The sequence below is a fragment of the Pristiophorus japonicus genome, chromosome 33 (genome assembly GCF_044704955.1).
Source record: "Pristiophorus japonicus isolate sPriJap1 chromosome 33, sPriJap1.hap1, whole genome shotgun sequence".
Lineage (NCBI taxonomy): Eukaryota > Metazoa > Chordata > Chondrichthyes > Pristiophoridae > Pristiophorus > Pristiophorus japonicus.
This window is the reverse complement of record NC_092009.1, coordinates 6618681-6690769: the sequence shown is the minus strand read 5'-3', so window position 1 is coordinate 6690769 and position 72089 is coordinate 6618681. Positions and strand designations below refer to the sequence as shown.

The 72089-nt window shown below is 45.5% G+C and overlaps 5 non-coding genes across 5 annotated transcripts; 1 reads left to right on the top strand and 4 right to left on the bottom strand.

The window, feature by feature from the left end:
* The first annotated feature begins 28866 nt into the window (after positions 1 to 28866).
* trnaw-cca (transfer RNA tryptophan (anticodon CCA)) lies at positions 28867 to 28938 on the top strand. The gene has a single exon. It is a non-coding gene; the product is annotated as a tRNA-Trp (tRNA).
* Positions 28939 to 31182: 2244 nt separating this feature from the next.
* trnav-uac (transfer RNA valine (anticodon UAC)) lies at positions 31183 to 31255 on the bottom strand. The gene has a single exon. It is a non-coding gene; the product is annotated as a tRNA-Val (tRNA).
* Positions 31256 to 43518: 12263 nt separating this feature from the next.
* trnan-guu (transfer RNA asparagine (anticodon GUU)) lies at positions 43519 to 43592 on the bottom strand. The gene has a single exon. It is a non-coding gene; the product is annotated as a tRNA-Asn (tRNA).
* Positions 43593 to 57117: 13525 nt separating this feature from the next.
* Positions 57118 to 57190, bottom strand: trnak-cuu (transfer RNA lysine (anticodon CUU)). Its single transcript has one exon. It is a non-coding gene; the product is annotated as a tRNA-Lys (tRNA).
* Positions 57191 to 57998: 808 nt separating this feature from the next.
* On the bottom strand, positions 57999 to 58070 carry trnae-uuc (transfer RNA glutamic acid (anticodon UUC)). Its single transcript has one exon. It is a non-coding gene; the product is annotated as a tRNA-Glu (tRNA).
* Positions 58071 to 72089: the final 14019 nt, after the last annotated feature.

Sequence of the window (72089 nt, the reverse complement as noted above, 5' to 3'; positions counted from 1 at the left end):
TGCAATCCGTCTTAATGTTCCCTGGCAAGCTTCTTCTCGTACTCCATTTTCCCTGCCCTAATCAAACCCTTTGTCCTCCTCTGCTGAGTTCTAAATTTCTCCCAGTCCCCGGGATCGCTGCTATTTCTGGCCAATTTGTATGCCACTTCCTTGGCTTTAATACTATCCCTGATTTCCCTTGATAGCCACGGTTGATCCACCTTCTCTTTTTTATTTTTACGGCAGACAAGAATGTACAATTGTTGTAGTTCATCCATGCGGTCTCTAAATGTCTGCCATTGCCCATCCACAGTCAACCCCTTAAGTATCATTCGCCAATCTATCCGAGCCAATTCACGCCTCATACCTTCAAAGTTACCCTTCTTTAAGTTCTGGACCATGGTCTCTGAATTAACTGTTTCATTCTCCATCCTAATGCAGAATTCCACCATATTATGGTCACTCTTCCCCAAGGGGCCTCGCACAACGAGATTGCTAATTAATCCTCTCTCATTACACAACACCCAGTCTAAGATGGCCTCCCCCCTAGTTGGTTCCTCAACATATTGGTCTAAAAAACCATCCCTTATGCAGTCCAGGAAATCCGCCTCCACCGTATTGCTTCCAATTTGGTTATCCCAATCTACGTGCATATTAAAGTCTCCCATTATAACTGCTGCACCTTTATTGCATGCACTCCTAATTTCCTGTTTGATGCCCTCCCCAACATCACTACTACTGTTTGGAGGTCTGTACACAACTCCCACTAACGTTTTTTGCCCTTTGTGTTCTGCAGATCTACCCATATAGATTCCACATCATCCAGGCTAATGTCCTTCCTAACTATTGCCTTAATCTCCTCCTTAAACAGCAATGCTACCACACCTCCTTTTCCTTTTATTCTATATTTCCTGAATGTTGAATACCCCTGGATGTTGAGTTCCCAGCCCTGATCATCCTGGAACCACGTCTCCGTAATCTCAATCACATCATATTTGTTAACATCTATTTGCACAGTTAATTCATCCACCTTATTGCGGATACTCCTTGCATTAAGACACAAAGCCTTCAGGCTTTTTATTTCAACACCCTTTGTGTCACTGGAGTGATTCTCGCTCATATTGAGAAGGCACTCCTTCCAAAGTGTTATCCCATAGTCACAGTGAATACATCACCTCTGGCACTAACAGCGATCATCGCACTGCTCCACAGAGAGGGAGTCGGAATCTAAGAACAGTAGATTGGAATGATACAACAATGTATCAGAATCTGAAAATAATGGATTGGAATGTTAAAACAAATGGCAGGAGTTTCATCTTGTATTTTAACTTTCTTGTTGCACATTTTGAGGAATTATCATTGTTATTGCGAATCCGTTACGCATTTCGTATTATTCAATACATTTACTTTCCCGTCCTTGCTGTTGTTGGTTTTACTGGTAAGTCTATCTAATTATTCCAGTAATCATGTTTCAATGTATTACTGATCTTATATTTTACTCTCCCCTCCCTGCTGCATTTGTTGTTCCGAGTAGTCTCTGTATCCAACTATTAACTCTGCAACCAAATTTCGCTGTATTACAAGACTTGTAAATTGCTTTCTCATCTTTGATGCAGTTGTTGTTCCTGGGAAATCTCTTCATATAGCTGTTAACTATGCATACGTTGTTAATTGTACGAGTGATATTTTAATTTATTCCACAATCTTTCCTGTAGTTGGTGTTCCTGATAAGTCTCTATATCCAACAATTATAACTCTACTCTATATTTCACTGTATTACAGAGTATGTCACTTAATTCTATGGAAGTCTTTGTCACATTGTATATCTACTGACTCAGTCCCCTCTGTGGCCAATATCTGAATCTGAACGAGATTGTTCACAAATTCGGCATTCTGTTTTTTCCCTGGGTTCAGTTCTGACCTCTTCTCCTCTGAATCACTGGTTCTGCCCATTATCATCTCCATAATACTGGTCACCTCATTCCTTCGCCTCAATAACCCAGTGACTTTGTGAAACAAGAATCAACCATTGCAATGCTTTCCTTGCCCACCTCGCAGTTACAGTCCACTGTAAATTAGAGCTCAGCTAAACAAGTTGCTGATCATAACCTCACTCCACTAAGTCCTATTCACCCATCAATAATCTGCTCTTTCAACATTGGCTCCCGATTAAGTAATACCTCATTTTTATTATTCTTATCCATGTGTTCAAATCCCACCATGGTCTCACCCCCTCCAATTAGTTCCATTCAATTGCTCTATTCCCATAGTCCAGCAATTTTTTCCCCTTCAAATATTTATCCAATTGTCCAATAAATGTTAATTTACTTCCCTCTATACGTCCTCCAGTCATACTGTCTCTATTCTCTTTTTCTCATTCATTCTGGCACTTTGTGAATTTCTCACTTTCTCTCTGTCTCTTTGGCAGTTTCACGCTGTCTCTCCACATTTCCCTGTCTCTGTCTCTTGCTCATCGACTGTTAGATTAATACAGCAAAGAAAGATGCCGCTCGGTCCGTCGTGTCCATGCCGTCTCTTGGATAGAACTATCTCAAAAGCCAACTCTTTAGCCAGAAAAATGTAAATATATCTCCTTCCACGATTAAAGCAATTACCTTTCGAAAATAACGATTGAATCTACTTCCACCGTGATCTCACAAATCGCATTCCAGATCGCAAAAGCTCACTGCATGAAGAACACTCTTCCCATCTCTCCTGTGGTTCTTTTGTCAATTACCTTAAACCTGTCTCCTCTGGATATGCACCATTGTGCAACTGGAAACATTTTCGACATGTCGCTCTATCACAACCCATCATAATTTAAAAATCTATATTAAATGTTAAATCTTTGCTGATGATACAACGTCATCATTGTAGGCAGTCACTTTAAATAGAGGAAGGCTTGCTTCCACTCTAAAAATGAGTTCGTATGGAACTGAACAGTGCAATACGGGAATTACAGTCTCTGTCACACGTGGGACAAACAGTGGTTGAAGGAAAGGGTGATGGGACTCGTTTGCCGCATGCTCCTTCTTCCTCCTGCGCTTGGTCTCTGCATGCTCTCGGCGACGAGACTCGAGGTGCTCAGTGCCCTCCTGGTTGCGCTTCCTGCACTTCAGGCAGTTTTGGGCCAGGGATTTCCAGCTGTCGGTCGGGATGTTACATTTTATCAAGGAGGCTTTGATCGTTTCATTCAAAAGATTCCTCTGCGCACCTGGGGCTCGCTTACTGTGTAGGAGTTCCAAGTAGAGCGCTTGCTTGCGAGTCTTGTGTCAGGCATCCGGAAGATGTGGCCCGCCCAATGGAACTGTCCAGGTGTACCAGCATCGAAGCACTGATAATAAAAAGATAAGTGTGAAAGCATGTTGTGAGGAGGACGCAAAAAATCTGCAAAGGCATATAGATAGTCTAAGTGGGTGGGCCACAACAATGGTAGATGGGGTATAATGTGGAAAATGTGACGCTATCTTCTTTGTTATGAAAAATAAATAAGCAAATTATCATTAAATTGGGAGAGATAATAAATTGCTGTGGTCCAGATTGATCTAGGGGTTCTTCTACATAAAACACAGAAGGTTGGCATGGAGGTACATCTAGCAATTAGAAAAGGCAGCAGAAGGTCTGTCTTTATTTCAAGTGGGACAGAATATAGAACTCCTGCTACAATGTACAGGTTGTCGATAAGACTACAGCTGGAGTAGTGTGTACAGTTTTGGTCACATTAGTGAAGGAAGGATTTACTTGCATTGGAGGCAGTTCAGAGAAGGTTCACGACATTGTTTACTGGGATGAATATGTTGTCATAAGAATAAAGGTTGAGCAGTTTGGCGTGTATACATTGGAGTTTCGAAAACTACGAGGTGATCTTATTGAAATGTGTAAGGTTCACTAGGGGCTTGATGGGGTAGACGCAGAGATGATGTTTCCTCGAGTGGGAGAAATCTAGAACCAGGGTACATAGGTTCAGAATAAGGGATCGCACATTTATATCACAAATAAGAAGCAATTTATCCTTCACGGGGGCATGAATCTTTGGAATTCTCTTCGACAGAAAGCTGTGGAGGCAGCTTCATTGAATTTTATTCACTGGAGATAGACTGAGTTTTAAACGAGAAGGGAGTTACGGGAGTGGGCACGGAAGGGGAGTTGCGGCCAAGACCATATGTTCATTCCAAAGAGTCAGGTCCAATCACAGAGGCGGGAGCGGAGTAATGTTTTTGGCTCTCGGAATGAAACCCCTGGACCGACGTGAGAGCACTAGAAGTTAGGCGAACCTGGGAATGAAATTTCTCGACAGAGGTGGGAGTAGTGTAATGTAGGCGAACCTGGTCATTAAATATCTCGACTGAGGGAGGGAGCAGTGTAATCTAGGCAGATGTTGGTGTGAACTCCTGGAGCGAGATGGGAGCACTATCTGGGAAGTCGCATCATCGCATCACTGGAATCATCTCAGAGATCCTGAGGTACATGAATATTTATTTATTGTGAATGATTTACCGTTATTTTCTTTGATGCAATAATTCAGAAATCATATAAGAGGCCGTCCATTTTTTATTATTTAATTCCTTCCTTTTATCAGCCAATTTCTCATCTTTTGTTCTCACTTGGAGTTGAACAGAGGAAGCGAAACTCTGTTCGCTCTGTTCTGTCCACGCTATGTTATAGGCGCGTAAATATCCGCTGATCATTTCGTTCCAGTCAGTGTCTCCTTTGTCACCATCTCAAGTTCTGCATTAATGGCAGTGCTTCTGATGGGTGGAACAGGATTACAAGCATCATTAACATTCACAAACAAAATGTTCGTTCAGCCAGATTTCATTCATTTATTTCCAATCTTTATTTTGAATTTGCAATTTGGTCCCATGCCGATCTGTCACAGTTCAGTAGGTCTCTCAGCGAGAAACAGAGTGGATATATCTGTTGCCTCTGGCTGTACACTTCTGATCTTTGGGCCCCTCGTGCGGAGGGGGAGAGGGAGTTCAGAAGGCCTCCTCGTCGGACTGCTCCGGGGCATGGCCAAGCGGAGCATCAGCTGGTCCAGGCAGCGGGCGGTCGAGAGGATCGTTCAGACCGGCTGCCTCCCTCTCTTCCGCGGATACATTCAAGCCAACGTGTCCCTGGAGATGGAGCACGCGGTGTCCACCGGAACGTTCGCGGCCTTCCACGAGAGGTGGCTGCCGGAGGGACTGAAGTGCATCATCTACACAGGCAACCAGATTTAATTCGCTTCTTCAATGGTAAAAGTGTAATATCATTACAGTTATCGGTTTTTTTGCACATTTATATCATAGCAGCGCATTTGGAAAGAGGTGGCATGATAGGTCCAAGTCAGCATGGATTTGCGAAAGGGAAATCATGCTTGACAAATCTTCTGGAATTATTTGAGGATGTTTCCAGTCGAGTGGACAAGGGAGAACCAGTTGATGTGGTATATTTCGACTTTCAGAAGGCTTTCGACAAGGTCTCACACAAGGGATTAATGTGCAAAGTTAAAGCACATGGGTTTGGGGTTAGTGTGCTGACATGGATTGAGAACTGGCTGTCAGACAGAAAGCAAAGTTTTGGAGTGAATGGCTACTGTTCAGAATGGCAGGCAGTGCCTAGTGGGGTACCGCAAGGTTCTGTGCTGGGGCCCCAGTTGTTTACTTTGTACATTAATGATTTGGACGAGGGGATTAAATGTAGAATCTCCAAATTTGCGGGTGACACTAAGTTGGGGGCCAGTGTGACCTGCGAGGAGGATGCTATGAGGCTGCAGAGTAACTTGGCTAGATTAGGCGAGTGGGCAAATGCATGGCAGATGAAGTATAATGTGGATAAATGTGAGGTTATCCACTTTGGAGGTAAAAACAGAGAGACAGACTATTATCTGACTGGTGACAGATTACGAAAAGGGGAGGTGCAACGAGACCTGGGTGTCATGGTACATCAGTCATTGAACGTTGCATGCAGGTGCAGCAGACGGTTAAGAAAGCAAATGGCATGTTGGCCTTCATTGCAAGGAGATTTGAGTACAGGGGCAGGGAGGTATTGCTACAGTTGTACAGGGCTTTGGTGAGGCCACACCTGGTGTATTGTGTACAGTTTTGGTCTCCTAAGTTGAGGAAGGACATTCTTGCTTTTGAAGGAGTGCAGCGAAGGTTCACCAGACTGATTCCCGGGATGGCGGGACTGACATATCAAGAAAGATTGGATCAACAGCGCTTGTATTCAATGGAGTCAGAAGAATGAGAGGGGATCTCATAGAAATGTTTCAAATTCTGACGGGTTTAGACAGGTTAGATGCAGGAAGAATGTTCCCAATGTTGGGGAAGTCCAGAACCAGGGGTCACAGTCCAAGGATAAGGGGTAAGCCATTTAGGATTGAGATGAGGAGAAACTTCTTCATCCAGAGAGTGGTGAACCTGTGGAATTCTCTACCACAGAAAGTTGTTGAGGCCAAGTCACTAAATATATCCAAAAAGGAGTTAAATATAGTCCTTACTACCAGGTAGATCAAGGGGTATGGCGAGAAAGCAGGAAAGTGGTACTGAAGTCGCATGTTCAACCATGAATTCATTGAATGACGGTGCAGGCTCGAAGGGCCGAATGGCCTACTGCTGCAACTATTTTCTATAATTTCTATGTTTCTATAATGAGGGAGCAATTCATATATAGTTTAAATCAAAAATCGTTGTATTGCAGGATAAACAACCTCACTGATTTTAACTTAGGAACTTAGAATATGAACAAACTTTCATATTTTCTCGTCTGATATTCTCTGCACAAGTGGAAACCAACAGGTTAAAAGCTGCAGCAATTAATCTCTTCCATTTGTATTCAAATACTTTAAATACTCGTTTCAAGGACACCCTCAAAGCCTCCATTTTAAAATGCAACATCCCCACCGACACATGGCAGCTCCTAGCAAAAGACCACGCTAAGTGGAGAAAGTGCATCCGGAAGGGCGATGAGTCGTCGCCAAGAAAATGTAGAAACCAAGCGAGGGCTGCGGAATGAGCGTGTGGCAAACCAGACTCCCCACCCACCCGTTTCTTCAACCACTCTCTTTCCCGCCTATGACAGAGACTGTAATTACCATGTTGGACTGTTCAGTCACCTGATAACTCACTTTTAGCGTGGAAACAAGTCTTTTTCGATTTCGAGGGGCTGCCTATGATGATGATGTTACATAAGCATTTGGCGGCTCATTGACTGAGGGATGGGTCGTCTGATTTAATGCTGATAAATTAATTTATTTGGTGATTACCTTGTCAATGATTGTTAATTATTTTAGTTTGGAGTCTATTCCTTGCTCCCAAATTAATGTTTAATTTACCTGTTTATTTCCCTGCCTGACAGTTAACATCCTGACGATTGTGATCCTGCCTCGTGGAAAGTGCGGTCTCTCCAGATGTGTCACTCGCTATCTGGTGGCCATGGCAGCGACGGATCTCCTGGTCATTATCGTCGACCTGATACTGAGGCACATTCCGATTCTTTACCAGAAAGAGTTCCATTTCGTGCGGTTCTTCCACTTGTGTAATATTCACGCCGTCTTACTTCACGCAGCCACAGACTGTTCTGTCTGGTTCACCGTCAGTTTCACCTTTGATCGCTTTGTGGCCATTTGTTGCCAGAAGCTGAAAACTAAATATTGCACCGAGAGAACGGCGGCTGTGTTTGTGGGAACCGTGACTTTGCTGAGCGGGTTCAAGAACATGTTCTGGTATTTTAGGTTGACATATTTCTAAATACTTGAAAACATGCCCTGGTTTTGCTTTATAACAGATGATGTCCTGAATTCACCGGTCTGGGCAGCAATCATATTCCTTCATTCTATTCTCCCCCCATGTATCCAATTTGCTCTGATTCTGCTGCTCAATACTGTCACCGCCAGGCATATTATATTAGCCAGCAGAGCACGCAGGCAACTCCGGGGTGCCAGCAGTGGGGAGTGTCCCAGTGACTCAGAGATGGCGAGCCGCAGGAATTACATCAATTTACTGTTTGCTATCTCAGGCAATTTCATCCTGTTGTGGGTGGTGTTTATGGTGAATTCTATATGGACCCAGATGTACTTTTTGGGGTATGATTCTGTATATATACCTTTTTATGTAATGGACGTTGGAATAATGCTGCAGCTGCTGAGTTGCTGCACAAACACGGAAATTTATGCCGTGACCCAGACTAAGTTCAGACAGCAGTTGAATAATGTAGGGTAATATACCTTCACACTGATTCTGAAATTAATTAAGCAATGAGAAGACGCAGAAATGTTCCTGCATCAGACTCCCTGTGTCCTGATATTGTGAGCGAGCTGCTCTCCCCGGCGTGGCCAGTGATTCGCGTGAATAATAATACTCTCACTCACGCACTGTCTACAACGGTCTCCCTATGAGGGGCCTACAGTCCGGGTGAATCACCATCAGCATCATCGGCAGTCCCACGAAATATAGAAACATAGAAATATAGAAAATAGTTGCAGGAGTAGGCCATTCGGTCTTTCGAGACTGCACCACCATTCAATAAGATAATGACTGATCATTCACATCAGTAGCCCTTTCCTGATTTCTCTCCATACCCATTGATCCATCCGTGAGGGCCATATTTTGAATAAAATTGACGAATTGGCATCAACAACTCTCTGTGGTAGTGAATTCCACAGGTTCACAACTCTCTGAGTGAAATGTTTTCTCCTTATCTCGGTCCTAAATTTCTTACGCATTATCCTTAGACTGTGACCAGTAGCTTTGGACTTCCCCAACACTGGGAACATTCTTTCTGCATCTAAACTGTCGAGTCCCGTCAGAATGTAATATGTTTCGAAGAAGTGCACTCTCATTCATTTAAACGCCAGTGAATACAGGCCCAGTACATCCAATCTCTTCTCATATGCCAGCCATGCATCCCGGGAATCAGTCTGGTGAAACTTCGCTGCACTCTCTCAATAGCAAGACGGTCCTTCCTCAGATTAGGACACCAAAACTGATCATGATAATCCAGGTGATGCCTCACCAAGGCCCTGTACAACTGCAGTACTCCCTGCTCCAATACTCAAATTCCCTAGCTATGAACGCGAACATGCAATTTGTCTTGTTCACCACTTGCCAACTTTCAATAACAGATGCACCATGACTCCCAGGTCTCGTTGCACCTCCCCTTTTCCTAATCAGCGACCATTCAGATAATATTCTGCCTTCACGTTTTCGCCACCAAAATTGATAAATTCACAATTATCCACATTATACCTCATCTGTCATGCATTTGCCCAAACACTGAACCTGTCCAACTCACCCTGCAGCCTCTTAGCATATTCCTCACAGCTCATACCGCCACCCAGCTTAGTATCATCTTCAAACTGGGAGATATTACACACAATTCCTTCACCTAAATCATCGATGTAAATTGTAAATTGCTGGGGTCCCAGCACTGAGCCCATCTGCACCCAACTAGTCACTGCCTGCCATTCCGAAAAGGACCCGTTCATCCCGAATCTCTGCTTCCTGTCTGCCAAACAGATCTCTATCCACGTCAAAATATTACCACCAATACCATGTGCATTAATGTTGCACAACCATCTCTTGTGTGGGCCTTTGTCCAACGTTTTTTTGAAAGACACCACAACCACTGGTTCCGCCTTGTCCACTCTACTTGTTAAATCCTCAAAAGATTCTTGAAGATTGGTCAAGCCTGAAGAGGACTTACTTCCACGCCGACAAATGATGCGTTGGGAGCGAAATCGAGGAGCAATAATTTAGGCCAGTTATTGTGACGTCCAAAAACGTTAGGTTGGTAACAGTGATATTTGGAAAATAATCAGCGTGTTCACATCATAGGGAGGTAGTTCTGTGCCGTGTGTGGGAAGCAAATCAATAAATCATCCGACGTGCAGAAGCACGCGATTGTTCACACTGACGAGAGCTACCGCTCAGAGGCTCTTCCTGTGGAAAGTCATTTACGCACTCGTTCCACCTGTTGACACACCAAAGAGTTCACACTGCAGTGAGATTGTTTACCTGCCACAGGCGTGCGAAGGGATTCACTCAGTCCACGAACCCCATGCAACTGCAGTGGATTCACAGCGGAGAGAAACAAGTTAAATCTTAGAATAAGGGGACATTAAAAACAAAGAATCATATAAAATAGTTGCAGGAGTCGGCCATTCGGCCCTTCGAACCTGCACAACACCCAATTGCACCTTTCTCTCCATATCCCTTCATCCATTTAGCTCTAAGGGCCATATCTAACTTCCTCTTGACTATATCCAATTAACTGGCATTAACAAATATCTGCAGTAGGGAATTCCACAGGTTAAGAACTCACTGAGTGAAGACGTTTCTCCTCATCTCAGTCCTAAATGGCCTACCCCTTATCCTGAGACTATCCGCTGGTTCTGGACTTCTACAACATCGGGAATATTTTTCCTGCAGTTAACCTGTCGAGTCCGGACAGAATTTTAGTTGTTTCTATGAGATCCCTTCGCATCCTTCTGAACTCCAGTGAATACGGTCCCAGTCGCTCCAGTCTCTCCTCATATGTCTGTCGTGCCATCCCGGGAATCAGTCTGTTAAACCTTCGCTGCCCTCTGTCAATAGCAAGAACGTCCTTGCTCAGATTAGGAGACCAATATTGAACACAATATTCCAGGTGAGGCCTCACTGAGGCCCTGTACAACTGCAGTAAGACCTCACTGCTACTATATTCAAATCCCCTCGCTATGAAGGCCAACAACCAATTTGACTTCTTCACTGTCTGCTGTACCTGCATGCCACCTTTCAATGATTGATGTACCATGGCACCCAAGTCTTGTTGCACCTCCCCTTTTCTTAATCTGCTATCATTCAGATAATATTCTGAATGGCGGCAGATTAGGAAAAGGGGAGGTGCACCGCCCATTTAAACCTGATATGAGGAGGAATTTCTTCTTTCAAAGCTTAGTAGATGTGTTAAATTCGCTGCCTCAGAGCGCTGCGGAAGGTGGGTCATTGAATAAAATTAAGACAGAAATAGACAGTTTATTAACAGATGTGGGGATAACTGGTTATGGGGAACAGGCAGCGAAGTTGACATGAATCCGTGATCAGATCAGGCTTGGTCGTATTAAATGATGGAGCAGGCTCGAAGGGCAGTGTGGCCTGCTCCTGCTCCTATTTTTTATGTTCGTCTGTCCATATGCTGTTAAATGTACCGTGTATGGCAATGGATCCACCCATCCCTCCCGCTTGATGCTGCATCAGCGAGTTCACACTGGGGAGAGCAGTGCAAGGAAGGTAGTCTAGGGGTCCCATGCGTCCTGCCACCTGCAAAACTGATACACCTTTTTGGGTACTTTTGAGTGGGATGACTCATCAGGTGGGAGCAGCAGCAGCCAAGGTCAAGGCACCGTGGGAGCCTCTGCTGCACAGGAAAATCAGTGGGAAAGTTAGAGTGAGAGGGGATTCGTTTGTAAGGGGCATAGATAGGCGTTTCTGCAGCCGCAACCGAGACGCCAGGATGGTATGTTGCCTCCCTGGTGCAACAGTGAAGAATGTCTCCGAGTGGGTGCAGGAAATACTGAAAATGGAGGGTGAACAGCCAATTGTCTTGGTGCTGTAGGTACCAACGATGTAGGTAAAAAACGGGATGAGGTCCTACGAGACGAATTTCGGGAGCTAGGAGCTAAATTAAAAGCTAGGATCTCAAAGGGAGTAATCTCAAAAATGGTAGCAGTGCCACGTGCTAGTCAGAGGAGGAATTGCAGGATAGCTCAGATGAATACGTGGCTTGAGAAGTGGTGCAAGAGGAAGGGATTCAAATTCCTAGGACATGGGAACCGGTTCTGGGGGAGGTGGGACCAGTACAAACCGGATGGTCTGCACCTGGGCAGGACCGGAACGAATGTCCTCGGGAGAGTGTTTGTTAGTGATGTTGGGGAGGAGTTAAGCTACCATCATGGGGGATGGGAACCTATGCAGGGAGACAGAGGGAAGTAAAATGGACGCAGAAGAAAAAGATAGAAAGGGGAAATTAAAATTGGAGGGCAGATAAACCCAAGGCAAACAACAAAAAGGGCCGCATAACAGAAACTTTCTGAAGAGGCAAAGTGTGTTGCAAATACAAGCCTGAACGCTCTGTGAGAAAGGATATGATGTATTTAGCATCACAGAGACATGGCTCCAGGTTGACCAAGGTTGGGAACGCAACAGCCAGGGGTATTCAACATTTTGAAGGATAGGAGAGAGGAAAAGGAGGCGGGGTGGCGTTGCTGATTAAAGAGGAAATTAATGCTTTAGTAAGTAGGGACATTAGTCTGGATGATGTGGAATAGTTATGGGTGGAGCTGCGTTATTCCAAAGGGCAGAAAACGTTAGTAGGACCAATAAACAGTAGTAGTGATGTTGGGGACAGCATCAAACAAGAAATAAGCGGTGTGTGTAATAAAGGGACATCAGTATCATGGGCGACTTTAATCTACATATTGATTGGGCTTACCACACTGGTAGTAATACAGTGGGGGAGAATATCCGAGAGTGTATTAGGGATTGTTTCTAGACCAATATGTCTCGGAACCAACTGGAGAGCTGACCATCATAATGTGATGTGTAATGAGAAGGGACTATTTAGCAATTTTTTTGTGCGAGGCACCTTGGGGAAGCGTGACCATAATATGGTAGATTTCATTATTAAGATGGAGAGTGACACAATTAATTCGGAAACTATGGTGCAGAACTTAAGGAAAGGTAACTTCGACGGTATGAGGTGTGAATTGGCTAGAATAGACTTCCTAAGGATACTTAAAGTGTTGATGGTGGATAAGCAATGTCAAACATTTAAAGATCACATGGATGAACTTCAGCAATTGTAATCTCTGTCTAGGGTAAAAATGAAACGGGGAAGGTGGCTCAACAATGGCTAACAAGGAAAATTAAGGATAGTGTTAAAGCCAAGGAAGAGGAATATAAATTGGCTAGAAAAAGGTACAAACCTGAGGACTGGGATAAATTTAGTTTTCAACAGAGGAGGACGAATGATGTAATTGAGGGGAGGAACATAGATTACGAGAGGAAGCTTGCAGGTACATAAAAACTGATTGCAAAAACATCTAAAGTAATGTGAAGAGAAAAAGATTAGTAAAGGCAAATGTATGTCGCTTGCAATCGGATTCGTTGAATTTATAATGGGCAACAAATAAATGGCAGACGTATTGAACAAATACTTTGGTTCTGTCTTCACGAAGGAATGCAGAAATAACGTTCCGAATGTACTCGGGGACAATGGGTCTGGTGAGGAGGAACTGAAGGATATCCTTATTCGGCAGGACATTGTTTTCGGGAAATTGATGGGTTTGAAGTCCGATAAATACCGGGAGCCTGATAGTCTGCAAACAGAGTACATAAGGAAGTGGCCCTAGAAATAATGGATGCATTGGTGATCATTTCCCAACAGTCTATCGATTCTGGATCAGTACCTATGGACTGGAGGGTAGCTAACGTAACACCACTTTTAAAAAAAGAAGGGAAACAGAAAACTGGCAATTATAGAGAAGTTAGTCTGACATCAGTCGTGGGGAAAATGTTGGAATCAATCGTTACGGATGAAATAGCAGCGCATTTGGAAAGCAGCGACCATGATCGGGCCAAGTCACCATTGGATTTATGAAGGGGTATCATGCTTGACGAATCTTCAGCATTTTTGGGGGATGCAACTAGCAGAGTGGACAAGGGAGAAACAATGATGTGTTGTATTTGACTTTCAAAAGGCTTTTGACAAGGTCCCGCACGAGAGAATGGTGTGCAAAATCAAAGCGCATGGTATTGGGGGTAGTGTACTGACGTGGATAGAGAACTGGTTGGCAGACAGGAAGCAGAGAGTCGGGATAAACGGGTCATTTTCAGAATGGCAGGCAGTGACTGGTGGAGTGCCACAGGGCTCAGTGCTGTGACCCCAGCTCTTTATAATATACATTAACGGTTTAGATTAAGGAATTGAGTCTATTATCTCCAAGTTTGCTGATGACACTAAACTGGGTGACGGTGTGATCTATGAGGAGGACGTTAAAGGGCTGCAGGGTGACTTGGACAGGTAAGATGAGTGGACAAATGCATGGCAGATGCAGTATAATGTGCAATTGGTGGAAAAACACGAAAGGCAGAATATTATCTGAATTTCAGCAGATTAAGAAAAGGAGAGATGCAACGAGACCTTGGTACCATGTTTCATCAGTCATTGAAAGGTGACATGCAGGTACAGCAGGCAGTGAAGAAGGCAAATTGCATGTTGGCCTTTATAGCACAGGGATTTGTGGATAGGAACAGGGAGGTCTTTTACAGTTGCACAGGGCCTTGGTGATGCCTCACCTGGAGTATTGTGTTCAGTTTGGTCTCCTAATCTGAGGAAGGACGTTCTTGCTATTGAGGGAGTGCAACGAAGGTTCACCAGACTGATTCCAGGGATGGCTGGACTGTCATGTGAGGAGAGACTGGATCAACTGCGCCTTGATTCACTGGAGTTTAGAAGGATGAGAGCGGATCTCATAGAAACCGATAGGATTCTGAGGGAACTGGAAAGGTTAGATGTGGGAAGAAAGTCCCCGATGTTAGGGAAGTCCAGAACCAGGGGACTGTGTCTTAGGACATGAGGTTTGCCATTTAGCACTGAGAAGAGGAGAAACTTCTTCACTCAGAGAGTTCTTAACCTATGGAATTCCCTGCCGCAGAGAGTTGTTGATGCCACTTCATTGGATATATTCAAGAGGTAGTTAGATATGGCGCTTACAGCTAAGGGTATCAAGGGGTATGGAGAGAAAGCAGGAAAGGTGTACTGAGGGAATGTTCAGCCATGATCTTATTGAATACGGTGCACTCCCGAAGTGCAGATTGGCCTACTATTGCACCTATTTTCTCTGTTTCTATATTTCTATGTTCACCTGCCCCCAATGTGGAAAGGGAGGTACTTACTGGAGCTTTCTGCTGAAACACACACCGAGCACTTCAGAAGAGAGTCGACCTGATCACTTCTACTGTTCGTGCAAGTTTTAATCACATCCAGGTCTGAACTGTACCTGAGCTGTGGATACTATTCTGTATATTTTTCAAATGACGTAAAGAGTGATGGGCTTTTTAAAGTGCTTACTTCGAATACTGTAAACTACCAAGTATGACGTCAATACAACCGAAATAAGATTAATTCTTCTTGACGGTCGTTGCAATTAGATGACTCTGTGAAACGGCTGATCCATCACGATCTGTTCAGTAGTGCCACCTGCGTCCAGCAGATGGGGATGTCCGACAATTTAATTCCAACTGAGAAGCGTGTAACTGTCCCCGAGAAAAGTATGTGTTAGGAGAGCTCACGGTCAGATTCTGAGCAAACAGCTTCCCACAGGGACATCACACACTGCACCATCCCTGGGGCAGCTCTGGGTCAGGCACTGAACATACTGCACCGTACAGGGACATCACACACAGCACCCTCCCTGGGGCAGCTCTGGGTCAGACTCACCAATTACTGCATCCCACAGGAACATTTCACACTGCCCCCCCGGGGGCAGCTCTGGATCAGACACTGAACATACTGCACCCACAGGGACATCACACACTGCCTCTCCGTGGGGCAGCTCTGGGTCAGACTCACCACTTACTGCATCCCTGAGGGACATTTCACACTGCCCCCTCCCTAGGGCAGCCCAGGGTCTGACACTGAGGATATGCACCCCACAGAGTCGGCACACATTGCCCGCGCCTTGGGGCAGTTCAGGTTCAGGCACTGCACCCCACAAGTACATCACACGCTGCCTCTCCCTGCGGCAGCTGAGGGGAAGACACTGCACCCCAGAGTGTCATCACACATTAACCCCTCCCTGTTGCAGCTCAGGGTCAGACACTCGCTTTATCTCACCCCACAGGGACATCACGCACTGCCCACTCCTGGGGCAGCTCATGGTCAGACACTGAAAAGACTGCACCACAGAGGGACATCATACACCGCCCGCTTCCCGGCCAGCTCACGGTCAGACACTGCACACCACAGTGATATCACACACTGCCCCCTCCCTGGGACAGCCCAGTGTAAGACTCACGGCTTACTGCACCTCACAGGGACATCACACACGGCGCGCTCTCTGGGGCAGCTCAAGGTCAGACACTGAACACACTGCATCCCACAGTGACATCACACACTTTCCCCTCCGTGGGGCATCTCAGATTCAGAAACTGCACCGCAAAGGGACATCTCACACTACCCCCTCCCTGGGGCAGCTCGGGAACATGACCTGAACAAACTGCACCTCACAAGGAGATTACAACTTGCATCCAGCTGTAAGAATACAGGCTTTGGTGAGTATTTTGAGGGATTAGGCATTGCAAGTATAAAATGAACGAAGTACATTCATTGAAAAGCTTGCTTCTGCAAAGACAAAGACACTGGTTTAGATTTTCTGCTGACGCAAGGCTCTGGCTCTGCCACCAGTCATTATGGTGTTACGTCACACATTATCACTGCGAAACAAACGCACTGGGAAATAATACCGAGGAGCTCAGATCTGTCTTAGTTTATCGCTCATGTCGCTTCTCTGAAGGTAGAATCACACAGAGCACTTGCAAACTGTTGAAAATAATAAAGTATAAATAGTTTTTTCAAATTGTAATGCACTTAGTTAGGACTCATTACTATCAAAATCCTGTATTGCGTCGTCAGCATGGAAACTTAAAAACATAACAGAAAAAGCTTGTATTGAGGTTGAAGATGAGGTCTGCCAAAACCATTGCTTGGAGACAGAGGCTCCCAGGTTCAAGACTGGGTAGATGTGGATGTATATGAGTGTTAGAGCGAAAAACTGTAATTAGAGGTAAAGTAATTCGGTGTAATTAAAATAAAGTAAGGAAGACTGAGAGTAATATTTAAATTGCGTTCATGGAAAAATAGCTGTGTTCGGCAGAAACACTGAGGTCAGAGAAATTCGCTTCGGAGATAAGAACACGCACAAGATTTATGTAGACAAACCTCAGATATAATATGAGGAGTCCACGATGTTCCAGCCACAGAAGATAACAGGGACAATGCCTCTATTAAGTAGATGGTAGCCATATGTCTGCCAAGAACATTAGCCTGAGAATAAGCCTGGGAAGACTTTCGCAGAAAATTAACACATAACCTGCAAAGGCTTTTCCTCTGCAACAGTCGCCAGAACTGAATGTACCAATGGTATCATTAGAATTTACTCTATCCAATAAAATTAATTGCACTGTACCAGCCAATGAAATTGCTGTAACCTGTATTAACCAATGGAACACTTCCCCGCGTAGTTCCACCATTTTTGAAACATAGAAACATAGAAACATAGAAAATAGGTGCAGGAGTAGGCCATTTGGCCCTTCTAGCCTGCACCGCCATTCAATGAGTTCATGGCTGAACATGTAACTTCAGTACCCCATTCCTGCTTTCTCACCATACCCCATGATTCCCCGAGTAGTAAGGACTTCATCTAACTCCTTTTTGAATATATTTAGTGAATTGGACTCAACAACATTCTGTGGTAGAGAATTCCACAGGTTCACCACTCTCTGGGTGAAGAAATTCCTCCTCATCTCGGTCCTAAATGGCTTACCTCTTATCCTTAGACTGTGTCCCCTGGTTCTGGAGTTCCCCAACATTGGGAACATTCTTCCTGCATCTAACCTGTCTAACCCCGTCAGAATTTTAAACGTTTCTATGAGGTCGCCTCTCATTCTTCTGAACTCCAGTGAATACAAGCCCAGTTGATCCAATCTTTCTTGATAGGTCAGTCCCGCCATCCCGGGAATCAGTCTGGTGAACCTTCGCTGCACTCCCTCAATAGCAAGAATGTCCTTCCTTAGGTTAGGAGACCAAAACTGTACACAATACTCCAGGTGTGGCCTCACCAAGGCCCTGTACAACTGTAGCAACATCTCCCTGCCCCTGTACTCAAATCCCCTCGCTATGAAGGCCAACATGCCATTTGGTTTCTTACCCGCCTGCTGTACCTGCATGCCAACCTTCAATGACTGATGTACCATGACACCCAGGTCTCTTTGCACCTCCCCTTTTCCTAATCTGTCACCATTCAGATAATAGTCTGTCTCTCTGCTTTTATCACCAAAGTGGATAACCTCACATTTATCCACATTATACTTCATCTGCCATGCATTTCCCCTCTCACCGAACCTATCTAAGTCGCTCTGCAGCCTCATAGCATCCTCCTCGCAGCGCACACTGCCTCCCAACCTAGTGTCATCCGCAAATTTGGAGATACTACATTTAATCCCCTCGTCTAAATCATTAATGTACAGAGTAAACAGCTGGGGCCCCAGCATCGAACCTTGCGGCACCCCAGAAGTCACTGCCTGCCATTCTGAAAAGTCCCCATTTACTCCTACTCTTTGCTTCCTGTCTGACAACCAGTTCTCAATCCATGTCAGCACACTACCACCAATCCCATGAGCTTTAACTTTGCACATTAATCTCTTGTGTGGGACCTTGTCGAAAGTCTTCTGAAAGTCCAAATATTCATCAACTGGTTCTCCCTTGTAGACTTTACTGGAAACACCCTCAAACAATTCCAGAAGATTTGTCAAGCATGATTTCCCTTTCACAAATCCATGCTGACTTGGACCTATCATATCACCTCTTTCCAAATGCACTGCTATGACATCCTTAATAATTTATTCCATCATTTTACCCACTACCGATGTCAGGCTGACCGGTCTATAATTCCCTGTTTTCTCTCTCCCTCCTTTTTTAAAAAGTAAGGTTACATTGGCTACCCGCTACTCCATAGGAACTGATCCAGAGTCAATGGAATGTTGGAAAATCACTGTCACTGCATCCACTATTTCCAAGGCCACCTCCTTAAGTACTCTGGGATGCAGTCGCATCAGGCCCTGGGGATTTATCGGCCTTCAATCCCATCAATTTCCCCAACACAATATCCCGACTAATAAGGATTTCCCTCAGTTCCTCCTCCTTACTAGACCCTCCGACCCTTTTTATATCCGGAAGGTTGTTTGTGTCCTCTCACTGAATACCGAACCAAAGTACTTGTTCAAATGGTCCGCCATTTCTTTGTTCCCCATTATGACTTCCCCTGATTCTGACTGCAGGGGACCTACGTTTGCCTTTAATGACCTTTTTCTCTTTACATATCTATAGAAACTTTTGCAATCCGTCTAAATGTTCCCTGCAAGCTTCTTCTCATACTCCATTTTCCCTGCCCGAATCAAACCCTTTGTCCTCTCTGCTGAGTTCTAAATTTCTCCCAGTCCCCGGGTTCGCTGCTATTTCTGGCCAATTTGTATGCCACTTCCTTGGCTTTAACCCTATCCCTGATTTCCCTTGATAGCCACGGTTGAGCCATCTTCCCTTTTTTATTTTTACGCCAGACAGGAATGTACAATTGTTGTGGTTCATCAATGCGGTCTCTAAATGTCTGCCATTGCCCATCCACAGTCAACCCCTTCAGTATCATTCGCAAATCAATCCTAGCCAATTCACACCTCATACCTTCAAAGTTACCCTTCTTTCAATTCTGGACCATGGTCTCTGAATTAACTGTTTCATTCTCCATCTTAATGCAGAATTCCACCATATTATGCTCACTCTTCCCCAACGGGCCTCGCACAACGAGATTGCTAATTAAACCTCTCTCATTACACAACACCCAGTCTAAGATGGCCTCCCCCCTGGTTGGTTGCTCGACATATTGGTCTAAAAAACCATCCCTTATGCCCTCCAGGAAATCCTCCTCCACCGTATTGCTTCCAGTTTGGTTAACCCAATCTATGTGCATATGAAAGTCACCCATTATAACTGCTGCACCTTTCATGCACGCACCCCTAATTTCATGTTTGATGCCCTCACCAACATCACTTCTACTGTATGGAGGTCTGTACACAACTCCCACTAACGTTTTTTGCCCTTTGGTATTCTGCAGCTCTACCCATATAGATTCCACATCATCCAAGCTAATGGCCTTCCGAACTATTGCCTTAATTTCCTCCTTAACCAGCAATGCTACCCCACCTCCTTTTACTTTTATTCTATCTTTCCTGAATGTTGAATACCCCTGGATTTTGAGTTCCCAGCCCTGATCATCCTGGAGCCACGTCTCCGTAATCCCAATCACATCATATTTGTTAACATCTATTTGCACAGTTAATACATCCAGCTTATTGCGGATACTCCTTGCATTAAGACACAAAGCCTTCAGGCTTGTTTTTTTAACACCCTTATGAGTAATTTTGACCTTTGCTCCTTTATTCAAACTCCAGAGTGATGGTACAGCATGGGAGGCTTGCTTATATATAGTGCTCCCAAGGGATGCTACGACCCTACCAGTAAGTGCCTGCCAACCCGAAAATGGCCTGTTTATTCCTACTCTCTGTGTTCTGTCCGTTAAGCAATCCTTAATCCTTGCTAGTATATAACGCCCAATCCCATGAGCCCTAAATTTATTCAATAATCTCTTGAGTGGCACCTCATCGAATTCCTTCTGTATATATAAATACACCACATCCAGTGGTTCCCCCTTATCTATCCTGCTAGTTACCTGAAAAAACACTGACAGATTTGTCAAGAACAATTTACCTTTCATAAATCCGTGTTAATTCTGCCCAATCCTGTTATTCGTTCTGAAGTGCCCTGTTACTACGTGCTTAATAATAGATTTTAGCATTTTCCCCACTATTGCTGTCCAGACTACCGGTACTGCACGGGTTAGAGACAGAGTAAATCTCACTCCATCCTGTCCCAAACACTACCATGGTTGATACAGAGTAAATCTCAGTCTACAATATCCCAAACACTCCCGGGGCAATTGCACATGGGTTAGTTACAGAGCAAAGCTCCCTCTACACTGTCGCATCAAACACTCCCAGGCCAGTTACAACACAGGTTAGATACAGAGTAAAGCTCCCTCTACACCGTCCCATCAAATAGCCCCAGGGTAGGTAAAGCACGGGTCAGATACAGAGTAAAGCTCCCTCTAGACTGTCCCGTCAAACTCTCCCAGGGCAGGTACGGAACAGGTTAGGTCCAGCATAAATCTCCCTCTGAACAGTCCCCAACAAAATTCACAGGGCAGCTCCAGCACAGGTTAAATACAGAGTAATTTCACCCACAACACTGTCCCATCAAGCACTCAAAGGGCAGGTACAGCACAGATTAGATACACATTTTCCCCTGGACAATCCCACGGCAGGAACTGCACTGGAATGATACAGAGTAAAGTTCCTCTACTTTGTCCCATAAAACTCTCCCAGGGCAGGAACAGCATGCGTTAGATACACTGTAAAGCTCCCTCTACACTGTCCCAGCAAGCACTCCCAGAGCAGGTACTGCTGTGGTTAGATGCAGAGTAAAGCTTCCTCCACACTTTCCAAATAAACACTCCAAGGGCAAGTACAGCATAATTTAGTGAAAGGGTTACCCTCTCAAACCTCACTAAATAATTGTACTGGGCCTTGGTGAGACCACACCTGGAGTACTGTGCACATCTTTGGTCGCCTTATCTAAGGAAGGATACTTGCCTTGCTTAGATATAGAGCAAAGCTCCCTCAACATTGTCCCACCAGACATTCCATGGGCATGTACAACACAGGCTAGATATGGAGTATATCTCCCTCTACACTGTCTCAAGCATTCTAGAGTAGATACTTCATTTGTTAGATACAGAATAAAGTTCCCTCTACACTGACCCATAAAACACTCCCAGGGCAGATACAGAATAAATCTCCCTCTACATTGTCGCATCAAACACTCCCAAGGCAACTGCAGCACGGGATAGATACAGAGTAAAGCTCCCTCTACTCTGCCGCATCAAACACTCCCAGAACAGGTACAACATGGTTTAAATATTGAGTAAATCTCCCTCTATACTGTTCCATCGGACATGGCCAGGGCAGGTACAGCATGCATTCGATACATCATAAAACTCCCTCAACACTGTCCTACCAGGCATTCCAAGGGCATGTACAACACTGGTTAGGTATGGAGTATTTCTCCCTCGACACTATCCAAAGCATTGCAGGGTAGATACAGCATTGGTTAGATACAGCATAATGCTCCATCTACACAGTCCCATCAAACACTCCCAGGGCAAGTACAGCACCGGATAAATACAGAGTAATCTCTCCCTCTGCATTGTCTCAACAAATAATCCTAGGGCAGGTAGCACGTGTTAGATACAGAGTAAAGCTCTTTCTACACTATCCCAACAAACAATCCCAGGGCAGGTACAGCACAGGGTAGATCATAATATAAGATATAGGAGCAGGAGTAGGCACTTGGCCCCTCGAGCCTGTTCCACCATTTAATAAGATCATGGCTGATCTGATCTTGTGCTCAGCTCCACTTCCCTGCCCGCTCCCCATGACACTTTATTCCCTTATTGCTCAAAAATCTGTCGATCTCCTCCTTTAATATATTCAATGGCCCAGCCTCCGCAGCTCTCTGGGGCAGACATTCCATAGATTTACAACCCTCAAAGAAGAAATTCCATCTAATCTCAGTTATAAATGGGCTGCCTCTTATTCTGAGACTATGACCCCTCGTTTTAGTTTTCCCTATAGTTGCAAATATCCTCTCTGCATTCACCTTGTCGAGCCCCTTCATTATCTTTTATGTTTTGATAAGATCACCTCTCATTGTTCTGAACTCCAATGCGTATAGACCCAACCTACTCAACCTATCTTCATAAGTCAACCCCCTCATCTCTGGAATCAACCTAGTGAACCTTCTCTGAACAGCCTCCAAACCAATGCATTCTTCCTTAAATACAGAGACCAAAACTGTATGCAGTACTCTAGGCGTGCCCTCACCAATATTCTGTACAGTTGTAGCAGGACTTAACTGCTTTTATACTTTATCCACCTTGCAATAAAGGCCAAGATTCCATTTGCTTTCCTGATTACTTGCTGTACCTGCATACTAACTTTTTGTGTTTCATGCACAAGGACCCCAAGTTGCGACTGTATTGCAGCACTTTGCAATTTTTATCCATTTAAATTATAATTTGTTTTTTATTTTTTCTGCCCCAGTGGATAACCTCACATTTTCCCACATTATATTCTATCTGCCGAATTTTTTGCCCACTCACTTAGCATGTCTGTATCCCTTTACAGATGTTTGTGTCCTCTTCACAAGTTTCTTTCCCACCCATCTTTGTATCATCAGAAAACTTTTCGAGATTGCACTCGGTCCCTTCATCCAAGTCATTAATATAGATTGAGGACTGAGCACCGACGCCTATGACGATGCTGGAGCTAGTTTGCCAATGGAAAAATGACCCCATTTATCTTGACTCAGATACAAAGTAAAGCTCCAACTGCATTGTACCATCAAACACAGCCAGTGCAGGTACAGCACGCATTAAATAGAGTAAAGCTCCCTCTACCCAGTCGCATCAAACACTCCCAGGGTACGAAGTGCATTGGTGAGATACGAAGTAAAGCTCCTTCTACACTTTCCAAATAAACACTCCTCGGGCCGGGTACAGCTAATTTAGATAAAGGGTAATCCTCTCAAATCTCACTCTACAATTGTACAGGGCCTTGGTGAGACCACACTTGGAGTACTTTGCACAGTTTTGGTCTCCTTATCTAAGGAAGGATTTTCTTGCCTTGCTTAGATACCGAGTAAAGCGTCCTCAACACTGTCCACCAGACATTCCAAGGGCAGGTACAACACTGGTTAGATACGGTGTATATCTCCCTCCTTCAGGGGAGGGGAACCAGTGAGTGTAGAACTGAACCCAGACAGAGTCAGCACCTTCAGGGGAAGGGCACCAGTGAGTGTAGAACTGAACCCAGACAGAGTCAGCACCTTCAGAGGAGGAGAGGGGAACCAGTGAGCGGAACTGAATCCAGCCAGAGTCAGCACTGAAGGGGAGGGTAACATAAGAAGATGAGAAATAGGAGCTCGAGTAGGCCACACGGCCCATCGAGCCTGCTCCGCCATTTAATAGGATCATGGCTTAATAGGACTCGGGTCCACCTCCCTGCCCACTCCCCATAACCATTTAATCCATTATCGGTTAAGAAACTGTCAATCTCTTAAAGTTATTCAATGACCCAGCTTCCACAGCTCTCTGAGGCAGTGAATTCCACCGATTTACAATGCTCTGGGAGAAGAAAGTTTTCCTCATCTCAGTTTTAAATGGGAGGTCCCTTATTCTGAGATTATGCTCCCTAGTTCTAGTCTCCCCTATCAGTGGAAACATCCTCTCTGCATCGACCTTGTCAAGCTGCTTCAAAGCTTATACGTTTCGATAAGATCACCTCTCATTCTTCTGAATTCCAATGAGTGGAGGCCCAAGCTCCTCAAACGTTCCTCATAATTCAACACCTCATCTCCGGAATCAACTTAGGAACCTTCTCTGAACTGCCTCCAAAGCCAGTATATCCTTTCATAAATGTGGAAACCAAAACTGCACGCAGTAGTCTAAGTGTGGCCACACTAATACCCTGTATGACTGTGGCAAGACTTCCCTGCTTTTATACTCCATCCCCTTTGCAATAGAGACCAAGATTCCATTGGATTTTCTGTTCAATTGCTGTACCTACACACTAAACTTTTGTTTCGTGCACAAGTACCCCCAGGTCCCACTGTACTGTAGCACTTTGCAATTTTTCTCGATTTAAATAATAATTTGCACTTTGATTTTTTGTTCTGCCAAAGTGCATGACCTAACACTTTCCCACATTTTACTCGATCTGCCAAATTTATGCCCACTCACTTAGCCTTCCTATGTCCTTTTGAAGATTTTTTGTGACCTCCTCACACATTGCTTTTCCTCCCATCTTTGTATCATCAGTGTCGTGGGGATTTTTATAAACTCCGCTTTATGCATTCTGGCGATGTTAAAATGGTCAAATAAAGTCTGCTGATTCTGAGTCATGTGGAAAGAAGAAGTTGGACAAAGTATGGTTGTAGTGCAAACAGATGAATGCATGTTTTTTCTCTGATAAGGAGGAACCGAATGCCCTAAACGCTGAACTCAGGGTCCCATGTACTTTATTGTGAAAGGTTTTTCTTCTTCCATTGCAACCACAATGAAGCACGTGCTTGTGGGTTGTGAGATTAAATATGGAAAGGCCGGGCGAGTTCGGGGGCAAGAGGCTGCGGAGCTTTTAGACTGATCTCCAACTCGGCCGAGTCTCTGTATACATATAATAAACTTGGGTGTTTTCCACTTGAGCAGATGGGTGTCTGAGTCATGTTCTTTAACAAAGTTTACACCCCAACAATTTGGCTACATTACACTCGGTCCTTTCTTCCAAGTCGTTAATGTAGATGGTAAATAGTTGGGGTCCCAGCACTGATCCCTGTGGCACCCGACTAGTTACTGATTTCCAACCCGAGAATGAACCATTTATCCCGACTCTCTGTTTTCTGTTAGTTAGCCAATCCTCTATCCATGCTAATATATTACCCCCAAACCCATGTTTTTTTTATCTTGTGTGGTAACCTTTTATGTGGCACCTTGTCAATGCCTTCTGGAAGTCCAAATACACCACATCCACTGGTTCCCCTTGATCCACCCTGTTTGTTACATTGATGGAGCCCAGATGATATTGGACAGGAGACGGTCGGTTTTCGGTGCGGGGCAGGAATTGGAGCCGTAAGTGGGCTGGTGAGCCTCATAAACACCTGCTTTAGGTCCCAGGCCCCAATCACAGGCCACAGGCCCTGGGATGGCCCCGTGGTGAGAGGCCCGGGTCAGCGGGGTCACTGGCCGCCATCTTGGACTGTTCATGGCGCATGTGCGGCCACCTTGTTGCAGGAACCAAGACTTTTAGCAAAACATCAAATGCTGATATTTGTGTGCATGGGTGCGGCCAAATATCAGCCAAAGTTCCCCATACACCTCTGCAGGGAATTCCACAGGTTAACAACTCTCTGAGTGAAGAGGTTTCTCCGCATCTCCTTCTTAATTGGCCTACCGCTTATCCTAAGACTATGACCCCTGGTTCTGGACTTCCCCAACATCGGGAACAATATACCCGCATCTACCCTGTCCATTCCCGTCAGAATCTTATGCATTTCCATGAGATACCCTCTCATCGTTCTAAACTCCAGTGAATAAAGGCCCAGTTGATCCAGTTTCTCCTCATATGACAGTCCAGCCATCCCGGGAATCAGTCTGGTGAACCTTCCCTGCACTCCCTCAACAGCAATAACGTCCTTCCTCAGATTAGAAGACCAAAATGGAACACAATATTCCAGGTGAGGCCTCACGAAGACCCTGTACAGCTGCAGTAAGAACTCCCTGCTCCTATACTCAAAGACCCGAGCTATGAAGGCCAACATACCATTTGCCTTCTTCACTGCCTGTTGCACCTGTATGCCAACCTTCAATGACTGATGACCCATGACACGCAGGTCTCGTTGCACCTCCCCTTTTCCTAATCTGCCGCCATTCAGATAATATTCTGCCGCAGTGTTTTTGCCCCCAAAATGGATAACCTCACATTTATCCACATTATTCTGCATCTGCCATGCATTTGCCTACTCACCTAACCTGTCCAAGTCACCCTAGAGCCTCTTAGCGTCCTCCTCACAGCTCACACCGCCACCCAGTTTAGTGTCATCTGCAAACTTGGAGATATTACACACAAGTCCTTCATCCAAATCATTGATTTATATTGTAATGAGCTGGAGTCCCGGCACTGAGCGCTGCGGCACTCCACAAGTCACTGCCTGCCATTCTGAAAAGGACCCGTTTATCCCGACTCTCTGCTTCCTGTCTGCCAACCAGTTCTCTATTCACGTCAGTACATTACCCCAATACCATGCGCTTTTACTTTGCACACCAATCTCTTGTGTGGGACCTTGTCAAAAGCCTTCTGAAAGTCCAAATACACCACATCCACTGGTTCTCCCAAGTTCGCTCTGCTAGTTACATCCTCAAAAATTCCAGATGATTTGTCAAGCATGATTTCCCTTTCATAAATCCATGCTGACTTGGACTGATCCTGTCACTGCTTTCCAAATGCCCTGCTGTTTCATCTTTAATAATTGATTCCAACATTTTCCCCACTGCTGATGTCAGGCTAACTGGTCTATAATTACCGGTTTTCTCTCACCCTCCTTTTTTAAAAAGTGGTGTTACATTAGCTACCCTCCAGTCCATTGGAACTGATCCCGAGTCAATAGAATATTGGAAAATGACCACCAATGCATCCACTATTTCTCGGGCCACTTCCTTAAGTACTCTGGGACGCAGACTATCAGGCCCTGGTGATTTATCAGCCTTCAATCCCATCAATTTGCCGAACACAATTTCCCGCCTAATAAGGATATCCTTCAGTTCCTCTTTCTCACTCGACCCTCGGTCCCCACGTACATTCGGAACATTATTCGTGTCTTCCTTCGTGAAGACAGAACCGAATTATTTGTTCTATTGGTCTGCCATTTCTTTGTTACCCATTATAAATTCACCTGAATCCGACTGCAAGGGACCTCCGTTTGTCTTCACTAATCTTTTTCTCTTCACATATTTACAGAAGCTTTTATGTTCCAAGCAAGCTTCCCCTCCTAATGAAAACCTTAGTCCTCCCCTGTTGAATTCTAAATTACTCCCAGTCCTCAGGTTTGCTGCTTTTTCTGGCCAATTTTTGTGCCTCTTCCTTGGTTTTAACACTTTCCTTAATTTCCCTTGTTAATCACGGTTGAGCAACATTCTCCATTCTATTTTTAGTCCAGACAGGAATGTACAATTGCTGAAGTTCACCCGTGTGATCTTTAAATGTTTACCATTGCCTATCCACTGTCAACTCTTTTAGTATCCTTGGCCAGTCTATTCTCGAATTGCCAAATTCACACCACAGCCGTCAAAGTTCCCTTTCCTTAAGTTCAGGACCCTAGTTTCTGAATTAACTGTGACACTCTCCATCTTAATGAAGAATTCTACCATATTATGTTACATTTCCCTCAGGGGCCCCGCACAACAAGATTGCTCATTAGTCGCTTCTCATTACACATCACCCAGTATAGGATGGCCAGCTCTCTTATTGGTTCCTCAACATATTGGTCGAGAAACCCATCCCAAATACGCTCCAGGAAATCCTCATCCACCACATTACTACCATGTGGTTAACCCAAAGAATATGTAGTTTAAAGTGACCCATGATAACTGCTGTACCACCACTGCACACATCCCTTATTTCTTGTTTGATGCTGTCCCCAACCTTACCACTACGAAACAGTGAGATAGACATTGCAGCAAGGGTCTGGTTATTGTGAAACGACAATTCTAGAAGAACAGTGACCCCGACATGATTTGAACAAGCAGCCCTTTGATCTCGAATCAGACGCACTACCGTTAAGCCACGAGGTTTTCACAATAGTTAAGGGATGTTTGTCTATATGAAGGTTCTGCAATACAAGTGACTTTAAATTCCCCGCCCATTAAAATACAGTGAGTAAAATGGGATATGGTTTAACAGTCACATGCAAAGTGTCATGTAGTGATGCTTGGGGTCACTAGACGCCAGGGGGCGCCACTGTCGAAGGTCATCGGGCTGTACGCGCGTGTGCGCGGGCCCTGGTATATAAGAGCGAGTACTATGTCACGTGGGCACTTTGGGAATATGTAAAGTTGAACCAGGTTTACAGTAGAGTGAGTTTCAGTAACAAGTCTGTCGAGTCATTCTATACATTGCACAAAACACAGGACAAATGATTGAAGTATGGAGTGTCCCTGAGTTAGCATTTGTTTGATTGTGCAAAAGAAGGTGAGGGGTTAATTCATGATGCTTTCCCATGAAATCAAGACAAAAGGTTAAGAAAAAAACCATACGGTGACTGTCCGGTGAGCGCTGCTTGCGATACCTGGTGGGAATGGGCGGTAATTTTAAAGCCCCTTGTATTGCAGAACCTTCATATAGACGAACATCTCCAGCTCACTGTGTAGGTCTCGTGGCGCAACGGTAGCGCATCTGACTCCAGATCAGAAGGTTGCGTGTTCAAATCACGTCGTGGTCACTGTTGTTTTGGATATTGTTCTTCCAGAATTAATATTTCATTTGCTGTTTGAAAATAAACAGACCCTTGCTCCAAGGTCTGTCTCACTGTTTCCCCGGTGTCAGGCAGAGATACGCCTGCTGCCCTCAATTGTTTCATGTGACAGGACACAAAATTTCAAAATCAATCTGCAGGTGGCCACACACAGCAGTGAGTCGTCAGGATGGCCGAGCGGTCGAAGATGCTGTGTTCAGTTCAAAATCTATCTTGAAGACAAGGGTCCAAATCCCACTTCTGGTGTTTATTATTTTTAATCATTAAGCAGAAACAAACACCAACTTTGTAAATATTGAACCATTCATGTTAATTATTTCATTTTCTCTAATCTTTAATTGATCAATGTTCAAAATGTTTACGCGTGGTTGCGATGCGGGGAATTTTCACGTGTTAAACGAATGTGATAACTACTACACTACTGAAACACTGCAATTGACACAATGCCAGGAAAATAACCAGAGCTTTAACCTACACAGCTGGCCGATACTTCAGGAGCTGGTTTTCGAGAATAGAATGAAGGTGCTGCATTTAGGAAGGCAGTGAGTGTGGTAGGAATTGATCTCGTGTTTCCCAGACTTTGCACATCGGAACAGGAGCTGGCCATTTAGCAGCGAGTGGTTAGGATCAGGAATGTACGGCTTGAGACTTTCTGGCCTCAGGTAAGAAGGTGGTGCTCAGGGATAAGGTGAAAGGTTGAATCTTCTTCACTGACTCTCTTCAATAAACTCCAGCACGAGGTCAGACGGAAATGTTAAGCGAGCAGCTGAACTGCTGAATCCCACTTTGAGGGAGTTGGCCGTGGTTTCAAACAAATGTGTTCCGTTTAATGATAATAATTGTTAGAATTGGAATTCAAGCTGAACACACGTGTAGAGGAGGCAGTGACTTGAACACAGCACCTTCGACCGCCCGGCCATCCTGCCTATTCAGCGCTGTGTGTGGCCACCTGCAGGTTGATTTTGAACTTTTGTGTCCTGTCACATGAAATAAATGAGGGCAGCAGGCGTATCTCTGCCTGACACCGGGGAAACAGTGAGACAGACCTTGGAGCAAGGGTCTGGTTATTGCCAAACAGAAAAGGAAATATTAATTCTGGAAGAACAATATCCAAAAGAGCAATACCCCAACATGTTTTGAACACACAACCTTTGGATCGGGAGTCAGACACACTACCATTGCACCACGAGGCCTACACAATGAGCTGGAGATGTTCGTCTATATGAAGGTTCTGCAATACAAGGGGCTTTAAAATCCCCGCCCATTCCCAACACGAATCAAAAGCAGCGCTCAGCTGACAGTCACCGGATGGTTTGTTCGAAAACCTTTCTCTTGCTTTCACGGGAAACCATCATTAATTAACCCCTCACCTTCTTTACACAATCAAACAAATGCTAAAACAGGGACAAAACATACTTCAATCATTTGACCTGTGCTTTGGGGAGCGGGCAGGGAAGTGGACCTGAGTCCATTATCAGATCAGCCATGATTGTATTAAATGGTGGAGCAGGCTCGAGGGGCCGTATGGCCCACTCCTGCTCCTATTTCTCATGATCTTATGGTCTTATGCATGTTAACCCATTTTACGCACTGTATTTTAGCTTTCTGGTTGAAAGTGTTCATTGCCGATGACACCACGAATCTGGGGCAACTTTTTTCAAATTTATCAGCGCCGATTATTCCTACCGTGCACACAAAATACAATCAGTAGTGAAGATAAAATCCCACCGTGTGTATTTTCAGATTCAACGCAGCAGCATTTCAAATAAAGTGAAAGAATTTTACACTGAAAAGATTTGCAAGTGTTACTTGTATTTGTGTCTTTAATTAAACTTTGTGGCGCCTGACTCCCGTTCATGCCACTGCTGAATAAGAAAGGAGGATTTGACATTGACCAGACTGCACTGCCCCTGATATTTGTCAGCTCATCCTTTATATTCAGTGGATTCTCGCCCTTTGATGGGCTGCAGTGTAGCGGATATCACGTTGGCCTCACACGCAAAAGATCCCCGGTGGAACCGTTTTCTCTCACTCAAAGTTATCTATTTATTAGTGAAATAAAGAGCAATTAATGAATAAGGGAGCCCTTTTGCCAGGAGAATAAATAGCAAATAAAACCAGCAAATGCTGGAAATCTCAGCAGGTCAGGCAGCATTTGCAGGGAGACGAAACTCGCCTCTGATTGTTCATCCACAGCAAGTTTAAACATAATGTTTCTGCCTGGGATTGAACCAGGGACCTTTCGCGTGTAAAGCAAACGTGATAACCACTACACTACAGAAACCTCTTGTACAACGGCCCGCACAGCGTGGAGCTGACCCTCTGTGCAGATCGGGAATGTGTTGGCTCTCCTGAAACAAATTCTGCCCCACACTGAAAGTTCTCAATCCTTCTCCTCCGCTGCCCTTTACAGAAATGTCACGGATCACCCAGCCACCGTGTTCATTTCCACATCCTCACAGTGGGGCCACAGAGGCTCCTTCCGTCTCCCCGCGATCAGCGAACTCACCCAGTTTACAAAATTAAACCCCAAACACGTGCCCGGCAAAGTGCAGGAGAAGCCAGATAGTCTGTAATCACGGTCTATCACAGAGAGTATTGGTATTCATGGTGATTACAGCAATTATTAAGCGTTTCACGGACTCAATTATTTTTCTGCGATGAATTAATCGAGGATTGAAACCAGGTTAGTGCGCCGGGTCTTAACCCCTTGACCACCAGGGAACAGTTACGATACATGTCGAACCAGGTAAGTGCACCGGATCTTAACCCCTCGACCACCAGGGAACAGTTACGATGTATGTCGATATATTTATATATATTTATATATGAACCTGAATGTCAATGGCTACCAACCTAGACCTCGTGGCGCCCACGGTAGTGCGTCTAACTTTGAGTGAGAGAAACGGTTCCACAGTGACACCTGTCATGTGTTCGACATGGTTACTGCTTGTACTATTACAAGGTGTGCCACCAGAGGGCACTGCAGTGGGAGACTTGTAGCTTACCTGCACATGTGTGCCTGGCCTAGTATAAAAGGCAGGCCACTATGTGTGATCCTCACTCTGTGGTTATCAATAAAGGACTCAGGTCACTACAGTTAAAGAACGACACATTGTCTCGTGGAGTCATTATCAGAGCATTTGAAGGTATAACAAGGGAGCCAAAAGCCTCAGAAATTGGAAATGCAACCAAAGCGTCGAAGTCATGCTGTAGGTGCCTGGGACAACACAATGCTCAAAGTTCTCCACACGTGAAGGCAGAGTGTTTCTTCGACAGATAGACTGGGCATCTTGCGAAGGCATGCCGACAGAAGGGTAAACCTATTTTTAAAGCTATGTGTCCAGCGTTCAAAGCTTTGAGTAGAAATCCCAAGAGACTACATAGTATGGAAGACCAACAACAGGATGAGGAGATGTTAGAGTTACACATCATCAGGAGCACTAGTTTAACGGACAGTGATTCGGAAAGCATCAAAATCCACATAGATGTTGCTGGATTCAAGATACCAATGGAAATTGACACGGGTGCATCCGTGAGTGTAATACCGGAGTCACTGTACCGCGACAAATTACGTGATTTCCAACTGGAGAAACCCAAGATAGAGCAGCGAGGCTACTCGGGAGAGTAAATTCCTGTGGTTGGTCATATCACTGTACCGATCGGTGAAATATAAAGATTAATTTCAGAACTTGCCTCGAATAGTAGTGAAAAGAGACAAGTCTGCCTTACAAGGAAGACATTGATGAAGCTCACTGAAGCTGGATTGTAGTCAGATTTTCTGTGTGGAAGCGAGATTTTCATCAACGGATGAGGTTATCAAGAAGTATCCAAAGGTGTTCTGCGAAACGGACAGTCCGATCCAAGGCTTCAAGGCGAGTGTCAGGGTACAGAAGGACGCTAGATTGGTTTACTACAAGCCCCGTTCCGTACCATATGCACTCAAGGAGAAATTTGAGCATGAACTCAAAAAACTAGAAGGTGTTAAACGTTACACTGCGGAAACATCTCCACTTTCAGCACAAGATTAACAAAATTAAACCCAATGAGATCGGGAGAAAAGTTCCTCACATGCTCAGGGCAAAATAAATAATTGTCGTTCTACAAAAGAATGAACAAATTTCAGCACCAGGTCAGACGGAAATGTTCAGCGAGCAGGTGGACTGCTGAATCGCACTTTTAAGAAGTTGGTGGTGACAAAGCAAATGGGTTCTGCCAAATGATTCAATATAAGAAATGTCTGCAATAGGATTCGAACACTATCTATAGTGACCTGAACACATCAGCTTAGACCACTCGGCCATCATTCCTATTCAGTGCTGTGTGTGGCCACCTGCAGGTTGATTTTGAACTTTTGTGTCCTGTCACATGAAATAAATCAGGGCAGCAGGCAGATCTCTGCCTGACACCGGGGAAAGAGTGAGACAGACCTTGGAGCAAGGGTCTGTTTATTGTCAAACAGCAAATGAAATATTAATTCTGGAAGAATAACATTGAAACGAAATGTGATCCTGACACCCAGAAACAAGTGCTAAGGCAAAAGGTTAAATGCTGCATCCATTCCTGCAGAAAATTCCTTTCACAAACATTTCTCTGAACAAAACGTCACAAAACAAAAATGTTCCTTTCAAAGTCATTAACCTCCCGAATTTCCACGCCTCGCGACTCTCCTGAATCAGATGCCTCAGGTTTTGCCGACTCCATCCATATCCCTTTGCTCCAAGGTCTGTCTCCCTGTCTCCCCGGTGTCAGGCAGAGATCCGCCTGCTGCCCTCATTTATTTCACTCTCTAATATTCCAACAGCAGCCATGGTTGTGTGAAGGTTTGTATTCTCTTAATCGTCGCCAATTGTTGTGAAAAGTAGAACACCAGGAGGCTGAGTACTGTGAGCTAAACTTAGTGTGATCTTATTCTTCTTTATTACAACTCCAGAGTACCTGAACAACATGGCAGCCAACCTTTTATACTGGCACTGCAGGTGTGGGGAGGTGACCATTAGGACTCCAACAGTCACGCCCTCTGGTGGCAAGTATGACATAGTTACATACTTCACATAATTGTTATCGTTAAGAAGTTATAATTCCAATGAATGCCTGAATCATCAGAAAGGAGACTGGTTTGTAGGACAAGGCTACATATCAGGAAGGAGTGTAGTTAGATGACAAGGGAAGTGATACTCTGATGATAAGTTTGGAGAATAAAAAGAGTAAATAATGGAAACACTGAGCAGGCCAGGCAGCATCTGTGGAGAGAGAAACAGAGTTAACGTTTCCGGTTAATGACCTTCCATCAGAAGTTGGGCAGTTGTGTTAGGTAACACTATTAAAAGTTTTAATTGTCACGAAGCAGGGGTAAGGAAAAGATATAAAATGTGGCATTTGGAACAGATTGTTCAGAATCCAATTAATGTTTGATCAATTTGTCCACCGAGCTGAAAACTGCAACGTGTTTGAGTTCTTCGGCTAACATTCGCAATGTTTGGGTGTAAGTACTATTAAGTGTATGTTTCATTATTGTCTGCTTAATAACTCTGCCATTTAATGTTGCGGACCCTATTCCTGCACTGCGTGTGTTCCAGCTCTGTTTGGAGCACCGATCCCTTCAATCCGTCGCTTACAGGGACAGTTGGATTCACCGTTTCTTTGTTTGGTGAAATTTAAAAGATTGAAAGCGGCGCACATCAACCTGGTCACCTACTCACTAACCGCTACACGCTGGTCCCGTGAGATGGATGCATAGTTACTGTTGCAAGCTTGAACGCAGGTACAAGCAGAACTCATTCACAGAAAGTGCAAGTCCCTGAGGCACCTGATTTTTTGCACCAAACTCCTTCGCAACGAGTTGCGGTTCGTGTGGGGTGATTTGGGCACATCTTTCCCCACACGACAACACTTCAAACACAACTCAACGGATGCAAAGCGCTTTGGGGCGTCATGAGTTCCTGAAACTTGTTGTAGAAATGCAAGTCCTTCTTTGCAAAAGTTTGATGCAATTTCAAAATTCTTGGATAAACTGGGGGTTTGTCCAGGATTTGAACCCGGGACCTCTCGCAAATTTCAAGCAATAACCCCGAAGCGAGAATCATACCCCTAGACCAACGAGCCAACTGCTCAATAAACGTGGAGATAAGGTGCAACCATTATTGAAACTTTTTTAGTGTGTTGCTATTCTTGATCGGAGGAGCACATGAGATGGAATCAGTGACTTTGCTTTTTCGACTTGTCTTCTGAAGCACCGCACGGTCCAACTCCGACAGTCAATGAGCTGTTGGGACGTTAGTGTATCCAGGCTGTGGCTGGTCACCCCGAGCGCTGCAGAGGTGTTTCTGCATTACTTCTGGGTGGGGACATTATCTTTCCCCTTCTCTCTTCCTCTTGTCTATAACCCTGTGCTTTGGTTTCTCTATTTATTCCCCTGTCTCAGTTTCTAGTGTTTAAAAGGGAACAAAAGATGAAATGGGTCTCACTGTGGAAAAATTTCTCTCACTCAAAGTTAGACACACTACCGTGGGCAGCACGAGGTCTAGGTTGGTAGCTATTGATATTCAGGGTCATATATAAATAAATATAAATATATCGACATGTATCGTAACAGTTCCCTGGTGGTCGAGTGGTTAAGACCCGGCGGACTAACTTGGTTTCAATCCTCGATCAATTCATCACATAAAAATAATTGAGGTCTGTGAGACGATTAATAATTGCTGTAACCACCATGAATCCAAATACTTTCTGTGATAGACCGAGCTTACAGACTATCTGGCTTCTCCTGCCCTTTGCCGGGCACGTATTCGGGTTTAATTTTGTAAACTGGGTGAGTTCGCTGATCGCGGATAGAAAGGTAGGAGCCTCTGTGGCCCCACTGTGAGGATGTGGAAGTGAACATGGTGGCTGGGTGATCCCTGACATTTCTGTAAAGGGCAGCGGAGGAGAAGGATTGAGAACATTCAATGCAGGACAGAAGTTGTTTTAGGTGAGCCAACACACAATGCCGATCAGCACAGACGGAGCTCACTGGTCAACTCCCCTCTGTTGGGGTTATTGTATCAGAGGTTTCTGTAGTGTAGTGGTTATCACGTTTGCTTTACACGTGAAAAGTCCTTGGTTTAATCCCGTGTTTAGTCTCCTGGCAAATGCTGCCTGACCTGCTGAGATTTCCAGCATTTGCTATTTATTCTGCTGGTAAAAGGGCTCCCTTATTCCTTAATTGCTCTTTATTTCACTTCAATAAATAGATAACTTTGACTGTGAGAAAACCGATCCACCGGGGACCTTTTGCGTGTGAGGCCAACGTGATATCCGCTGCACTGCAGCCCATCAAAGGTTGAGAAACCACTGAATATAAAGGATGAGCTGGTCAACGTCAAACCCTCCTTTCTTATTCAGCAGTGGCATGAACGGGAGTCAGACGCCACAAAGTTTAATTAAAGACACATATACAAGTAACACTTGCAAATCTTTTCAGTGTAAAATTCTTTCACTTTATTTGAAATCCGACAGCATTGAATCTGAAAATACGCAAGGTGGGATTTTATCTTCACGACTAATTTTATTTTGTGTGCATGATAGGAAAAACCGGTGCTGCTAAATTTGATAAATTTGCCCCAGGTCCCTGAAGACTTTGAACCAGAAAGCTAAAATACAGTGAGTAAAATGGGATATGGCTTTCGAGTTAAGATGTAAAGCACAGGCCAAATGATTGAAGTATGGAATGTCCCTGAGTTAGCATTTGTTTGATTGTGCAAAAGAAGGTGAGGGGTTAATTAATGATGGTTTCCCGTGAAAGCAAGAGAAAGATTTTCGAGCAAACCATTCGGTGACTGTCCGGTGAGCGCTGTTTGTGATACTTGGTGGGAATGGGCGGGGATGTTAAAGCCCCCTGTATTGCAGAACGTTCATATAGACGAACATCTCCAGCTCACTGTGTAGGTCTCATGGTGCAACGATAGTGTGTCTGATTCCAAATTAAAAGGTTGCGTATTCAAATCACGTTAGGGTCAGTGTTTTTTTGGATATTTTTCTTCCAGAATTAACATTTCATTTGCTGTTTGACAATAACCAGACCCTTGCTCCAAGGTCTGTCTCACTGTTTCCCCGGTGTCAGGCAGAGATACACCTGCTGCCCTCAATTATTTCATGTCACAGGACACAAAATTTCAAATCAATCTGCAGGTGGCCACACACAGCAGTGAGTAGCCAGGATGGCCGAGCAGTCGAAGGTGCTATGTTCAGTTCAAAATCTATCTTGAAGACAAGGATCCAAATGCCACTTCTGTTGTTTATTATTTTTCATCATTAAGCAGAAACAAAAGCCAACTTTGTTAATATTGAACCATTAATGTCAATTGTTTCATTTTTTCTAATCTTTAATTGATCAATGATCACGGCTGGTTGCGATACGGGGACTTTTCACGTGTTGAGCGAATGTGATAACCACTACACTACGGAAACACTGAAATTGACAAAATGCGAGGAACACAACCAGCGCTTTAACCTACACAGCTGGCCTATACTTCAGGAGCTGGTTTTACGAGAAGAGAATGACGGTACTATATTTAGGAAGGCTGTGAGTGTGGTAGGAATTGATCTCGTGTTTCCCAGACTTTACACATCGGAACAGGAGCTGGCCATTTAGCAGCGAGTGGTTAGGATCAGGAATGTATGGCTTGAGACTTCCTGGCCTGAGGTAAGAAGGTGGTGCTCAGGAATAAGGTGAAAGGTTGAATCTTCTGAACTGACTCCCTTTCACAAACTCCAGCACCAGGTCAGACGGAAATGTTAAGCGAGCAGCTGAACAGCTGAATCCCACTTTGAAGGAGTTGGCCGTGGTGTCAAACAAATGTGTTCCGTTTAATGATAATTATTGTTAGAATTGGAATTCAAGCTGAACACACGTGTAGAGGAGACAGTGACCTGAACACAGCACCTTCGACCGCCCGGCCATCCTGACTATTCAGCGCTGTGTGTGGCCTCCTGCAGGTTGATTTTGAACTTTTGTGTCCTGTCACATGAAATAAATGAGGGCTGCAGGCGTATCTCTGCCTGACACCGGGGAAACAGTTACGGTCAGTGTTTTTTTGGATATTTTTCTTCCAGAATTAATATTTCATTTGCTGTTTGACAATAACCAGAACCTTGCTGTAATTTCTGTCTCACTGTTTCCCCGGTGTCAGGCAGAGATACGCCTGCTGCCCTTATTTATTTCATGTGACAGGACACAAAAGCTGAAAATCAACCTGCAGGTGGCCACACAAAACACTGCATAGTCTGGATGGCCAAGCGGTCTAAGGTGCTGTGTTCAAATTGCAGTTTTCTGTGAAGGTGAGGGTTGGAATCCCACTTGTGACTTTTCTGATCTTGAAGAGGAACCCATTTGTTTTGTCATCACCAACTCCTTAAAAGTGCAATTCAGCAGTCCACGTGCTCGCTTAACATTTCCGTCTGACCTCGTGCTGAAGTTTGTTCATTCTTTTGTGGACGATCAATCAGATATTTTGCCCTGAGCATGTGAGGAACTTTTATCCCGATCTCATTGGGTTTAATTTTGGTAATCTGGTGCTGAAAGTGGAGATGTTTCCGAAGTGTAACTGTTAACACGTTCGCCTCACATGCGAAAGCACCTCGGACGGAAATATTTTCTGGAGCTTTATCATGCATGTTCAGAGGAGAGTTTGTTCTCCTGTGAAAGGTCAAGAGATCAAAAGAACGTAAGAGTTAGGAACAGGAGTCAGCCATTCGGCCCATTTTCAAGTTTTCAAGATCTTTCCGCCCGGTTTCGGACCGGGGACCTTTCTTGTGTGAGGCGAATGTGATAACTACTACACTTCGGAAACACTATGATAGAAGCTATCACAGGATAAAACCACATCTCTAACCTACACAGCTAGCCGAGAATTCAGGAACTTGTTTCAAGAGAATAGAATGAGGGTGCTATATTTAAGAAGGCTGTAAGTGTGGCCTTCGACAGCGTGGACCATTTTCCACGCCTTGGGAACCTACTATCAGCAAGGGCAGGCATAGAAGACGAGGTTCAACATCGCCTCCAGTGTGCCAGCACAGCCTTCGATCACCTGAGGAGGAGAGTGTTTGAAGACCAGGACCTCAAATCTGGCACCAAGCTTATGGTGTGCAGGGCGGTGCTGATAACTGCCCCGCGGTCTGGATCCGAGACATGGACTATATACAGCAGACATCTCAAATCACTGTAGAAATACCACAAGGGCTGTCTCCGCAAGATCCTGCAAATCCCCTGGAAGGCCAGACGCACCAACATCAGTGTTCTCGATCAGGCCAACATCCCCAGCATTGAAGCACTGACCACACTCGACCAGCTCCGTTGGGCTTGCCACATTGTCCACATGCCCAACACGAGACTCTCCAAGCAAACGCTCCACTCAGAACTCCGATACGGTAAGCGAGCCCCAGGTGGGCAGAGGAAACGTTTCGGGCACACCCTCAAAGCCTCCCTGATAAAATGCAACATCCCCACCGGCACCTGGGAGTCCTTGTTCCTCGGGTTGATTTGCCTGTGCTGCATGATCCGTGCCGGATCGATCATCCTCTGCCACGTGGTATGTCACAGCACGTTTGCACATTCACTGGAGGTACCCCATCGTTGTGCAGCCTTTGCACACGTAGTGCTTGAATCGATATTGATGGGCCCGAGGATTGTCCCCGCAGCACCAACACGGTGCTAAAAGATTCACATCGATCCCCGATGGCGGACTCTGAGTCATCACAGGTCTTGCAGCCACAGACGTATAGACCCTGCCATATGCAGTTCGGCCTGCAAGCGACATCATTTTATGCACATTACTTGCCGATGAGCTTCGATGTTGAGTAGATATCTGTTTGGTGTTATCGTCCGTGGCCATGCATGGCTGGGCGATCGCGATGGCCCTGCTCTGGTCTCAGGATTCAGCAGCCAGCAGCTTTCGAAGAATGACCTCGTGGCTGATGCCCAGCACGTAAAAGTCCCACAGCATTTGCCCCAACGCAGCTCCAAAATAGCAAAGTCCCGCGAGCTGTCTCAGGTCGGTGAAATAATCCGCCAGGTCCTGGTCTCCGGAGCGATGGTGCGTGTAAAAACGATATCTGGCCATGATGATACTCTCCTTCGGCTTTAGGTAGTCCCAAACCAGTGTGCACAACGCTGAATATTCCTTCTCCTTTGGTTTTGTCGGTGTGAGCAGATTCTTGATGAGGCTGTATATTTTCGGCCCACAGATGGTGAGGAGAACCGCCCTGTGCTCGGCCACGTTAGTGTCTCCTTCCAGCTCGTTGGCCACAAAGTACAGGTCGAGCTGCTCGACGAAGGCTTCCCAATCATCATCCTCTTTGGATCTCTCCAATATTCCAACAGCAGCCATGGTTGCGTGAAAATTCGAATTCTGTTACTCGTCGCCAATTGTTGTGCATAGAAGAACTCCCCGAGGCTGAGTTCTGTGAGCTAAATTTAGTGTGATCTTATTCTTCTTTATTACAACTGCAGTGTGCCTGAACTACATGGCAGCCAACCTTTTATACTGGCCCTGTTCGTGTGGGCAGGTGACCATTAGGACTCCAACAGTCGCGCGCTCTGGTGGCAAGTATTACATCGTTACATACTTCACATAATTGTTATCATTAAGAAGTTATAATTCAAATGAATGCCTGAATCATCCGAAAGGAGCCTGGTTTGTAGGACAAGGCTACATATCAGGAAGGAGTGTAGTTAGATGACAAGGGAAGTGATATTCTGATTATAAGTTTGGAGAATAAAAAGAGTAAATGCTGGAAACACTGAGCAGGTCAGGCAGCATCTGTGGAGAGAGAAACAGAGTTAACGTTTCAGGTTAATGACCTACCTTCAGAAGTTGGGCACTTGTGTTCGGTAATACTATTAAAAGTTTAAATTGTCACGTAGAAGGGTTAATGAAAAGATATAAAATGTGCCATTTGCAACAGATAGTTTAGAATCCGATTAATGTTTGATCAATTTGGACACCGAGCTGGGAACTGTAACGTGTTTGAGTTCTTCGGCTAACATTCGCATGGTTTGGCTGTAAGTACTGTTAAGTGTATGTTTAATTATTGTCTGCATAATAACTTTGACATTTAATGTTGCGGACCCTATTCCTGCACTGTGCGTGTTCCAGCTCTGTTTGGTGCAGCGATCCCTTCAATCCGTCGCTTACAGGGACAGTTGGATTCACCGTTTCTTTGTTTGGTGAAATTTCAAAGATTGAAAGCGGCGCACATCAACCTGGTCACCTACTCACTAACCGCTACACACTGATCCCGTGAGATGGAAGCCAAGTAATTGTTTCAATCTTGAACGCAGGTACAAGCAAAACTCATTCACAGAAAGTCCAAGTCCCTGAGGCACCTGATTATTTGCACCGAACTCCTTCGCAAAGAGTTGCAGTTCGTGTGGGGTGATTTGGGCACATCTTTCCCCACAATACAACACTTCAACACTTCAAACATAACACAACGGCTTTTAAGCGCTTTGGTGCGTCATGAGTTCCTGAAAAGTGTTGACGAAATGCAAGACCTTCTTTGCAAAATTTCGATGCAATTTCAATATTCTTGATAAATTGAGGGCTCGTCCAGGATTTGAACCCGGGACCTCTCGCAAATTTCAAGTATCAACCCCGAAAAAAGAATCATAACCCGAGACCAACGAGCCAACTGTGCAACAAATGCGAAGATAAGGTGTAACCATTATTGGAGCATTTTTAGTGTGTTGCTCTTCTTGATTGGAGGAGCACATGAGACGGAATCAGTTACTTTGCTTTTTCGAGCTGTCCTCTGAAGCACCGCACAGTCCCACTCCGACAGTCAATGAGCTGTTGGGACGTTAGTGTATCCAGGCTGTGGGTGGTCACCCCGAGCGCAGCAGAGGTGTTTCTGCATTCGTTCTGGGTGGGGACAGTATTTTTCCCCTTCTCTCTTCCTCTTGTCTATAACCCTGTGCTTTGGTTTCTCTATTTATTCCCCTGTCTCAGTTTCTAGTGTTTAAAAGTGAACAAAAGATGAGATGGGTGTCACTGTGGAACAATTTCTCTCACTCAAAGTTAGAGACACTACCGTTGCACCACGAGGTCTAGGTAGGTAGCCGTTGATATTCAGGGTCATATATAAATATATATATATGTATATCGACATGTATCGTAACTGTTCCCTGGTGGTCGAGGGGTTAAGTTCTGGCGCACTAACCTGGTGTCAATCCTCGATCAATTCATCGCATAAAAATAATTGAGGTCTCTGAGACGATTAATAATTCCTGTAATCACCATAAATACCAATACTGTCATGTATCTCACACTACTGTACATAACTGTACCTTACCATGCCATACATGACTGTAACCAGAGATGACCTGCAACCACAAACTTACCTTACCATCAGGGGTGCATTTGCAGGAGGCACTGGATACCTTTCCCAGACAGGTATATCAGGATAGGTCTCAGGCAAGTGTGGCATTCGAGAGCTGTGTAATAAAGGTGCAGGTCCTGAGTGAACTTGACTTCAGTATGTGCCTCGTGTGAGTCTGTATTACAGGGTCAGGACTTTTCAGTGGCGACGAGTTGCGGGATTACAGAATCCACAGAATGGCGACCAACGGCTCAGATGAAAAATACAATGCAGGAGATAATTGTGAGGACTTTATAGAAAGGCTCCAGCAAAGCTTTGTAACCAAAGACTGGTTAGGCGACAATAAGGCAGACAAGAGAAGAGCCCATCTTTTAACCAGCTGCCGCTTGAAATCATAAGCTTCAATGAAGGACCTGCTGGCACACGAGAAACCAGCAAGCAAGTCGTTTGAAGAATTGAGCACACTGGTAAGAGACCACCTGAAGCCAGCAAGCAGCCTACACATGCAAGCTACCTCGGACCCGTGCCAAAGCTCCCCGTACATCGAGCACAGGCTCAGGAAAACCCCGGGGGAGAGGATATCCCGGTCACTGGGCCTTCCAGCTACAATGAACAAGTGCCCGTTTTGAAACTTTCCACTGTAATAACTTGCAACTTGAACATCCAATAGTCAGGATGGCCGAGCGGTCTAAGGCGTTGGTTCAGGTCACTGTCTCCTCTGGAGGCGTGGGTTGAAATCCCAATCCTGACATTCAGTGTTTTTAATTACAAACTCATTTGTTTGGACACCACTCTGAAGTGCTTTGGGACATCCATCGAACTGAATAAAATGACGCCATTTCAATGACAAACAGTGATATCAAAGTAACTTCTCAAACCGGGAATCGATCCTGGGTGGCTGTCGCGAAAGGAATGGTTTTGTGAAGCATTGAAATGTGCCCTCGAAATATCTCGCACTGCTCATTTAAAAACACGGTTACAATTTGTTTCAGTGCATAAGAAGGCAGGCTCGAAGGGCCAAATGGCCGACTCCTGCTCCTGGTTTTTGTGTTCTTATACAGAGCACAGAATAAATGATTAAATGATCAACTCTCCCTCAGTTCGCATTTCTTTCATTGTGCAAAAGAAGATTATGGGTTTATTAATGATGTTTTCCTGTGAAAGCACCAAAAAAGTTTAAGGAAAATAATTCGTCTAACGTGGGGTTTGAACTCACAACCCTGAGATTAACAGTCTCATACTCTACCGACTGAGTTAGTCAGGACTGCATAAGTTGCATCTTCCTGTCACTGATCGCTGCGAGGGATCTGTTGGCTCCGCACCATGGGTGTATCTCGAAATTCAAACCTCGAAACTGGTTCTCCTGATTTCCAAGCCCCTTGTATTGCAGAACCTTCATTTCGACGAACATCTCCACCGCACTATGTAGGCCTCGTGGCGCAACGGTAGTGTGTCTGACGGTAAATCCGAAGATTTTGTGTTCCAATCAGGTCGGGGTCACTGTTCTTTCAGACATTTGTTTTCCAGAATTAATATTTCCTTTGCTGTTTGGCAATAACCAGACCCTTGCTCCAAGGTCTCTCTCACTATTTCCCGGTGTCAGGCAGAGATACGTCTGCTGCCCTCATTTATTTCACATAACAGGACACAAAAGTTCAAAATCAACCTGCAGGTGGCCACACACAGCACTGAATAGTCAGGATGGCCTGACAATTATCCCTAACACAGTGGATTACCTAAGTTTTCCCACATTATACTCCATCTGACAAATTACTGCCCAGCCACTGAGCGTATCGATATCGCTTTGCAGATTGTTTGTGTCCTCCTCACAACTTGCTTTCCCACCGATCTTTGGATCACCTTGGCTACATTACCAACATGCAGAGCACAGAACCAATTATTGACCGACTGACTTTCCCTCAGTTAGCATTTCTTTCATTGTGCAAAAGCAGATTATCGATTCCTTAACGATGTTATCCCATGAAAGCAAAATAAAAGTTAAACGAAAATAATTTGCACACTTGAAAGGAATATTTCATTTTGGTGCAGTTCCAGTCAGAGAGATGTTGTGAAAGGAACTTTTTGCAGAGAGACGGATTGAGTATTGCAGCTTGTTGCTGAACATTTCTCTCTGGGCATAGCATTAGGCACCAGTTTCAGTAGTGTAGCGGTCATCACATTCGCCTCACACACGAAATGTTCCCGGTTCAAGCGCGGGTGGAAACATTATTTCTGAAACAAAAATTGGTTTTAAATGTTCATTGTTCATGTGACAATGGCCTCCTTCCGTGCTGTAAATTTCTCTGATTCCATGGTGAGCAATGAAATTTTAAAACCAGTCTCCTAAAATACAGAGTGTGTAAAATCAGAAAAGGAATAAAACTTCCTCAATGATTCAAGTGCCACAAATTATTAAAATTAAGTTGTTGAAGTTTCGACTGTCCCTCAGTGATCATGTTAGCATTTATTTCATTCTGCTAAATAATGCTATCGGTTAATACCAGCAAATACAAGCCGCATTTCAAACCCGGAAACAACTCATTCATTATTCACCCTTCCCAGTTCCAGTGCACAGAGGGTGATTCATCCTCAATCCCAGAAACTCAAATCCAACTTCTGACATTCCTATTTTTCTAATTACCAACTCATTTGTTTTGACACCACTCTGAAGTGCTTTGGGTCATCTGTGTAATTTAATTAAATTACTCCACTTTAATTAAAAACGGTGGTAGCAAAATTACTTCTCTAACTGTGAATCGAACCCCGGTAGCTGTCGTGATCAGAATGTTTTTGTGAAGCATTTAAATATGCTCTCTAAAAATCTCGCATTCCTAATTTACAAATAGGGTTACCATTTGTTTCAGTGTGAAAGAAGGAGATTGAAAATGACAACAAAAACACCAGGCAGCGACTACATTAAGACAAATTCAAACTTTTCACAAAGTTGGTTTACGAAGTAACGGCTGAGCTAAAGTTGGCACTCACCAATCCCATCAGAATTTTAAATGTTTCTATGAGATCGCCGCTCAGCCTTCTAAATTTCAATGTATAAAGACCCAGTTGATCCAGTCTCTCCTCATATGTCAGTCCGGCTTGCCCCTTATCCTTAGACTGTGTTCTCTGGTTCTGGACTTCCCCAACTTGGGAACATTCTTCCTGCATCGAACCTGTCCCGTCCCATCCAAATTTTAAATGTTTCTATGAGATCCCCTTTCATCCTTCTAAACTCCAGTGAATACAGGCCTAGTTGATCCAGTCTCTCCTCATATGTCAGTCCTGCCATCCCGGGAATCAGTCTGGTTAACCTTCGTTGCACTCCCTCAATAGCAAGAACGTCCTTCCTCAGATTAGGAGACCAAAACTGAACACAATATTCCAGGTGGCGCCTCACCAAGGCCCTGCACAACTGCAGTCAGACCTCCCTACTCCTATACTCAAATCCCCTCGCTATGAATGCCAACATACCATTTGCCGTCTTCATCGCCTGCTGTACCTGCATGCCAACTTTCAATGACTGATGAACCATGACAACCAGGTCTCGTTACACCGCCCCTTTTCCTAATCTGCCGCCATTCAGATAATATTCTGCCTAGTATTTTTGCCCCCAAACTGGATAACCTCACATTTATCTACATTATACTGCATCTGCTATTCATTTGCCCACTCGCCTAACCTGTCCAAGTCACCCTGCAGCCTCTTAGCGTCCCCCTCAAAGCTCACACCGCCACCCAGTTTAGTGTCATCTGCCAACTTGGAGATATTACACTGTTACATGTTCATTACATGTTACAATGAACATTCTGAATCAGACACCTCAAGTAAAGTGCGTGCAATGGGCAATGATTCAACAATTAACATAAGTACGTAAGGAGCAGGAGTCGGCCATTCGGCCCCACGAGCTTGCTCCACCATCCAATAATATCGTGGCTGTTCTGATCCTGCACCCCTGCTCTTTTTATACTCCTCTCGAGTATCTGCAGTGTCGAGTTCTCGCTATCTGTCCTCTGCTTCCCTTTTTCCTTTATCTTACCCTGTGTGTCTCTTGAGGGATTTTTATCCCCGATCTGACTTTACTCACTCTGTGTTTTAGGAGACTGGTTTAAAATGTTAATTGCTCATCATGGAATCAGAGAAATTTACAGCACGGAAGGAGGCCATTCGGCCCATCGTGTCCGTGCCAGCCGACAAACAGCTCCCCAGCCCAGTCCCACTTTCCAGCTCTCGGTCCATAGCCCTGTAGGTTACGGCACTTCAGGTGCACATCCAAGTACTTTTTTAAATGTGCAGAGTGTTTCTGCATCGATCACCCTTTCAGGCAGTGAGTTCCAGTGACTTCCCCTCAAATCCCCTCTAAACCTTCGACCAATTACTTTAAATCTGTGCCCCCTGGTTGTTGACCCCTCTTCTAAGGGAAACAGGTCCTTCCTGTCCACTCTATCCAGGCCCTTCATAATTTTATACACCTCAATCCTCTCCCCTCAGCATCTTCTGTTCCAAGGAAACAAACCCAGCCTATCCAATCTCTGCTCAGAGCTACAATTCTCCAGTCCCGGCAACATCCTCATAAACCTACTCTGTACCCTCTCCAGTGCAATCACGTCCTTGCTGTAATGTGGTGACGAGAACTGCATGCAGTACTCTAGCTGTGGCCTAACAGTTCAAGAATAACCTCACTGCTCTTGTATTCCAAGCCTCTGTATAATCGATCTGGACAGCAGCCTGCCCTGTCGAGAGGTGATCGTGGGACTGAGCCTTTGTGGAATCGGAGAGGAGGAAGTTCTCTGTTGATCAACATGCAGTCAGCCACAATTCCTCATTCTTTAGGCGGGACTGTGTTAATGTAAGATGGGGTGGATTAGTAAGAGAGTCCATGCCATTACTGGCTTGCAACAAAAGCTATTTACCCAACGTGGGGCTCAAACCCCCAACCCTGAGATTAAGAGTTTTATATTTGACCAAGTGAGCTGGCTGGTCTTGGCAAAGCTATGGATCCTTGTTGTATCTCAAATCTTGTGGGTGGATTAATTATTTAAATAATGGTTGAGTATCTCACAGACTTTAATTATTTTTGCCAACTTGTCATCGGGAACATTCTTCCTGCATCCTCGTGAACCTTGTCTGAACTGCCTACAATGTAAGTATATCGCTCCTTAAATAAGGAGACCAAAACAGGTAGCATTTCTTTCATTGTGCAAAAGAAGATTAAATCCCGTGAAAGCAACATAAAAGTTTAAGGAAAATAATTCACCCGACGTGGGGCTCGAACCCAGGACCGTGAGATTAAGAGCCTCCTGTCCTACCGACTGAGCTAGCCGGGCTTCTCAAAATCACTCCTGTCAATCCCCTTCAGTTACTGGTCAATGGTGATCCCAGGCTTTTGATGGCGGGGGATTCGGCGATGGTAATGCCGGTGATAGCCGGGCCTGCTTCAGTTGCATCTTCCTGTCGCTGATTGCTGCCAGGCGCCTGTTGGCTCCGCCCCGTGGGTTGATCTCGAACTTCAAACCACGAAACAGGTTCTCCTGAATTCCAAGGTGTGTACGGAGATCAACCATCAAAAGCTCTGTCATTAACCACAGGGGGTCCGGCAATTTTCTGATCGCAATGCGCTTTCAGTCCTTGTACTTAAAATTGTGGATGTGTAAATTGGGGAGTTTCATGACTTTGAAAGGAACATTGTTGTTTGGTGCAGTTCCAATCAGAGAAATGTTTGTGAAAGGAACGTTTTGCAGAGAGAGGGATTGAGCGCCTGTTGGCGGAAACATTTTTGAAATGAAATCTTGTGGACGATAAAATGGAACACGAGCAGTCCGGGGTACATTGTCACATGATGCAAGCTATCTCGGATCCGGACCAAAGCTCCCCGTACACCGAGCAGAGGCTCAGGAAAACCCCGGGTAGAGGATATCCCGGTCACTGGGCCTTCCAGCAACACTGAACAAGTGCCCGGTCTGAAACTTTCCAGAGTAATAACTTGGAACGAGAGCATCCAACAGTATCTTGGGATCCCTTGGAACTTCAGGGGATGCGCTCCCTGGTGTTGGAACATGGGAGTGCATGCTTTACAGAGACACAACATCACTCCCCCGCCAAAGTCAAAGTGAAAACTATTTACAAGGTGAGGCGGTCGGGAGCATTTCTTTCCCTGGTGGACCGCCTCGGTACAAATGTCTGTTCTGGTGTTTTGACTGTGCCCTCGCTGAGCAGGCGTGTTGTTGGCCCTGCAGGGCTGCTGGGTGAGTCTGGCCTTGCTGGGCTGTTGGGTGTGATGGGTTCGATTTCCGATCCGTGGTGGTGTCGTTGATCCTTTGGGTGTGTGTTGCGGGTTCGAAAAATGTGGTGTCTGCTGTGGGTTGTTCAGGGCAGTCTGAGAACCGCAGCCTCGTTTGGTCCTGGTGCTTTCTGCAAACTTGTCCATTGTCTAGTTTGAAGACAAACACCCGACTCCCTTCTTTCGCGATCACCGTGCCCGCGATCCACTTGGGACCATGTCCATAGTTTAGCACATACACAGGGTTATTCAGATCAATTTCCCGTGACACAGTGGCGCGACCATCATTTACATTTTGTTGCTGACGCCTGCTCTCTACCTGATCATGCAGGTTGTGGTGGACCAGCAAGAGTCTATATTTAAGTGTCCTTTTCATGAGTAGCTCAGCCGGGGGCACCCCTGTGAGCGAGTGGGGTCTCGTGCTATAGCTGAGCAGTACTCGGGACAGGCGGGTCAGGAGTGAGCCTTCTGTGACTCGTTTGAGGCTCTGTTTGATTGTTTGTACTGCCCGCTCTGGCTGCCCATTGGAGGCTGGTTTAAACGGGGTCGAGGCGATATGTTTGATTCCATTGCGGGTCATGAATTCTTTAAATTTGGCACTGGTGAAACAAGGCCGGTTGTCACTGACCAGTATGTCAGGCAGGCCGTGGGTGGCAAACATGGCCCTCAGGCTTTCAATGGTGGCGGTGGCGGTGCTTCCCGACATTATTTCTCATTCAATCAATTTTGAAAAAGCATCCACCACCACCAGGAACATTTTACCAAGAAATGGGCCTGCATAGTTGACATGGATCCTCGACCCTGGTCTGGAGGGCCAGGACCACAAACTTAGTGGTGCCTCTCTGGACGCGTTGCTCAACTGAGCACATACACTGCATTGCCTTACACAGGACTCTTAGTCAGAGTCGATACTGGGCTAGCACATGTGGTATCTCGCTATCGCTTTCATCATTACTATACCCGGGTGTGTGCTGTGGAGATCCGAGATGAACGTCTCCCTGCCCTTTTTTCGTAGCACTACGCGGTTACCCCACAACAGGCAGTCTGCCTGACTGGACAGCTCGTCCTTTCGCCGCTGGAACGGCTTGATTGGCTCTTCTATTTCAACGGGAATGCTGGCCCAGCTCCCATGCAATACACAGTTTGTTATTAGGGACAGCAGAGGAACTTGGCTGGTCCAAGTCCTAATCTGGCGGGCCGTGACAGGTGATTTATCATTTTCAAATGCTTCCATGACCATCAACAAGTCAGCGGGCTGCGCCACCATCAACAAGTTTGCAGGTTGCGCCATTTCCACCCCCGTGGTGGGCAATGGTAGCCGACAGAGCATCCGCACAGTTCTCAGTGCTTGTCCTGTGGCGGATGGTCTAGTTATACGCTGAGAACGTGAGTGCCCAGCTTTGTATGCGGGCTGAGGCATTAGTATTTATCCCCTTGTTTTCAGCGAACAGGCATGTGAGGGGCATGTGATCGGTTCCCAGCTCAAATTTGAGGCCAAACAGGAACTGATGCATTTTCTTTACCCCGAACACACACGCTAATGACTCTTTCTCAATCATGCTGTAGGCCCTCTCGGCCTTAGACAAGCTCCTGGAAGCATCGGCTACAGGTTGCAACTTCCCGACAATGTTAGCTTGTTGTAATACACACCCGATTCCGTACGACGACGCGTCACATGCTAGCACAAGTCTTTTACACGGGTTATACAATACAAGCAGCTTGTTGGAGCATAAAAGGTTGCTGGCTTTGTCAAAAGCAATTACTTGTTTTTTTTTCCCCATACCCAGTTCTCACCTTTGTGCAATAACACATGTAGGGGCTCTAAAAGGTGCTTAACTCCTGTAGGAAGTTACCAAAATAGTTGGGGAGTCCCAGGAATGACCGCAGCTCCGTGACGTTCTGTGGCCTGGGCGCGTTCATGATAGCCTCTGTCTTGGCGTCTGTGGGCCGAATGCCACCGCCGTGATCTTTCTCCCGAAAATCTCCACTTCTGTTGCCATGAAGATGCATTTCGACCTCTTCAGCCGCAGCCCTACGCGATCTAGTCGCTGGAGGATCTCCTCCAGGTTTTGTATGTGTTCGACGGTGTCCAGACCCATAACCAATATGTCCTCCTGAAAGACCACCGTGTGTGGTACCGACTTGAGTAGGTTCTCCATGTTTCTCTGGAAGATCGCTGCAGACGACCGAATTCCAAATGGGCATCTGTTGTCGCTGAACAGTCCCTTTTGCATGTTGATGCAGGTGAGGCCCTTCAAAGACTCCTCCAGCTCCTGCGTCATGTAGGCCGAAGTCAGCTCAAGCTTGGTGAACGCCTTGCCTCCTGCCAGCGCGCCAAATTGGTCGTCTGTCTTAGGTAGCGGGTATTGGTCCTGTAGCGAGAAACGATTAATAGTTACTTTATAATCGCCGCAAACCCTGACCGTGCCTTCACTTTTGAGTACTGGAACAATCGGGCTGGCCCATTCGCTGAATTCCACTGGGGAGATGATGTCGTCGCGTTTCCGCCTGTCCAGCTCGATTTCCACTCTCTCCTCATCATATGAGGTACCGCTCGCGCCTTGTGGTGAATGGGTCGTGCCTCTGGGACCAAGTGGGAACGCACCATCGCACCGGAAAATTTCCAATGCCTGGCTCAGAAAGGGAAGGAAATTTGTTCAGAAACTGGGTACATAAGGCCTCATCGACATGTGATAGCGTTCGGATGGTATCCCAGTTCCAGCGGATTTTGCCCAGCCAGCTCCTTCCAAGCAGTGTGGGGCCATCGCCCGGGACAATCCAGAGTGGCAGTTCGTGCACCGTGCCCTCGTAGGTGACCTTGACCATGGCGCTGCCCAGGACAGTGATAAGCTCTTTGGTGTACACTCTCAGTTTTGTGTGGATGGGGCTTCGGGCTGGTCTGAATGCGTTGTTGCACCACAGTCTCTCAAACATTTTTTACTCACGATGGACTGGCTAGCGCCAGTGTCCAGTTCCATGGTTACGGGTAAGCCATTCAATTTTACATTTAGCATTATAGTGGACATTTCGTCGAAAATGTGTGCACCCCGTGTACTTCAGCATCTGCCTCCTCTCTCTGAGGCTCGAAATTGCTTTGATCCACCATGGACCGATCTTCCTCTGCCACATGGTGGTTAGCAGGTTTTGCAGAGCTTTCAGCTCATTCGCAAGCTCGTTGGAGATGCCCCATTGTTCCACAGCTCTTGCAAACATACCGTTTGAAGCGGCATGAATAGGCTGAATGGAAGCTTGCACATCACCAACAACGTGTGAATTGCCTTGCACTCATCCTTTGTTGGAGACTCTGAGTCATCTGGGTCACCTGAGGCCTGTTAGCATTTGCAGATTCGTGGGTTCTGCCCTGTACATTTCTGCTCACAAACACAGTTCCAGTTAATTTATGAACATCGCTAGCACTTGAGTGCTGAGAGATTTGTGTTGTTTTATCACTAGTGGAAATAAATACCTCTGTTATCGCAATGGCCTTACTGACGGTCGGTTTCTCTACAGCCAAAAGTTTTCGTAGGATGGTCTCGTGGCCAATGCCCAGTACAAAAAAGTCTCTGAGCATTTGCTTCAGGTAGCCATCGAACTCACATTATCCTACAAGTCGCCTTAGCTTGGCGATGTAGCTCGCCACTTCCTGATCTTCAGTTCACTGGCACGTATAAAACCGATACCTCGCCATAGCACGCTCTCCCTCGGGTTAAGATGGTCCAGAACCAGTGTACACAGCTCCTCATACGACTTATCTGTGGGTTTCACCAGAGCCAGAAGATTCTTCATGAGGCTGTAGGTCTGAGCCCTACAGACTGTGAGGAGGACCCCTCTCCTTTTTTGCAGCACTTCCTTCTCCGTGCAGCTCGTTGGCTACAAAGTACTGGTCTAGCCGTTCGACATAGAATTCCCAGTCCTCACCGTCCGAGAACTTCTCCAGGATGCCCACAGTTTGCTGCATCTTTGTGTTGGATTCGTATCCTCGACGCCAGTTATTTGTTCCTAACACAGATGAGGCTGCACACAGGGACGTTAAAGTAACAGTGACCTCAGTCTTTAATAAGACACTCCAGAGTGAGAAACTGGTCTTAGGGGCCGGCTTAAATGCAGCGCTCCCAAGGGGTGTTGGGATCCCTTGGGACTTCAGGGAATGAGCTCCCTGATGGTGGAACATGGGAGTGCATGCTTTGCAAATACACAACACATTCGTTGCCTCAACTTTGATTTCTGCCAACATCCCTTGTGTTTCACCTTCGCCGCAACTCCGCCACAATCTCTCACCACTCCTCCACCACGATCTCTCACAGTTCGTCCACCACGATCTCTCGGCACTCCTCCGCCACGATCTCTCACCGTTCCACCACCACGATCTCTCGCCGTTCCTCCACCACGACCTCTCACCGTTCCTCCACCACGATCTCTCACCGCTCCTCCACCACGACCTCTCACCGTTCCTCCACACTGATCTTCCCGCTCCTCCGCTGTACCTGGGTCCCGCCGATGTTCCTGCCTGCCCACGCACAAAACAGCGACCTGTGTTTTGATGACGTGCAGCACAGCAGGACTCCAGATGTCCTGGTTAACCTTGCCACTGGACCAAGACCTCGCTCTGTCAAGCCCGTGCGGTGGCTGGTGTCCAACGGTCACACCACGTTAAAAGAATCCACCCACAGGCATCTTCCACCCTTTGATTGGAGTTCAGAACTCGAACATCGGGTCCTTCATTGAAACACCTGTGAACACATGTGGAAGTAAGCCTTCCTCGTTCGAGGACACGCCAATGATGATGATGATGATGATGTGTGGGACCTTACCAAATGTCTGCTGGAAACCATCAGATTAAATCTAGTAAGACCCGTCCCTTTATTCAGTTTTCACTGACCTTGCCTTAGGAAGGCTATATTGGCGTTGGAGGGAGCACTGTGTCGGTTTCCCAGAATGATACCTGGATTCCAAGGTTTAAATTAAGATATGAGATTACACCCACTGGAAATTAGAGGGTCGAGCATTGATTTGATCAAAATTTTCAAAGATAATAAGGGAAGAGATAGAGTAGATAGAGAGAAATGATTCCCGCTGGTTGCGGAGTCCCAGGCTAGGGGCCATAGTCTAAACATTAGAGACAGACGTTTCAGGAGTGAAATTCGGAAACATTCCAACACACACATGGTGGGAGAGGTTTGGAACTCCATTCTGCAAAGGGCAGTTCGTGCTGGGTCAGTTGTTCATTTTACATCGCATTTTGATCAAAGGTATTAAGGAAGATTGTCCAAAGGCGGGAATATGGAGTTTGCTCACAGATCAGCCATGATCTCATTGAATGGCGGAACCGGCTCGAGTGGCTGAATGGCCTCCTCCTGTTCCTGTGTAACAGGCTTGAGCGGCTGAATGGCCTCCTCCTGTTCCTGTGTAACAGGCTCGAGGGCCTGAATGGACCTCCTCCTGTTCCTGTGTAACAGGCTCGAGAGGCTGTATGGGCCTCCACCTGTTCATGTGTAACAGGCACGAGCGGCTGAATAGCCTCCTCCTGTTCCTGTGTAACAGGCTCGAGGTGCTAAATGGGCCTCCTCCTGTTCCTGTGTATCATGCTCGAGGGGCTGAATGGGCCTCCTCCTGTTCCTGTGCAACAGGCTCGAGGGGCTGAATGGGCCTCCTCCTGTAAATGTGTGTAAGGTCTGGGAAACAAAGGGAGGTGATATGAGAAAACATAAACTAAATGGTATTGTGTTAAAAGAGACGCAGAAGGATTGAGTGATTTACACACAGAAATCTTTGAAGCTGGGTAGATAACTTACTCAGTTGTTTAAAAAGAATACAGGGCCCTTGGCTTTATATGAAGTGAAATAGAGGACACCAGCGAGGAAGTTGTACCATACCTTTTCAAACCCGGTTTAGGCCTCAGTTGGAGAACTGTTTACAGTTCTGAGCACCACAATTTAGGAAGGATATCAAGGCATTGGAGAGAACGTAAGAAATATATAAGAAACATTTTCTATTGGTGTTGAAGACACAAACACAGGCATTCATCGAGAATCAACCTGCAGGTGACCACACACAGATTAAAGAGCCAGAGAGACCGACAGAATCGGGAAACACCGGCACATAGACAAGAGATATTGACAAGGACTGAAAGCACTTTGCGATCAGAAAAATGACGGCCCAGCTGTGGTTAATGACACGGCTTTTGATGATTGATCTCCGTACAAGCCTTGAAATTCAGGAGAACCGGTTTCGTGGTTTGAAGCTCGAGATAAAGCTCGAGATAAAGCCACGGGGCGATACCAACAGGCGCCTGGCAGCAATCAGCGACAGGAAGATGCACCTTATGCAGGCCCGGCTAGTTCAGTCGGTAGAGTATTAGACTTTTAATCTCCGGGTCGTGGGTTTGAGCCCCATGTTGGGTGAATTATTGTCCTTAAACATTTATGGCGCTTTCACAGGAAAACATCATTAATGAACCCATAATCTTCTTTTGCACAATGAACGAAATGCGAACTGAGGGAGAGTTGATCATTTGATCATATGTTCTGTGCTCTGTATAAGAACTCAAGAACCAGGAGCAGGAGTCGGCCATTTGGCCCTTCGAGCCTGCCTTCTTTTGCACTGAAACAAATTATTACCGTGTTTTTAAATGAGCAGTGCGAGATATTTATAGGGCACATTTCAATGCTTCACAAAACCATTCTTATCGTTACAGCCACCCAGGATCGATTCCTGGTTTGAGAAGTAACTTTGATATCATTGTTTGCAATTGAAGTGGGGTCATTTTATGAAGTTCGATGGATGTCCCAAAGCACTAGAGTGTGGTGTCCAAACAAATGAGTTTGTAATTAAAAACACTGAATGTCAGGAGTGTGATTTGAACCCATACCTCAAGAGGAGACTGTGACCTGAACACAGCACCTTAGACCGCTTGGCCATCCGGACTGTTAGAAGCTCCCGTTACAAGTTATTACTCTGGAAAGTTTCAGATTGGCACTTGTTCAGTGTTGCTGGAAGGCCCAGTGGCCGGGATATCCTCTCCCCCGTTATTTTCCTGAGCCTGTGCACGGTGTCCGGGGAACTTTGGTCCGGGTCCGAGGTAGCTTGCATCAAGTGACAATGCACCCCGGACTGCTCTTTTTCCATTTTATCGCACGTTAGTTTTTGGTGCAAAAATAATATCTCCAGAGGAGTCAGTGATCTAAACACAGCACCGCGTACTGCTCGGCCATCCTGACTATTCACTGCTGTGTGTGGCCACCTGCAGGTTGATTTTGAACTTTTGAGTCCTGTCACATGCAATAAATGACGGCAGCAGGCGGATCTCTGCCTGACACCGGGGAAACAGTGAACAGACATTGCATTGTGTTCAGGTTTAATCACAGCAATATCCGCAGTCAGGAGCTGAAAAAGACGAAGAGCTGAAAAAACACAAGAAAAAAGCAAAGAAATGTCAGCAATTGTGGTAAACTCTTTAATGTGTTTCCTGCTCGTTTCGTGATGCGGCGCTCACAGAGGGAGCACGGATTCAGAAAATAATTCTTCCATTCAAAATCTTTAAAATAATGACATGCAACTAATTAAACTGTGTGCCGGGGGATGGGGATGAGTGAAGATTATTAGTTTTATTCCCCATTCATTAACCGACAGCGTTGTTTTGTAGAATTCTTACTGAGGGACAGTGGAAACTTCAATAACTGAACTTTAATTATTTAAGGATTTTGAATCATTGATGAAGTTTTCTCCCCTATCTTATTTTACTCACTCTGTATGTTGGAGACTGGTTTAAAATGTTCAGTGCTCATGCGACAAGGAACCTGGGCGACTTTTGTTCAATTTATTTCACAGCAAAAGTGTTCTCCAAAATACAATTTCCACCCGGGCTCGAACCGGGGACCTTTCACGTGTGAGGTGAATATGATAACAAGAACACGACAAAAACACTGTGTCTAAAGCAATCTTAGGAATATAACCAGAGCTTTAATCTATACAGCTGGCCGATACTTCAGGAGCTGGTTTTACGAGAAGAGAATGACGGTGCTATGTTTCGGAAGGCTGTGAGTGTGCCAGGAATTGATCTCGTGTTTCCCAGACTTCATACATAGGAACAGGAGATGGCCATTTAGCAGCGAGTGGTTAGGATCTGGAATGCACGGCTTGAAAGGGCGGTGGAGGCAGACTGAATCTTATCTTTCAGACGGGAGTTGGATAAGTGTCTGAAGGAAAAACAATTGCAGGGCTACGGGGAAAGGGCGGGGAGTGGGACTCGCTGAGGTTCGGCACGGGATCGATGGGCCGAATGGTCTTCCGTGCTGGAACCATTCCATGATTCGATACGTTCGTGGCACATTTCGTAGTGTGGCTGGGAGCACAACATTGCAAAGGGACATGGATTGAGTCGCCAAAACTAGTGGCATCTGATTCAGGAGATTCGCGGGGCATGGAAATTTCGGAGTTTAATGACTTTGAAAGCAACATTTTTGTTTTGTGCCGTTTCGGTCAGAGTTTTTCCATTAAAGGAACATTAAATGAAAAGAGATCGCCCAACGTGGGTCTCGAACCCACGACTCTGAGATTAAGAGTCTCATGCTCTACCGACTGATCTAGCCAGGCTTTCACTCAAAGCAGGTTTTTATCACTCTTTGCAGCCAGCCGCCTGTTGGCTCCGCCCCAGATGTTGAAACTTGCTGTTGAAGAACTGCCAGGATCTTCTTGAATGGTGGACCAGGCTCGTGGGGGCCGAATGGCCAACTCCGGCCCCTAATCCTTACGTGTTTATGTTTACGTCTTTATGCGGAGCTCCTTTAGGGTAAACGAGCCAAAGGAGGACAGCGGAAACGTTATAAGAACACCCTCAAAGCCTCCCTGGTAAAGTGCGACATCACCACTGACACCTGGGAGACCCTGGCCGCAGACCGCCCGATGTGGAGAAAAACCTTCTAAGAGAGCGTTGAGCTCTTTGACTCTAGACGCAAGGAGCATGAATAGACCAAGCACAGGCAGCGGAAGGAGCACGCGGCAAACCAGTCCCACCGACCCCTTCCCTCGACGTATGTCTGTCCCACCTGTAACAGGGTCTGTGGCTCTCGTATCGGAATGTTCAGCCATCAAAGGACTCACATTGGGATGGAAGCAAGTCCTCCTCGATCCCGAGAGACTGCCTCTTATGGTGTCTATGATTTGCGGTACACTGCGGAAACATCTCCACTTTCAGCACCAGATTACCAGAATTAAACCCAATGGGATCGGGAGAAAAGTTCCTCATATGCTCAGAGCAAAATATATCATATGACAATAGAATTCTATATATTAATTAATGATGTTTAAATCAATGCTTCTTTTTTTTTTACACAGGAGATGAATAAAGATGTGTAAAATAGATGATCTATTTTATTATAAGGTTTTGAATTAAAAGTACAATTTCCCTGACCGGGAATCGAACCCGTGCCGTGGTGTTGAAAGCACTAAATCCTAACCACTAGACCATCAGGGAACCTGGTTTGGATAGAGTTGCAGTGTTTGTGTCGAGGTTCACATCGAGCAGATCCGTAACACAGGACTCTGTGCTCTCCGGGCTGTTCCCAGCGACACACACCGAGACAGACATCACCTGCTGCTGGAGTGCCATCAACTCAGTCAAAGATGCTCTTTGGTCTTGCCGAAACTTTCTGGTCTTCCAGAGCAAGGAGATGTCCACGTCTGCGTGTTGCAGACTGGCGCAATCCAAGATCCAGGATTACGTGCTGAGGGACACACTTAAAATTGGTGTAGTTGCCGCAAAGGCAGGGTGGGGAAGGGCCACAGTTTAAAGCCCTTCTGAAACGGTAAACCCCGGGGCAGGAATCAGAATAAAACTCCGCTCGGGCCGTACTTGTAACTTCTCTATTGTGTACATGGAGCACCATGATCTGTAAACACCGATGTAGTGCCATGTACAATGTCAGGTCTGTTTCGTGATGCACGTTGAAAAAATGTTTAATGTTCCGTCACCCATTCCATGTACTGTATAGTGACACGAGTGATGTAATTTGTTGAATGTACTACAAGGTATCCCGTATTGTACCGAATTGTACTGGAACTGAAAAGCAAGGGAATACATCGACCAGAAATGCCGTCAGCACCCAAATGTAGTGCATGGGATTACTGACCGCAGCTAAATGTACTGAACTGCTTTTGAATGTACTGTACAAATTTTTATCAGAATAAAGTATTTTTTTAAATAAAAAAAAAATCTCTGCCTGACACCTTGGAAACAGTGAGACAGACCTTGGAGCAAGAGTCTGGTTATTGCCAAACAGCAAAGGAAATATTAATTCTGGAAGAACAATATCCAACAGAACAGTGACCACGACGTGATTTGAACACGCAATCTTCGCAGCTGGAGTTAGCCACACTACCGTTGCACCATGAGACCTACATAGTGAGCAGGAGATGTTCGTCTATATGAAGGTTCTGTAATACAAAGGGCTTTAAAATCTCCGCCCATTCCCACCAGGTATCACAAGGTGCGCTCACCTGACAGGCACCGTATGGTTTCTTCTTAAACTTTTCTTTTGCTTTCACGGGAAACCATCATTAATTAACCGCTCACCTTCTTTTGCACAATCAAACAAATGCTAACTCAGGAACAGTTCATACTTCAATCATTTGTCCTGTGCTTTGCATCTTAATTCGAAAACCATATCCCATTTTACTCACTGTGTTATAGCTTTCTGGTTCAAAATCTACATTGCCGATGACACCACGAATCTGGGGCAAATTTTATCAAATTTAACAGCACCGGTTATTCGTACCGTGCACACAAAATACAATCAGTCGTGAAGATAAAATCCCACCGTGCGTATTTTCAGATTCAACGCAGTAGCATTTCAAATAAAGTGAAAGAATTTTACACTGAAAAGTATTGCAAGTGTTGCTTGTATTTGTGTCTTTAATTAATCTTTGTGGCGTCTGACTCCCCTTCATGCCACTGCTGAATAAGAAAGGAGGGTTTGACATTGACCAGACTGCACTGCCCCTGATATTTGTCAGCTCATCCTTTATATTCAGTGGTTTCTCGCCCTTTGATGGGCTGCAGTATAGCGGATATCACGTTGTCCTCACACTGACTACTGTTGACGGGGATGACTCATCAGGGGAGTGCAGCAGCAGCCAAGTTCATGGCCCCGTGGCTGGCTCTGCTGCACAGAAGGGCAGGAAAAAGAATGGACAGCCATAGTGATCGGGAATTCGATTGTAAGGGGAATAGATAGGCGTTTCTGCGGCCGCAACCGAGACTCCAGGATGGTAAGTTGCCTCCCTGGTGCAAGGGTCAAGGATGTCTAGGAGCGGGTGCAGGACATTCTGAAAAGGGAGGGAGAACAGCCAGTTGTCGTGGTGCACATTGTTACCAAAGATTTAGGTAAAAAAAGGGATGAGGTCCTACGAGATGAATTTAAGGAGCTAGATGCTGAATTAAAAAGTCGGACCTCAAAAATAGTAATATCGGGATTGCTACCAATGCCACGTGCTAGTCAGAGTCGGAATCGCAGGATAGCTCAGATGAATACGTCGCTGGAGCAGTGGTGCAGCAGGGAGGGATTCAAATTCCTGGGGCATTGGAACCGGTTCTGAGGGAGGTGGGACCAGTACAAACCAGACGGTCTGCACCTGTGCAGGTCCGGAACCAAAGTCCTTCGGGGGGAGTGTTTGGTAGTGCTGTTGGGGAGGAGTTAAACTAATATGGCAGGGGGATGGGAACCAATGCAGGGAGAAAGAGGGAAACAAAATGGAGACAGATACAAAAGACAGAAAGGAGATGAGTAAATGTGGAGGGCAGAGAAACCCAAGGCAAAAACCAAAAATAGCCACTGTACATCAAAATTCTAAAGGGTCAAAGTGTAATAAAAAGGCAAGACTGAAAGCTCGGTGCCTCAATGCGAGGAGTACTCAGAACGCAGGAGAGCTAGTTAGAGTGGGTGAGAGCGCAGATAAACAGAATCCCAAGAAAGAATGCAAAAGGCAGGAGGCAACAGAGCAGAGTAGCACTGGGGTAAGTGTAAAACACAAGGTAATAGGAAGGGACAATATGTATGAATATAAAGGGGCTGCAGGAGGGGTCAAAACTAAAAATCATGGATTAAAACTAGTATTAAATACTTTACCTAAACGCACGCAGCATTCAAAATAAAGTAAATGAGTTGACGGCACAAATCATGAGAAATGGGTATGATTTGGTGGCCATTACAGAAACGTGGTTGCAGGGTGGCGAAGACTGGGAATTAAACATACAGGGATAGCTGACAATTCGGAAAGATAGACAAGAAGGGAAAGGAGGTGGCGTAGCTCTGTTAATAAAGGATGATATCAGGGCAGTTGTGAGAAATGATATTGGCTCTAATGAACAAAATGTTGAATCATTGTGGGTGGAGATTAGAGATAGTAAGGGGAAAAAGTCACTGGTGCGTGTAGTTTATAGGCGCCCAAATAATAACTTGACGGTGGGGTGGGCAATAATCAAGGGAATAATGGAGGCATGTGAATAAGGAACGGCAGTAATCATGGGGGATTTTAACCTACATTGGTCAAATCAAATCGCACGGGGTAGCCTGGAGGAGGAATTCATAGAATGCATACAGGATTGTTGCTGAGAACAATATGTTACAGAACCTACAAGGGAGCAAGCTATCTTAGATCTGGTCCTGTGCAATGAGACAGGAATAATAAACGATCTCCTCGTAAAATATCTCTCGGAATGAGTGATCACAGTATGGTTGAATTTGTAATATAGATTGAGAGTGAGGAAGTAGTGTCGCAAACGAGCATACAATGCTGAAACAAAGGGGACTATAGTGGGATGAGGGCAGAGTTGGCTAAAGTAGACTGCGAACACAGACTAAACGGTGGCACAATTGAGTTACAGCAGAGGACTTTTAAGGAGCTCTTTCATAGTGCACAACAAAAATATATTCCAATGAAAAAGAATAGCAGTAAGAGAAGGGATAACTTGCCGTGGATAACGAAGGAAATAAAGGAGAGTATCAAATTAAAAACCAATGCGTATAAGGTGGCCAAGGTTAGTGGCAAACTAGAAGATTGGGAACATTTTAAACGACAGCAAACAATGACTTGAAAGCAATAAAGAAAGGAAAGATAGATTACAAAATTAAAATTGTGCAAAACATAAAAACAGATAGTAAAAGCATTTACCGATATATAAAACGGCAAAGAGTGACTAAAGTAAATGTTGGTCCCTCAGAAGATGAGAAGGGGGATTTAATAATGGGAAATGTGGAAATGGCTGAGATCTTAAACAATTATTTTGCTTCGGTCTTCACAGTGGAAGACACAAAAACTATGCCAGAAATTGCTGGTCACAGGAATGTGGGAAGGAAGGACCTTGAGACAATCACTATCACTAGGCGGGTAGTGCTGGACAGGCTAATGGGACTCAAGGTAGAGAAGTTCCCTGGTCCAGAGGAAATGCATCCCAGGGTATTAAAAGAGATGGCGGAAGTTTTTGCAGATGCATTCGTTATAATCTTCCAAACTTCTCTGGATTCTGGGGAGGTACCAGCGGATTGGAAAGCAGCTAATGTAACGCCTCTGTTTAAAAAAGGGGACAGACAAAAGGCAGGTAACAATAGGCCGGTTAGTTTAACATCTGTAGTGGGGAAAATTTTTGAAACTATCATTGAGGAAGAAATAGCGGGACATCTGGATAGGCTTAGTGCAATCAAGCAGACACAGCATGGATTCATGAACGGGAAATCATGTTTAACTAATTTACTGGAATTCTTTGAGGATATAACGAGCATGGTGGATAGAGGTGTACCGATGGATGTGGTGTATTTAGATTTCCAAAAGGCATTCGATAAGGTACCACACAAAAGGTTACTTCCGAAGATAGAGGTATGCGAAGTCAGAGGATATGTATTAGCATGGATCGAGATTTGGCTGGCGAACAGAAAGCAGAGAGTCGGGATAAATGGGTGCTTTTCAGGTTGGAAATCGGTGGTTAATGGTGTGCCACAGGGATTGGTGCTGGGACCACAACTGTTTGCAATATACATAGAGTGTCGTGTAAAATAATTTGCAGATGACACAAAGATTAGTGGGAAAGCGGGTTGTGTAGAGGACACAGAGAGGCTGCAAAGAGATTTGGATAGGTTAAGCGAATGGGCTAAGGTTTGGCAGATGAAATACAATGCCGGAAAGTGTGAGGTCATCCACATTGGGAAAAAAAACTGTAAAAGAGAATATTATTTGAATAGGGAGAAATTACAACATGCTGCAGTGCAGAGGGACCTGGGGGTCCTTGTGCATGAATCCCCAAAAGTTAGTTTGCATGTGCAGCAGGTAATCAGGAAGGTGAATGGAATGTTCGCCTTCATTGCGAGAGGGATGGAGTACAAAAGCAGGGATGTCCTCCTGCAACTGTATAGGGTATTGGTGAGGCCGCACCTGGAGTACTGCGTGCAGTTTTGGTCACCTTACTTAAGGAAGGATATACTGGCTTTGGAGGGGATACAGAGACGATTCACGGCTGATTCCGCAGATGAGGGCGTTACCTTATGATGATAGATTGAGGAGACTGGGTCTTTACTCGGTGGAGTTCAGAAGGATGAGGGGTGATCTCATAGAAACATTTAAAATAATGAAAGGGATAGACAAGATAGAGACAGAGATGTTGCTTCCACTGGTAGGGGAGACTTGAATTGGGGGCACAGCCTCAAAATACGGGGGAGCCAATTAAGAACCGAGTTGAGAAGCAATTTCTTCTCCCAGAGATTTGTGAATCTGTGGAATTATCTGCCCAAGGAAGCAGTTGAGGCGAGATCATTGAATGTATTCAAGTCACAGATAGATAGATGTTAAACAACTAAGGGAATTAAGGGTTACGGGGAGCGGGTGGGTAAGTGGAGCTGAGTCCACGGCCAGATCAGCCATGATCTTGTTGAATGGCGGAGCAGGCTCGAGGGGGTAGATGGTCTACTACTGTTCCTAATTCTTAAGTTTCTTATGTTTCTTATGGAGTAGGCGTCTACTACAACCAAAAACATTTTTGAAAGGACCTGCGTAGTCCTCATGGATGCGTGCCCAATGCTTGGTGGGCCAGGACTAGGGGCTAAGGGGTGCTTCCCTGGGCGCATTACCCAGCTGGGCAAACGTGTTGCACCTGCGAACACAAAGTTCCAGATCTGCGGCTTTCCCTGGACACCAAAAGTGTGACTTGGCAATTGCCTTCCTCATGACAATGCCCGGGTGCTCATTGTGGAGTTCTCTGATGAACACCTCTCTGCCCATCTGGTTTCTACGCGGCTTCCCCACAGTCGGCAATCGGCCTGAATCGAGAGTTCATCCCTGCGCCTGTGAAATAGTTTAAATTCCTCACGACATGCCCTGTACGTGGCTGCCCAGTCCCCATTCAGGACACATTTCTTGACTGGAGACAATAGCGGGTCTCTATTTCTCCAGTCATTAATCTGACAGGCTGTCACGGGTGAGCCTTCACTTCCGAAAACTTCAACAGCCATGACCATCTCAGCACCATGCTCGGTAGCCCCCTCAGTGGTGGCTAGTGGGAGCCTGCTGAGTGCATCGGCGCAGTTTTCGGTGCCCGGTCTGTGCCGAATTGTGTAGTCATAGGCGGCTAACGTGAGTGCCCACCTCTGTATGCGGGCCGATGCATTTGCATTTATGGCCTTGTTGTCAGCCAAAAGGGACGTTAGGGGTTTGTGATCTTGCTCCAGCTCAAATTTCCTGCCAAACAGGTATTGGTGCATTTTCTTTACTGCATATACACATGCGAGCGCCTCCTGTTCTACCATCCCGTGACCCCTTTCTGCCTGGGACAGACTTCTGGAGGCCGAAGCTAGCGGCTGTAAATGACACTTGGCATTGACATGCTGCAACACACACCCGACTCCATAGGACGACGCATCGTTACACAAGTTTCTTACATAGGGCATATAGCGTTAACAGAGAGTTCGAACATAACAAATTGTGAGCTCTATTAAACGTCCTTTCCTGGCTGTCCCCCCAGACACTTTCGCGACCTTTGCGTAGGAGCACGTGTAGCGGCACTAGCAGCTTGCTCAATTTGGGAAGAAAGTTACCAAAATAGTTCACGAGCCCCAGGAACGAATGCAGCTCCGTCGTGTTACGGGGTCTGTGTGCTCTCCGGATCGCTTCCGTTTTGGAGGCAGTAGGGCTGATCCCGTCTGCTGCTACCCTCCTTCCCAGGATTTCTACCACTGGAGCTATGAAGACTCACTTTGCCTTTTTCAGTCGCAGCCCGATCCGGTCCAGTCTGCGTAGCACCTCCTCCATGTTGTGGAGGTGTTCTTCAGTATCGTAACCCGTAATGAGGATGTGGGCCTGAAAAACAACCGTCCCTGGAATCGACTTGAGGAGGTTTTTCATATTTCTTTGGAAGATCGCGGCAACCGAGCGAATCCCGAACGGACATCTGTTGTACTCAAACAACCCCTTGTGTGTCGTGATGGTGGTCCGCTTCTTCGACTCACTCGCCAGCTCCTGGGTCATGTAAGCTGAGTTCAGGTCTAATTTTGAAAAAAGTTTGCCACCGGATAGCGTCGCAAAGAGATCCTCCGCTCTCAGTAGCGGGTTCTGGTCTTGGAGTGACACCCGATTGATGGTTGCCTTGTAATCACCACATATCCTGACCGACCCATCAGCCTTGAGCAGCGGCACAATCGGGCTCGCTCAGTCACTGAATTCAACTGGCGAGATGATGCCTTCCCTTAGCAGGCGGTCCAATTCGCCTTCTATCTTTTCCCGCATCACATACGGCTCCGCCCTGGCCTTGTGGTGTACTGGCCTGGCGTCCGGATTTATGTGAATCACTACCTTGGCCCCCATGAAAGTGCCAATGCCGGGTTGAAATAATGAGTCAAATTTGTCGAGGATCTGTGAGCATGATACTTGCTCCACAGAGGAAATTGCATTGACATCGCCCCATTTCCAGTTCATGACAGCAAGCCAACTTTGTGGGTCACGACTACCGTGGCGCTGCCTAGCACTGAATGATCTCCTTTGTCTACGTTCGTAGCTGTGCGTCAATCGGCAATAATTTTGGCCTCCTGGCCTTGGACGCCCACAACTTTTCGAACTATTTGATACCCATCAGGAACTGGCTGGCCCACGTGTCTAGCTCCACTGATACTGGGATGCCATTGAGGAGCACTTTCATCATTATCGGTGGCGTCCTGGTGTATGAACTGTATACGTGCTCCACATGAACTCACTGAACTTCACCTTCAAGCGATTTCCCCCAGTGTCCATTTCTGCAATTTCTGCAGGTATTTTGCTCATCTCTGCAAACTCCGGCTGAGTGTGTGCCTCCACGCCTCCAACATGTGCTGCTGCTGGAAACAAAAGTTCTCTTGCCAGTCGATCGTCACTGACTGCCCCGTGATTGTCCTTGAGTGCACCATTAACAGGTGTTGATGGCCCCATTACTGGCCGCATTGTCCCTTGCAATGACGTGAATTGCCGTTCAGTTTGCCATTGTCACTGTCGAACTCCCACTCTGGGTTCGGCTACATATTGGGGCATGCCTGACTGCCCTTGGCTGCCTGGAGAACTGTGTGATGCTTTAACAATGTTGAATCTCTGTCCCAACCATTGCTTAACACAGTACCTCTCGTCTGTTCTGCTAGTGGCCATGCTCGCGTGGTTTAAATCCCAGTTTCTCGTCGCCATTAATACGTCCTTACTATACATTGTAAATGCACACGAGGCCCATGCTTCAGAGAAGGTCAGTCTGTGACCTGTACTTTATTCCTTAGCACTCAAGTGATGGAAGTGGGTGGAGCTTCCCCTTTTATACCTGAAGGTCCAGGTTAGGAGTGTCTCCCACAAGTTCACCACCTAGTGGTCATTGTTCTCACAGTGTACAACATCGGTCAGATTATACATGGGTTACAATGCTGGTTGAATACATGACAGTCCCGGCCTCACTCACTCTGGAGCTGGGGACGAGCGATGAGTCGATGGGTTGTTTGCAGCTTCGATCTGCTGTTGTGAAGCGAGTCGGAGATGCAGGATCCTTTAATAATCTCTCCCAACTCAACTGAATGCAGCCGGAACGTGCAGATTTGAGAGGGGCTTTCTACACCGTCAGGGCTGTAAACGGGAGGGAGTGAGAGACACTGTGTAGAGTTTGAGTGTGTACAGAACTGTACAGAGAAACCAGCCCATTTAACAGGGCTGTGAGACACTGCATTTTGTTAATAGTATAGTATTAGGCAGTCCCTCGTATCGAGGATGACTTGTTTCCAGACTAAAAAGGGTTAAGTTTACAGGTGTTTCGATGAGAGACCTGACAATCTAGATCCAGAACTACATGCTGAAGGGTGGAAGATGCCTGAGGGTGGATTGTTTTAACGTGGGGTGACCGTTGCACACCAACCACCACACGAGCTTGACAGAGCTAGGTCTTGGTCCAGTGGCAAGGATTACACAAGACGACCATAGACCAAGCTCTGCTGCATGGACGTAGTGTGTACACATGCGCCGACTATCCATAGATCGCAGTGTGGGCTGGCCCGTGCTGTTCCTGGGCCCTCGCCTCTCCTGAGCCCCGATCACGACGCTCCTGGGCCCCGATCTCTCACCGCTCCTCCGCCCCGATCAAAAATGGAGCAGTCAGAAACAGAAAATCAAACAGTCTCTCTGATCATGGAGACATTAAATATCAACACTGTTATTTGAAATATCAAAATATTAAACTCCAGCCTAGTTGAAGGGTTTTTAACATCAGCAGAAACAAACACCAACTTTGTTAATATTGAAACATTAATGTCAATTATTTTATTTTTTCTAATATTTAATTGAACAATGTTCAAAATGCTCCCACCCGTTTTCGAACGGGGGACCTTTCGCGTGTTAGGCGAACGTGATAACCACTACACTACAAAAACACTGCGATTGACACAATGCTAGGAACATAACCAGAGCTTTATCATACTTAGCTGGCCGATTCTTCAGGAGCTGGTTTTAAGAGAATAGAATTAAGGTGCGATATTTCGGAAGGCTGTGAGTGAGGCAGGAATTGATCTCGTGTTTCCCAGGTTTTACACATAGGAACAGGAGCTGGCCATTTAGCAGCGTGTGGTTAGGATCTGGAATGCACGGCTTGAAAGGGCGGTGGAGACAGACTCAATCTTATCTTTCAGATGGGAGTTGGATAAGTGTCTGAAGGAAAAACAATTGCAGGGCTATGGGGAAAGGGCGGGGGAGTGGGACTCGCTGAGAGTCGGTACGGTCTCGACGGACCGAATGGCCTTCCGTGCTGTAACCATTCCATGATTCGATAAGTTAGTGGCACATTTCATCGTGTGGGTGGAAGCAGAACATTGCAAATGGACATGGATTGAGTCCGCAAAACTAGAGGCATCTGATTCAGGAGATTCGCAGGGCACGGAAGTTCGGGAGTTTAATGACTTTGAAAGGAACATTTTTGTTTTGTGCCTATTCGGTCAGAGAAATGTTTGTGAAAGGATTTTTTTGCAGAAAGGGATGCAGCATTTAACCTTCTGCCTTAACACTTCTTTCTGGGTGTCAGGTCACATTTGGATTCAATGTTATTCTTCCAGAATTGCTATAAGAACATAAGAATATAAGAATTAGGAACAGGAGTGGGTCATCTTTACCTCGAGACTGCTCCAACTTCTCCAACATCGGGTACAACCTACCCACATCTACCCAGTCCTGTCCCATCAGAATCTTGTATGTTTCGATGAGATCCCCTCTTATCCTTCTAAACTCCAATGTATAAAGGCCCAATTGATCCAATCTCTCCTCAGATGTCAGTCCAGCCATCCCGGGAATCAGTCTGCTGAACCTTCGCTGAACTCCCTCAAAAGCAAGAACGTCCTTCCTCAGATTAGTAGACCAAAATTGAAAACAATATTCCAGGTGAGGCCTCACCAAGGCCCTGTACAACTGCAGTAAGACTTCCCTGCTCCTATACTCAAATCACCTAGCTATGAAGGCCACCACACCATTTACCTTTTTCCTGCCTGCTGTACCTGTATGCCAACTTTCAGTGACTGATGAACCATGACACCCAGGTCTCATTGCACCTCCCCTTTTCCTAATCTGCCACCATTCAGATAATATTCTGTCTTCACGTTTTTACCCCCAAATTGGATAACCTCACATTTATCCACATTATACTGCTTCTGCCATGAATTTGCCCACTCAGCTAACCTGTTCAAGTCACCCTGCAGTCTCTTAGCGTCCCCCTCACAGCTCACACCGCCACCCAGTTTAGTGTCATCTGCAAACATGGAGATATTACACTCAATTCCTTCATCCAAATCATTGATGTACATTGTAAAGAGCTGGGGTCCCAGCACTGATCCCTGCGGCACTCCACTAGTCACTGCCTGCCATTTTGAAAAGGACCCTTTTTTCCCGACTCTCTGCTTCCTGTCTGCCAACCAGTTCTCTATCCACGTCAGTATCTTACCCCCAATACCATGTGCTTTGATTTTGCACACCAATCTCTTGTGTGGACCCTTGTCAAAAGCCTTTTGAAAGTCCAAATACACCACATCCACTGGTTCTCCCTTGTCCACTCTCCTAGTTACAACCTCAAAAATTCCAGAAGATTTGTCAAGCATAAATCCATCCCTTTCATAAATCCATGCTGACTTGGACCGATCCTGTCACTGCTTTCCAAATGCGCTGCTGTTTCATCCTTAATAATTGATTCCAACATTTTCCCCATGACTGATGTCAGGCTAACCGGTCTATAATTACTCGCTTTCTCTCTCCTCCCTTCTTAAAAAGTGGTTTTACATCAGCTAACCTCCAGTCCATAGGAACTGATCCCGAGTCAATAGACTGTTGGAAAATGAGCACCAATGCATCCACCATTTCTAGGGCGACTTGCTTAAGTACTCTTGGATGTAGATTATCAGGCCCCAGGGATTTATCATCCTTCAATACCATCAATTTCCCACCTCATAAGGATATCCTTCAGTTTCTCATTCTCACTACACCTTCGGTCCCCTAGAACTTTTGGAACGTTATTCGCGTCTTCCTTCGTGAAGACAAAACTGAAGTATTTGTTCAATTGGTCTGCCATTTCTTTGTTCCCCATTATAAATTCACCTGAATCCGACTGCAAGGGACCTACAATTGTCTTCACAAATCTTTTTCTCTTCACATATCTACAGAACCTTTGCAGTCAGTTTTTATGTTCCAAGCAAGCTTCCTCTCACAATCCATTTTCACCCTCCTAATGAAACCCTTAGTCCTCCTCTGTTGAATTCTAAATTTCTTCCAATCCTCAGGTTTGTTCCTTTTTCTGGCCAATTTATCTGCCTCTTCCTTGGTTTTAACACTATCCTTAATTCCCCTTGTTAGCCACGGTTGAGCAACGTTCTCCGTTCTATTTTTACTCCAGACAGGGATGTGCAATTGCTGAAGTCACCCGTGTGACCTTTAATTGTTTGCAATTTCGTATCCACCGTCAACCCTTTAAGTATCCTTGGCCAGTCTATTCTAGCCAATTCACACCTCATACCATCAAAGTTACCTTTCCTTAAGTTCAGGACCCAAGTTTCTGAATTAACTGTGACACTCTCCATCTTAATGAAGAATTCTACCATATTATGTTACTCTTCCCCAAGGGGCCTCGCACAAATCGATTGCTAATTAGTCCCTTCTCATTACACATCACCCAGTCAAGGATGGCCAGCTCTCTTCTTGGTTGAGAAAAACATCCATAATACACTCCATGAAATCCTCCTCCACCAAATTACTACCATGTGGTTAGCCCAATCACTCTGTCGATTAAAGTCACCCATGATAACTGCTGTCCAACCACTGCACACATCCCTTCTTTCTTGTTTGATGCTGTCCCCAACCCGACCATTGCTAACCAGTGAGACAGACATTGCAGCAAGGGTCTGGTTATTGTGAAACAGCAATTGCTAAAAGAACAGTGATCCCGACATGATTTCAACTAGCAACCCTTTGATCGAGAGTCAGACGCACTGCCATTGCACCACAATAGTTAAGAGATGTTCGTCTATATGAAGGTTCTGCAATAAAAGGGGCTTTAAAATCCCGCCCAATCCCAACAGGCATCACAAGCAGCGCTTACCTGACAGTCACCGGATGGTTTGTTCGAAAACTTTTCTCTTGCTTTCACAGGAAAGCATCATTAATTAACTCCTCACCTTCTTTTGCACAATCAAACAAATGCTAACTCAAGGACACTCCATACTTCAATCATTTGTCCTGTGCTTTGCATGTTAACTGTTAAACCATATCCCATTTTACTAACTGTATTTTAGCTTTCTGGTTCAAAGTCTTCATTGCCGATGACACCACGAATCTGGGGCAACTTTTATCAAATTTAACAGCACCAGTTATTCCTACCGTGAACACAAAATACAATCAGTAGTGAAGATAAAATCCAACTGTGCGTATTTTCAGATTCAACGCAGTAGGATTTCAAATAAAGTGAAATAATTTTACACTGAAAAGATTTGCAAGTGTTACTTGTATTTGTGTCTTTAATTAAAATTTGTGACGTCTGACTCCCATTCATGCCACTGCTGAATAAGAAAGGAGGTTTTGACATTGACCAGACTGCACTGCCCCTGATATTTGTCAGCTCATCCTTTATATTCAGTGGTTTCTCGCCCTTTGATTGGCTGCAGTGTAGTGGATATCACGTTGGTCTCACACGCGAAAGGTCCTCGGTGGATCCGTTTTCTCTCACTCAAAGTTTTCTATTTATTGAAGTGAAATAAAAAGCAATTAAGGAATAAGGGAGCCCTTTTGCCTGAAGAATAAATAACAAATAAAAACAGCAAACGCTGGAAATCTCAGCAGGTCAGGCAGCATTTGCAGCGAGACGAAACTTGCATCCGATTGTTCATCCACAGAAAGTTTAAACATAATGTTTTTGCCCAGGATTGAACCATGGTCCTTTTAGATATAAAGCAAACGTGATAACCACTACACTACAGAAACCTCAGGTACAACGCCCCCAACAGAGGGGAGCTGACCAGTGAGCTCCCTCTGTGCTGATCGGGAATGTGTTGTCTCACCTGAAACAACTTCTGTGCCACACTGAAAGTTCTCAATCCTTCTCCTCCGCTGCCCTTTACAGAAATGTCACCAATCACCCAGCCACCGTGTTCACTTCCACATCCTCACAGTTGTGCCACGGAGGCTCCTACCGTCTCCCCGCGATCAGAGAACTCGCCCAGTTTACAAAATTAAACCCCGAACACGTGCCTGGCAAAGGGCAGGAGAAGCCAGTTAGTCTGTAAGCTCGGTCTATCACAGAAAGTATTGGTATTCATGGTGATTACAGCAATTATTAATCGTCTCACAGACCTCAATTATTTTTATGCGATGCATTGATCGAGGATTGAAACCAGGTTAGTGCGCCAGATCTTAACCCCTTGACCAGCAGGGAACAGGTACGATACATGTTGATATATTTATATATATTTATATATGAATGTCAATGGCTAGC